The sequence below is a fragment of the Lemur catta genome, chromosome 1 (assembly GCF_020740605.2).
Source record: "Lemur catta isolate mLemCat1 chromosome 1, mLemCat1.pri, whole genome shotgun sequence".
Lineage (NCBI taxonomy): Eukaryota > Metazoa > Chordata > Mammalia > Primates > Lemuridae > Lemur > Lemur catta.
The window spans coordinates 82,894,738-82,966,187 of record NC_059128.1 but is presented as its reverse complement, the minus strand read 5'-3'; the positions used below and the strand labels follow the sequence as shown (position 1 = coordinate 82,966,187).

General features: G+C 44.0%; 2 protein-coding genes across 2 annotated transcripts; one reads left to right on the top strand and one right to left on the bottom strand.

Annotated features, from left to right (window-relative positions):
* The first annotated feature begins 3,395 nt into the window (after window positions 1–3,395).
* On the top strand, window positions 3,396–26,827 carry HDC (histidine decarboxylase). Its single transcript, XM_045544851.1, has 12 exons — window positions 3,396–3,426; window positions 5,526–5,698; window positions 9,291–9,404; window positions 10,326–10,448; window positions 12,681–12,815; window positions 13,074–13,217; window positions 13,664–13,730; window positions 14,560–14,722; window positions 14,809–14,899; window positions 18,168–18,266; window positions 25,508–25,609; window positions 25,764–26,827. Exons 1-12 carry the CDS (start codon window positions 3,396–3,398, stop codon window positions 26,508–26,510), a joined length of 1,989 nt encoding a protein of 662 aa, XP_045400807.1. The 3' UTR covers window positions 26,511–26,827.
* Window positions 26,828–32,367: 5,540 nt separating this feature from the next.
* Window positions 32,368–70,751, bottom strand: SLC27A2 (solute carrier family 27 member 2). The gene is made up of 10 exons (XM_045528947.1): window positions 70,073–70,751; window positions 58,990–59,199; window positions 55,310–55,468; window positions 54,225–54,349; window positions 44,069–44,263; window positions 41,223–41,313; window positions 40,426–40,624; window positions 38,538–38,635; window positions 34,857–34,987; window positions 32,368–32,838 (listed from the first exon to the last, which is right to left on the bottom strand). Exons 1-10 carry the CDS (start codon window positions 70,548–70,550, stop codon window positions 32,662–32,664), a joined length of 1,863 nt encoding a protein of 620 aa, XP_045384903.1. The 5' UTR covers window positions 70,551–70,751; the 3' UTR covers window positions 32,368–32,661.
* Between the last annotated feature and the right edge of the window lie 699 nt (window positions 70,752–71,450).

Here is a 71,450-nt window from a genome sequence, read left to right as displayed (position 1 = left end):
TTTCCCCAGAGGTCAGTGGGTGGGGCCGAAAGTTTCAATCCTCTAATCACCTGATCTATCTAGTGACCAGCCCCATCCAGAGGCTATGTAGGGTGCCCCGCCCTTAGTCACCTCATTAGCATAAACTCAGGTGTGATCAAAAGAGACTCATTATGAATAACAAAAGATACTCCTATCATTCAACAAATTTTAGGTGCTCTATGACTGGAACTGGGGACAAACACCAATATATTTTATATTATACCACATTTTCCAAATGGGGACATTGTACATAACTATAGTACAATATCAAAATCAGAAAATTAACACCGGTACAATACTGTTAATTAGGCCTAATTCAAATTTTACCAGTTTTACAATGCACTCTGTTATGGACCGAATGTTTGCGCCACCCCCCCCCCAATTCATATGTTGAAACCCTAACCCTCAGTGTAATGGTATCAGGAAGTAGGACCTTTGGGAAGTAATGAGATTTAGATGGGGTTATGAGGGTGGAACCCCCATGATGGGATTAGTATCCTTATAAGAAGTAGAAGAAGCCAGGGGTGCTCTCTCTCTTCTCTGTGAGAAGATATGGGAAGAGGGAAACCATCTGCAAACCAGGAAGAAGGCTCTCACTAGACACTAAATCTGCTGGCATCTTGGTCTTGAACTTCCCAGCCTCTAGAACCATGAGAAAGAAATGTTCATTGTTTAAACCTGTGGTCCCCAACCCCCAGGCCACGGACAGTACTGTTAGGAAGCCTGCAGCCTGAGCTCTGCAATCCCCCGCCCCCGCCCTTGCCTGCCCAAACACATTCATTTGCGTGTTTGTGTATAATTCTATGCAATTCTGTCCTGTTTATAGGTTTGTATAACCACAACCACAATCAAGCTATGCAATTGTTTCATCAACACCAAGGAATTCCCTCGTGATATACCATAAAGTTAGTTACATCCATCTCCCCATTCTTAACATCCTTAAATGAGCAACCACTTCTTTATTTTTCTTCTCTATAATTGTGTTTCTCTTGAGACTGTTACATAAAGGGGACCATTTGAGATTGGCTTGTTTCACTCACCAAATACCTTGAGATCAATTTAAGTTGTTGCACATATCAATAATTTTTTCATTTCATTGCTGAGTAGTATTTCACTGTATGGATGTACTCTAGATTGTCGGCCCATGAAACTCATGGGGTATTTCCAATTCAGGGTATTGTAGATAAGGCTGCTGTGAACATTTATGTCCAGGTTTTTGCGTGAACATAAGTTTTCATTTTTCTGGGATATATATCCAAGAGTGTAATTGCTGGTTTGTATCATAAGTACATGTTTAGTCTTCTAAGAAACTGACAAACTATTTTCTAGAGTGGCTGTACCATTTTACATTCCCATTAACAATGTATGAGAGATCCAGTTTCCCCACATCTTTGTCAGCATTTGGTATTATCATTTTTTATTTTAGCCATTCTAATAGACACATGGTGGTATCTCATCATGATTTGAATTTGCATCTCCCTAATAGGTAATAATGTTGAATATCTTTCCATGAGCTTATTTGCCATTTGTATATATTCTTTGGTGAGTAGCAATTTAGGTTTTTTTCTAAATATACTCTTGCATATTTCTTATTTTTCATAAATTTTTTCTTGTTGTAATTAGAGTCTTCTAAAATTGATATCTTCCAGTTACTTATTGTTGCATATGTAAAAACTTAATTTTAAACCACACTACCTTATTAAATTTTCTTAGCTTTTTAGATGTTAAAGACTTTTAATTAGGGGATGTCATGATCAGATTTGTGTTTTTGAAAACATCACTCTTATTATTCCTTTGAAAACACCACTCTGATTTTGAAAACATCACTAGAGGATAGATTGAAGGAGACCAGGAGTGGCTGTGGGAAGGTCAGTTATTAATAGAAGCCTCCTGCATTAGGTGAATGGCAATGGTGGCTTGGACCAGAATAGTATGGTAGCCATGGAAATGGGGAGAACGTGAGAGATTTCTTTTGAAAATAGAACTGGATCTGGACAGATTGAATTAGGCAGGGAGTGGGGGAAATGAAAGGGAAAGAACAGTCCAGGTGTATGCCGTGAGCATTTGGATGGATGGATGAATGGGTGGATGGATGGATGGGAGATAATGAACTGAGATGGGGAAGATGAAAAAAGAGGAACAGGTTTTTGGGGAAAGACATAAATTTAGTTTTGCAACATGTTACGTTTGAGCTGCCTGAGAGCCACGCAGGAGATTTGTCAGGTAAACAATTGGATATAAGATTTTGAAGCTCAGAAGACAGGGAGAGCCTCATGGTATAAATTTGACGTGGGGTTTAAACCTAGATGGATATCACATAGGTAACCTTTAAAGCCACAGAAATGGATGAGGCCACCCAGGAAGAAAGAGGAAAGGAGGGCAGTGCCGACACTGAAGGGCTGGGTGGAGGACACAAACGGCCAGAGAGGTAGCAAGAGACCATGAGGGGCGGCATCTGGAAGCCGAGAGTACCTGTGTCTCAAGGACGAAGTCATAACTAATCAAACGCCGCGGAGTGGACAAGAGAGATGACTGGAAACAGATAAACAAAAAGTCTATTGTATTTGGCAACTTGAAAGTGTTCGATCCCCTTTTACTCAGAAATGAAGCCGCAAAAGAGGCTCTTCCCCTCCCTGCGCTGGTTTCTGCTTGTCCCTTTACACCCCCCTCCACTTCTTCAAGTGCTAAAAGCGATTAATTCCGGGTGATGTTTTAATTTCTATTCTTTCTTGCTTAGCTATATTTTTTCCTTCCCTACAACAATAAGTAGTATGTAATAATAACAAGAATCCATTGTGTTCCATGATAACGTCTGCCTGTTCGTGAGCACAGGGGGCATCACTATGAGTGCCTGTCCCCCCCTCTCTGCTGCTGATAAGGAAGCAGTGGCGGGGATGATACTAATAATTTTTGCTGCTTATTCCGCATACCCTTGGCCTTGCTCTGGGCTGCTGAGCCGGGAGCTGCACCAGAGGCCGGGGCTCTGTTGTCTGAATTCTGGGGCGGAAAGAACTGAGGGCTGTTCACTGCATCCACCTGGAGGCTGCCCGCAGGCTTGCGTTGCTAAGTGCGCTGTTTAATTTAAAAGCGTCTTTTATCTTGGCCTCTCTTGACCAGCCGAAGTTGTGGTCACTGTTTTCAGCAATGACTGGGGAAAGACGGGGTGGAATTAATTAAACCTAGAGGAAGGGACTTCGAAGGGCGGAGCTGAGGTTCACAGAGGAGAAGCAGCCTTTAAATAAAGGGCCCCCGCTGGCTGCCAGGGAGTGTGCAGGACTGGCCAGCGGGAAGCTGGGCCGCTCGCTGCCCTCTGAGCCTTTGCGGCCTCCCGCCTCCTGCCGTCTGTCTGTGAGGGCCAGCCCGAGCCCGGGGAGATGATGGAGCCTGAGGAGTACAGACGGAGAGGTAAGCATCCCTGACCCTTTTCCCTCTTGCCACCTTCAGGAACAGCTGCCGGTGGGTGGCCCGTAGCTTTCCGGCTGTCATTTGACTGGAGCGTCAGAATTGTCTTCTGAGAGCTGGCTTCGGCAACGTTTTCTCTGTGGAAGGAATGCGGGATCAGAGTGTAAAGCTTCCCCCAACCTTTCTGTCACTCTCCGTCTCATGTACCCACCACGTCCTCACTACCACGTCTCCCTTTTCCTCTCTACTCCACAGCATAGAAGATTTGGATTCCTGAGCACTAAGTGGAAAGAAAGGGATTATTCATATTCTGAAATAGAAAAAAATGTTCTAAGTGTTCAGTAGTCAGTGCAAAATCTTTTCTCTCTCTCTCTCTTTAAACATTCTCTGTGTGTGAGTCTATCAGTAGTGTTCTCTCACTGAGTCACTCACTCCATAACTATTTAGCAAGTGCCTCCTATGTACCAAGCAAAACAAGAATGGTTATCCTCTTTTCAGGCAGGCCTCTCCTTAGGAAGGAAGTAGGTAGTTGCTTAAAAGAGAATCTTCAATGTCTTTATCTTTATAATTTTTTATATCTTCATCTCCCCTAGTAGGTCACAGTGCCTAAAATTCCTTTGCTGCAAGGTACTGTGTGTGCTATGTTAAAATCCAACTTTTCCTCTCTCTCCTCCACGGAGAGAGAACTCACTAAGTGTGGTATAGTCTTTACACTTCAAGGTGCGTTAGCCTATTCCATTGCTTTCCAAAGGCACATTTAGCTGACAGCAGGTTCCCTTGGGCATTGATCCTCTGAGTGGATCACAAATATGTTTAATGCTGTCCCTGGACAAGTGGAGGGCTAGGTCCAGAGCTCTCAGGTGTCTGGTGGACACTGCTGGGGTCTTGAGAGCCGCTGGGCTGGAGGAGGTTTGGAGGGGAGCAGACAGAAGAGAGAAGGGTGTGGAAATCTGCCTCTGTCTCCCCAGTTTTGTCTGGGGCTGGTTCTTGTTTGTAAGAAAGTTACATGAACTAATTCATGAACTAATTCAGAGGCAGGAAATTGGGTTTCCTCTCCTCTTAGGGAAGAAGAGCCCAGGGAGTACTCAGGAATGATTATAGATATTCAGAGAGGCACACAGACATATACACATGCAAACATACACACGCAGACACACACAGAGATGCACACACACACACAAAGGGAGAGAAACAATGAGAGAGACTCATGGAGAGCAAGAGACAGGCCTTGAAGACTGAGATCTGAAAGAATAATTTGCAGTGGCTTCAGGGTATTCTACTTGGCTATTTTCCTTCATTATTCATTTGTTCATTTGCTTGATCAAATTTTTTGAGCATCTAAAAATTGTTCTAAGCACTGAGGTGTTGATGGAGGCAGTGGGGAGAGAGAGGAGGTTATTAGGATGTGGTGCCGAATTGCCCTGGGATTTTGGGCTAGTGCAGGGATGCTTGTTCTGGACCTATGGTTGTGCTTTATGGATTCTGTGAAACTCAGAAATTAAACATAAAGTTTTTTGTGTGTGGAAGCCTATGGTTCTAATCAGATTCTTGAAGAAGTCCATGAGTCCAAAAAAGTTGAGGGATTACTGATCCAAGGAGAATGGTGAACAAACAGATTTTTTGTCCTTTATCAGAAGTGAGCATGGAAATTTGCCACCTGTGCTAATGAATACAGGATGTGTGTGACAATTTTTAGATACAAAGGCTACGGAGTTTCTATTGAGCCTGTAAAGTAACGAGTTACTAGATGTTCTGTTTCTGAGAAGAAAAGAAAGGCAGGAGAGACCATCAAGATTGATGTGGATAAGGGAAGGAGGAAGAATAAGAAATATTTTACTTTGGTGCTAGAATTTTGTGCTTTGGAGATTGTCTGTCGTGTTCGTTTGCTCATTCACCCACTCCCTTCTGTCATTCATTCAATCCTTCACTCCTTCTTTTTATTTTGGAGACAAGGTTGAGCCAGGGATCAGATCCTCCCTCGGCCCACGAATCCACTTCCTTCTTTACCAAGGCTCTTGGTCTAGACCTGAGAGGGACGGGCACAGATTTTTGGCCAGGCCCAGCCAGAGAACATGAGCCTGGTTTCTCTGCCTCCCTTCCAGGGAGAGAGATGGTGGATTACATCTGCCAGTACCTGAGCACTGTGCGGGACAGACGCGTCACTCCCGATGTGCAGCCTGGCTACCTGCGAGCCTGGCTGCCTGACAGCGCTCCCGAGGAACCCGACAGCTGGGACAGCATCTTCGGGGACATTGAGCGGATCATTATGCCTGGGGTGAGACACAGAGACCGCAAGGGTGGTTTTGGATCTTGGGCACAGAAGGGAGGGTGGTGGCCTGAAGGAAGGCCTGCTTTGGGTCAGCTGGGGTGACGATGCATCCTTCAGCCACTTGGCCACCAACACGTAGCCCGTGTTCCGGGCATGTGGAGGGCAGGACTTTGACTGGAATTAGATTTCTGGTGCCAGGGCCGGCCTGTAGAGGTCAGTGGGGAGCTGGGGTGGGGGAAGAACGAATGCATCCCGGGGTGTACTCTGGTAGAAGTGTGGAAATCTAATGGGACCGGCCAAGAAATGAACGTTCTGTGTGAGGGGCAAGGGCAACTCTGGAGATAGCGCCTGAACCCTGATGGGCAGAGCCAGGGACGGACCCTCCTATGCAGTCTGAGGCCGCGCCAAAGGGGAGGAAGGAAGGGGCACACACAAGCCCCGAGGGCACCGTGGGTTGGCCCAGGAAGCTGCATGGGCTTCATCGGCCCCCTCCCTTCTCCTCTGTGAGGCGGGAACCGTGTCCTTACCAAGGGCAGGTCTGGTGAATGAGCTGCGTTTCAGGAGCAGGAAGGGGCTTTCCCTGAATTGTGGCTACTCTCAGCGACAGAGGGTGCAGCCTGGGAACACAGCTGGCGGGCCAGGAAACAGCCGGAAGCGGGCTGATGCCCGAGGCTTGAGCTGGAAGCCGCCTCGATAGGTGGTGCTGACATCCCTGGCCACCAGGGGTGAGGCGCTGGAGTTAAAATTGCACCAATTCTCTTCCCACGGAGGGGCTCCCTGCTGTGTGCCCGGCGCTGTACTAGCCCCGCTACAGCATAGCTCGTTTAATCTTCACAGTGACTGTGCTTCACAGATGAGGAAACTGAGGCTCAGAGAAGTTCATTGTCTTGTCCAAAGTCACAGAACTAGTACCTGGCAGATCCAGGATTTCAGTCCAGGCCAGTCTTACTCCCAAGGCTCTGCTGTTTCTCCTGCACTCTGTTTGTGACGTCCCCCGGGGAGTGCCTGAGTGTGGCTCGGCTGTGCCCAGGCCCCTACCGCAGCGGCCTCCTCACTCTCCCCGCTGGGGCATTTGTGCTCTGAACCACGTGTGTCTAGAGGCTCTTCCTGAGGCTGACTTGAGATCTGCCTCCATTATCACCAAAGAACCTTGGACTTACCTGGGACAGAAATATGCCTGGAGGCAGGGGTGAGAAAATGTCCAAACTCAGAAAGTGACAGCAAGTTTGTACCAAGCCAAATACTCATCCCTGACCACTCAGCCTGTTTCACAAGCATGTTTCGAAAATTTCAATGTCAGTAAAGCTTTACCAAGGAGGCTAGATCCCTGATAAGATTATTTGGTGGATTCCATTCTGTAAAATGTAATCTGCCGAGGGGCTAACTGTAAACTGGGAGTGAGGCCGAGAGCAACTGTCAGAAGAGCTGGAAACGAGCTGATTCATTCGACCCAGAGGAATTCCAGCAGTTGCGGGGGGCGTGGTCCAGGAGGCTCATTTCTGGACAGAGAGGTCTGTCTGTTTTTGATAAGGGCTTCCTGTGGCTTATCTTACATCATTTATCTTACATGAACAGACAATTGCCTCCTGATAGGGCCAGGGGTTGAAAGCCCTTCTCTGGGGTTTCCAAAATACTGTCACTAAGCGCAGTTGATAGTGAGGACCCAATCTTCTATCTCATCTCACAGGCCACACCAGCCTCTGACAGCTGGCCTGAGAGCAGTTGGCCCTTTGCTTTCCCCTTTTGGTCAGTGCCTCCTTGAAAACTGGATTAATTTTTCCCTTCCTGCTACTTCCTAGACACTAAGACGAGGAAAACTCTCTTTCCCCTTTAATTCCAACCCTGGTTAGAAAATCCTCATTTGCTTTTCATGAGGGAGACAGAGCAGCCCAATGGGAGGAGGCAGGACACCATCCTGCTTGGGCCTTTGGGTTCCTGTCTAGGCACTGTCTTCTGTCCCCATGAGGTGTGTGTGACCACAGGGATGAGTCCTCGCTCTGCCAGGCCCTAGATAAAACAGAGATAATAGTAGAACCTACTTCATAAGATGCTGTGAAAATTAAGAGAAAGCATGGAAAGAGGAAGATATTATTACTTACCACGTCTTCTGCTTGGTGGAAATCGGAGGAAGAGATTTGATTCTCTCAGAATCAAGTCAGGATATGCGAAGTGTCTGTCCCCACGTGATTACTTTATGGTTAACATTAGTGCTTTACATTTGGCAAATTTCCTTGTCCATACACCCCCCACACACAACAACCCTAGGAGGCAGGATTTATTTTATGATGAGACACTGGGGTTAGAGAGGTGCAGGAGATGATCCTGCTTTTATGGGGTCTGAAGTGTATACACATTTTGAAACCTCCTTTAAGGAAAAAAAAAAAAAGAAGAAGAAGAAATCTCAAAAGAGACCCATGGAAACATGGCACCTTGGAGCTTAAGTTCATTAGCTTCATGGTAAATCAACCTACAAGGTCACGTAGCTGATTGCGGGTAGAGGTAGGACTAGAACCTGTGTCCTTGGACTTAGATCTTGTGCTCCTTCTATTATACATGCTGTTCAGGACATGGTCCTTGCTATTGGAGGACTGTAAGCATTTGTGCACACAGAATAATGGGATGATGCATTAAGATGTTATCTAATGAGTTCTCAGTAGAGTGAAACATCCAGAATTAGAATGTTCCATGGGCTCAGGGAGGGATCAAAGGGGGCTGCAGGAGCTGGGGAAGGGCTCATGGAGAAAATGAATATTTAGTAGCATTCTAAGAATCAACAGGTTTTGGAGGGTCATGTCTTTATAGGGAGTGCCTTCCCGTTAAGGGACACAGCAATGCTCAAAGACATGAATGCAGAAATGAACAGGACATGCTTTTGCAGAGCAGTGAGATAAGGAGAGATTAGATAATCAATGAGGCAGATGAGCCACTGGGGGTGCTTCAGACCCTCCCTGTCTGCCCAGTTCCTCTTTACATCCGGTTTTGATTGTGGGCTCTGAAGTTAGCCTGGAGGTTGGCCTCGGAAGTGGCCTCCCACATGCTTGGGCTGGCCCCTCCTCCTGCCCTCTCCTCTCCTCGCTCCATCCCTCAGGGAAGCTGAGGACAGCTTTGAGCCCACATGGAGCCTCTGCAAGAGCTTCATGCCCAGAGAACACAGCGCTCCGTCAAACAAAATGTGCTTCTTGCAAGAAACTGGATGAGAAAAGCAATCTGCTCTTCTGGAGCAGTTAGGGTGCCTGCCCTTCCTTTTACTACTGGGCAGGGGTGGCCTGAGGGATAAGCACTGGGGGCTAATGTGAACACCACCCAGAATACCACAAGCTTATGACTGCAGCGAATGTCCTTTTGCATATTTTCTTCTAGACTTTGCATGCATGCAAAGGCTCCACTGGTGAGCTAGCTGAGGATAGGAGCCAGGTGGGTGGCAAGAACACCAATGAACATGTTCTATTTTCATCGAGTTGTGTCACTTATTTGTCTGTCTTAAAAGTGTTGCCCCACCTCCAGAGTGGCGCTTCCCCTTGCCAGAGAGCGTGTCTGGGGGAGGAAGGCCTCCTAGAAGTGCCTCCTGGTGCCAACTGTGTGCATGCTCTGCCTCCAGGTGGTGCATTGGCAGAGCCCCCATATGCATGCCTACTACCCGGCCCTCACCTCTTGGCCATCCCTGTTGGGAGACATGCTGGCTGATGCCATCAACTGCTTGGGGTTCACCTGGGTGAGTAGCAATGGCTGTAACTACTGGCAATGGGGAACATAGCAGGGAGTGACATCCTAGGGCAGACATATTTTGTCCTGGTCTCTGAACAGGGTTCCAAGATAAATATTAACAATGGCTATATTCTTTAAGCTTAAGCCTTATATTAATTATCTCATCTAATCCTTTAACCTTATGGACACGAGTATTGTAGGTGAGGAAATTGAGGCTTAAGTAACTTATCTCCCCAATATTACACAGCTTATAGGGACACAGATGGGATTTGGACCCAGATCTGGTTATTGGTAGTTAGGACCCTAGCTAAGCACTTTGATACCTGTTGGGTCACTACTTTCCCTGTGCCCTTGTCTTTGAGTAGCTAGAGATATATCCTAAGAATTCCCATAATAACTCCTCAAGCACCAATCACCTTTAAATTGTGCTAAATCTTTCTAGAACATCTTTATATTTTAAGCCTGAACTCTCATACAGTGTGTGTGTTGGGGCGGTGGGTGGGGGAGGGCATGTGGGTGATATTACTATCTTTTCCAGGAAGGAGTACTTTCTTTCTTAGTCCTAAAACCTCTCCCTGGTCTTTAGAGTGTTTCTCAGATGGGTATTTTAGGGACTTGAGGAGCCAAATCCAAGCCCATCATTTCTAGGGTTCTTTCTCCATAGAGCCTTGGAAGATTCACCTCACTGAGGGCAGCATGAATCCAAAGCCCCGTATCTTTCCTCTTTCTGGTTTGGCAGAGGGTGCCGGGGGGGGGGGGTGGTGGAGTGGGACACAGGGCCTGACACTGATCCCTTCTCCGGGGAGGTTCCTGTTGTTACCGTCAGGGCCAGGTGAGTGCCAGGGCAGAGACAGGTGTGTTTCTTGGGCTAGTGGGGGCATTTCGGTGCCCTGGAGCTGTGCAGATGAAGTTCCTTTCCCTCTTTCAGGCTTCTAGCCCTGCGTGCACAGAGCTGGAGATGAACGTCATGGACTGGCTGGCGAAAATGCTGGGCCTCCCAGAGCACTTCCTGCACCACCACCCCGGCAGCCAGGGGGGAGGCGTCCTGCAGGTACCTCCATTGGCAAAGCTCCACCTAGCACGGGGGCTAAGTGGTGAAAGATAAGCCAAACCCTAACCTGGGAATTCTCCTGCTCTCCACGGAGTTTCCCCAGGTTACCCACACCACGGTCACCCACGCCACCATCACCAGTACCACGATGGACTCCACGGCACCGACACCACCGTTGTCGGCTCTTCCACCTCCCTCACGGCCACTACTCCCACCGCAGCTTCCGTGTCATTTACATTTGCTGCTGCCACCTCGCTTTTCCTCTCTTATCTTTGAAAGAGATTAAAAAGTCAACACTTGATCACATTTCCAGTATTACTTGATTCAGGCTTATTAGTTTAAAATCTGACAACTGCCCTCATGGGGTTGTCCCATCTTATACAACATGGTAAGAGGGGAAAGAGGAGGCAAGGGGAGGGCTTCTCCCCCTCCTGCTCAGTCCAGGAGATCCTTAGCAGTGAGAGCAATGAACAGGATAAAGCCAGGAATTGTATCCTCTGGCTCTGTCTTTTGGATACCTGTCAAATGATGGTTCTTAAAATATTTCATTTTCTCAAGAGTAAAGCCACAGAGTGGAGCTTTCTGGGTGGCCCCCATAGATCATGCATGTTTCTAGGTGCTTTCGCCCCTATAAACACTTGGCATTCATGAGGGTTTGTTCTGAGACCTTTGAGAATCCTCAAATTCTTGAATTTTACTGTAACATATAATTTTCCTGGTTTTATAATCTATAAGATAGAGATAATAATATTTCCTTCAAAGAGTGGATGTGAGGATTAAATGAATTATTCTATTAGATAAAAATAGCCACACGGCCCTGAGAATGGGAAGTAGGCTGGGCCCACTTGCTGGCTGAATGACTCCTTCTCTCACTCCAACCTTGCAGCAAGATTAAAATGTGAACCTTACAAGAAAGACAAATTGCTGCAAGCTGGGGACCTTCTGGCTTGTTAGCAAATAGTTACAACTTCAGATATTATATTGGGAAGAACACGCTGAATATCTACTATGCAGGATCTTGCTGATTATCTGAAGAGCCCTGTAGGCAAATAGTATCATCCCCAGTGCTTGAGATAAGAGCACTGAAGCTCAGAGAGATGAACTAGCTTGTCCTAGGTCACACAGCTAGTAAGGGGAGGAATGAGGTTTCAAACCCAGGCCTTTTTAAATCCAAACCACGCTTTCTCCTGTACTCAACAGCATGTGAACTTGAGTTAGTCACATAACCTCTCTGTGCATCCCTATCCTCATGTTAGTGTGACAAGAATTGCAACTATCTCAGAGGGGTTGTGAAGAACAAGCAGGATGACAGAAAGTGTTTTGTGAACCATGATGCCATGCAGATGAAAGATGGTACTATTATTATTATCATCATGTGTGGCTTCCTTGTTATGGAGTGATTTCCAGCCACTGACTGTCTGTGGATCTGGTCCATACACCCGTCCATGACAGTGTCTGCCAGGCTTTTGAGCAGAATTCTATCAGCTGTAGGTCATCTGAAGATTCAAGAAGCAAAGACACCGAGACTGAGTGAATCAATGATGAGAAACCATGAAGACTCCTGTGACCTGCTGGGGTGGCCTGCATGATTTCCACAATCACGGCCAGAGCAAAATCCCATCCTCCCCTTGTTTGGATAATTTATACTTGCATCCCAGGAGGCAGTTAAAGAGGTGCTCTCCATTTTATAGATGGAAAAGGGTCTTCCTGGGGGGCAATAAGGTCAAGGAGCCATTGACAACAAGGAGCCTCAAGGTCACAGGAACCATTGACAACAAAACTGAGGCCAAAGTCCCCAACCTCTCATATAGGCCAGGATCCTCTCTCTGGGATGTGCCTGTGGAATCAAACTCCATCTCCATACCTAATAAATTGAGAGTTCTTTTAAATAAGGCTTACAGGGGGAGCAAACTCATATCCATGAGGGACATTCTCTTTTTGGTTTCTGAGGCCTCTCTAATAGAGATGTTGGTATTATGTGCAAACTTGCTTTCAGAATGCAGAATAGGTATGTGAGTTGGGGAGGAAGGAGGGCCCCTTAGGCAGGAGCTGCGTACTCCATTAGGTAGATAACTGTCTCTCTCTCTCTCTCTCTCTCTCTCTCTCACACACACACACACACACACACACACACACACACACACAGGGAACTATGAAACCTGGGGAAATTTGGCAAGAGAACACAGAGAGTGGCTGCCATTGGTAATCCTTTGTAATCCTTTTCCACTTTAGAGCACAGTGAGTGAATCCACCCTGATTGCCCTGCTGGCAGCAAGGAAGAACAAAATCCTGGAAATGAAAAAGTCTGAGCCTGATGCTGATGAGTCCTCGCTGAACGCCCGACTCATCGCCTATGCCTCCGACCAGGTGAGTGGCCCGGCATGGGACAGACCTTCAGGTCGGCGCTTGGCTTCTGCAGTCTTAGTCCTTGAGCAGTTTCCTTCCAGGCACAGCTATGCTGGGGCTCCAGGCAGCTCAGGCCGGGGAGGTCGTCTCCAGGAGCTGCAGGGGAAGACAAACTCCCAACACCTGCCTTTGATTCCTTCAGCCTCCTGCTTCAGCAGTTTCTGGGGAGTGTTCATTCCAGGGTGGTTCTTTGCTAACAGGTTTCTGTGACCTTTTTAGGCTCACTCCTCAGTGGAGAAGGCTGGTTTGATTTCCCTTGTGAAGATGAAATTTCTGCCTGTGGATGACAATTTCTCACTCCGAGGGGAAGCTCTTCTGAAAGCCATTGAGGAAGACAAGCGGCAGGGCTTGGTGCCTGTCTTTGTAAGTCAGAATGTGTGCCTAAGTTTAGGATGATAGGACTTGGATGTGAGGAAGGAAATTTGGCAGAATTCAGGTGAGTAACGTGTTGCAAACAAAAGCAGAAAGGTCCTCAAATACAATGTTGTACAAGCTATGAGTTGCTATCCATTGGTGTGTTATGAAATAATTTTTGTGGGTCATAACCAGTATTAAAAAGAAGTAGAATAGAAAATATCAGTGCATTCATATAGCCAGAGTATGTATTGTTTTGTGAAACCTTTTCTTTTTTAAAATACACATGTGTATATTTACTAGGTTGCTATATAAAATGTCTTTCTTACTGTAGGTCATGGTAAAATACAGTGTAAAATACACGCTGTTCTAGTGGGATGGGTGGGATCTTTTTTTAGACCAAATGTGTCACATGAACCCACCCTCCCATGTTAACTTGCCATTTTTTCCTCCAGGTCTGTGCAACACTAGGGACCACTGGGGTCTGTGCATTTGACTGCCTGTCCGAACTGGGCCCCATCTGTAAGTACCTGCCCTGTCTGGCTGCGGAGACAAGGAATACATTTTTAAATGTTTCCTAGAGCAAGAACCTGAAACCAGCTCTGTGGAATTATCCTCACCCCTCTTTGGTCAATGTGGAGATAAGGGAAGAACCACCCAAGGTCAGGAGGGCCTTTCCCAGGCAGCGCAGGACACTGCTTTCCCCAGTGGTGTCACACGGGGTGCAGCCATCCCACCTTGCATCCTGTCCTAGGACGCAACAGTGGGAGAGCCTTCGGCTTTCTCATCTCCCTTGTATGTCGAACTCTACTTAAAGCAGGCTATATCCAAAACACAGGGTGAACGAGGCACTGTGAAATATTTCCTAGTCTAGCTTCAGAAAAGGAAAAAGGCAGAGAAGGAGAAATCGTGGGAAAGGTAAAAGCAGAGAAGAAACCCAGATGGGATTGTTTAATCCCCAAGCAAGAAACACCAGGAAAGAGAAACATCTTCCCTCTACCTTTTGCATTGGAGGCACTAACATTGCTCTCTGTGCTGGTGGGAAGTTGGATTCCGCGCCAGGACGCTCTAGGTTGAGGCTGAGAGGGTGTCGGCCCTGTGCCCAGTGAGACAAAAAGGCCAGGGGAGACGCTGTGGGCTTTCCCGTCAGCAGGTAGCGGTGCCTCATTCAGCCCCACTTCCTCACTGACACCCCTTCCTCCGTCTCCACACCCTCCACGCCTACTCAGCCAAAGCACATCGCCCTCCTCCAGCTATTCCTGGGGAAGCCCACCACCCAGCTTGGCCAGGGGAGAGAGGCCTTCCCCTCCTTTGTGCCTCCCCTCCAGGCAGGTGACATTTGCCTCCTCAGGTGCCCACGAGGGGCTGTGGCTCCACATCGATGCTGCTTACGCAGGCACTGCCTTCCTGTGCCCCGAGTTCCGGGCCTTTCTGAAGGGCATCGAGTACGCCGACTCCTTCACCTTCAATCCCTCCAAGTGGATGATGGTGCACTTTGACTGTACCGCGTTCTGGTGAGTGTGGCGGCTCCACGCTCACGGGAAAGCCTTGCTTCCTCTGGAGAGACCTCAGCCCCTAATGCCTGTCTGGAAACCCCCAGGGTCAGGGACAAGTACAAGCTGCAGCAGACCTTCAGCGTGGACCCCGTCTACCTCAGGCACGCCAACTCGGGCGCCGCCACCGACTTCATGGTGAGTGGCCAGGGACGGGCAGCCTGGCGGCATCTGGCCCCCAGGACCTCCTGTCTGTTGGCTCCCTTCAGACGGCTGCACGCCATGAGCTCGTCCCGTACGCCTGGGTTTCAAATTGTGCCCGAATATGTAGAATGCAACCCAGGAAACAGTTAAAAACCCTAGAAAATGAGACCACCCTTTGAAGGAGCGTGCACATTTCCTGAATATTTTGTGGCATTTTTTTTTTTTTATTCCCAGAAATGTCCTCTCTACCACAGGTGGAGCAATTCCCTCTGCCTCCAACTTGGATGATCTTTTCTGCTTACTGCCCAGCAACAGGGGAGGGTGGAGAACTTCCTGGGTGGGAAAGATGCTCCTTGTTTAAGTCGCTTTTGCCTTTTTGTCCCCGACAGAGGCACCGTGGGCAGCTCTGTGGTAGTGCTGGGGTCCCTGCGGGAGGTTCTGGACACCTCCAAGCATGGCTGGCCTTCCCAGCTGGATGCACCTCGACTCTCTCCATCCCACATTCCCAGCCTGTGCTATGTCTCGGGGAAACACGTTCTTCGGAGTTATGCCTCAGTTTGAAGATGAGCCCTCCCTTTAATTGTAGGGGAGACAGGATGTAAACACGTATATTACATATAGCATGGCCCACGGGAGGCAGTGGGGCAGATAAGCCAAGCGTGGTTTGTGATTCCATATCAGCAGGGCCCTTCGAGAAACTTATTGGACCTCTCGGAGCCTTGGCTTGCTCATCTGTAAAATGGGAATTGTGGCACCAATTCACAGGGAATTGTGAGGCTTAAATGGGAATGTACATGTAGATCCTTTGGCATGATAACTGTGTGCTCAGATCTTCCTGTGGTTCATTCCCATTTGTTTAGAGATTTTATAGTGTCCTCTCTCTCCCAGATAACTTACAAAAATATGAAATTAAACTTTTCCCAGCACTGGTCTGGGGGAATCCTACTATTTTTATTTCTACATTCAGAAGGTGCTTCTTTATGCTTATCCTTCCTCCATCTCTAATCTTATGCATTTAATTTTCAAGTCTGTCACGATCCTGGGGTCCTCATAGTTGCTCTGGGATATGCCGGTCTCTTTTTCACCCAGGTGGCTGCAGCTTTAAACAGAAGCTCCGCCCTACTCTGAGATGAGCCAGAAATTGAGCAGCATCTCCTGGGTTGATGTGCTTAATCCCTGGGCTGCTGGAATCACCTACAATCAGGGCTAGATTCTCTGCCACTAGAGAAGCTCCCCTCCCTCTCCTCTCACGGCACAGAGCGCATCAGTGGATGGGGTGATGTGTTGCCCTTGGCAGCCGAGCCCTGCAAAACCTTGAAAGGACACAGAGGAAGCTGAGGATGTCTCGCGTTAAAGAGCCCTGTCAGCTTTTATAAGTCCAAATTTCCTGATCCAACAGAAAATGTTGGCTAGAGCCACTCTGCTGAGTCAGCATGGACTGGTTTTGGAATAGGGACAAGAAAAGGAGCAAGTGGGAATAAGATTATGAAGAAATAAAAATAAAATCATCTCTGCCTCTCCCTATTTATTTGTTGGTGAAATAAAGTCGCCAATTAGCTATAACCATTTGGAAACAGGAACATTTTTAGAGACAACTCCTATCATCCATTCATTATTCTCCTGGAGTGTCCATTGGATAAGAGGTAGAGTTGATGCTTTCCCTGTTACAGAGATTTTTGTCCTGCTTCCAGATTTTTGTTTTTGTTCTTTTAAGACGCAGGGTCTTGTTCTGTGACCCAGGCTGGAGTGCAGTGGTGTCATCATAGCTCACTGCAGCCTCAAATTCCTGGTCTCAAGCAATCCTCCTGCCCCAGCCTCCTGAGTAGCTGGGACTATAGGCATGCACCACCATGCCTGGCTAATTTTTTTAAATTTTTTTGTAGAGATGGGGTCTCGCTATGTTGCCTGGGATGGTTTCTAACTTCTGACCTTAAGCTATTCTCCTGCCTCGTGCTGGCGTTACAGGTGTGAGCCACTGCACCCAGCCCCATTTCTGGGTTTTGATGCCCTCTGCTGGCAAACAGAAGTCCCCAACCTGGTCTTCAGCACCACAGTTTTGCTCAGAAATCAAAGGCTTAGTACTTTTATGCAGGGGAAACGTCCATCAACAAAGGGATAATGTCCCAACTGTGCCTGGCTCAGGAGGCAGGAGCCTGGTGAAGGAAAATGAGGACATTTGTGAGGATTTGGCAATCCTGTGGATGGGCAGATAAAATACTTGAACTCCATGGGACAAACAGTTATTTTTTAGTCAACGGAAGTTGTGGTAGACAGTTGAGGGGTCACTAGAAACCACTTCACTGATTAGAATAACTGCAAATGTTTTCCAAATGTTTTGCTCTATTTTCAGATCTGAAAAATCAGTTTAAAATTGGTTTGGAAATTTTCAGATCTATGGTGACTGTAATCTTGAACTTTAAGCTCTGTTGAATTTGGTCACCAGGAACAAAGTGTCAATTTTAGTCTAACAGAGGCAGAAATTCGGATGCTCATTTGAAATCTCAAAGCTGGACTGATGCCTCTGAGGTCACAGGACTCTCCCAGGAAAAAGGACAAGGCAGTGAAATGAAATAAGGATCATCTTGGTTTTAGACAGAAATACTACCGTGATTTGTAGCTCACGTTTTTAAATCATTTAAATAGGCAACACTTACTGACAGCCTCTTCTGGGGCTATTTGCATCTGTTGTCCTTGCCCCGCTTCCTTGGGAGGTGCAGTCTGTTCTCCACCTGACGCACTGAGGAGCCAGGGTAGTGCCCTGCCCAAGGTCACACAGCTAGTAAGTGGCAGAGCTGGAGGACAAACCCAGGCCTGTGGGGCTCCAGCATCTGAGCTCTAGCCACTATACTTTACATTTTGGGGTGAATCAAAATAGGACTTTATTTTCTGCTACTCAAGGAAACTGGGTTCTTTTAGAAAAAAAAATGTATTGCCCCTATCTTGAATTTCTGGGCTGGGATGAAACATTTAAAGCAGCTTTTAAAGCAAAGTGCCCTTCTCATTGGTTCAGGGTAATGGACTTGGTTTCCCCTTGCACTGCTTTTGGACAAGGGACTATTGGCCACCTTCATCAGAGATTTGGTCACGCGACGGGGCAGCCTTTGGGTACCTTGCCTTGGCTTGCTCCTTAGCAACAGCTCCAGGAGTCATGGTAACACCGTTTATCCCTGGAGGGCTGGGCAGGCGATGGATCATGCCCAGGAGGCCCAGGGAGTGGGGCGCCTTGTCTCTAACCGTGGGTACTATTTTTGTTTGTTTCTAGCACTGGCAGATCCCACTGAGCCGGCGGTTTCGCTCTATTAAACTCTGGTTCGTGATTCGGTCCTTCGGGGTGAAGAACCTTCAAGCGCATGTCAGACATGTATGTAGTGGAGCACACGGTGGGGCTGAAGCTGCATTTCTTTGTTTTCTCATGGGGACGAAGGCTGATTTCTGCTCTGCAGATCTGCCCAGGAGACCTGTGGTGTCTGGCTCAGGTGTCCGGGCCTGCACATGGGCTCCTGGGGCTTGATTGTTCAGGGTGGCCACCTCTTTGCTAGCTGGAGGAACACTGAGCACAACCTGGCCCTGAGGGCTGGCTGATGTCTGTCCTCTGCTGCATATCTCACCATTCTGCTTGCTGTCATTGAGCACTGGGGAGTGATGGCCCGAGAGCTGGGTTTGCAGAGAGAGAAAGAACATAAATCAAAGGGTGGTATATGTGGCCAGAATAGGATCATATCTTTTAAAGAATCACCCTGATTGTCACAGCTGGCTGAACATTTTAATCACTGTTATGGTTATGCCTGAAACTTAGCTCTCCTGGCTTGGATAGGTCGACCTACCAAGTCTGGAACAAACCTCCCTGAATTGTGTCAACAGGTATTTGTGGAAGGCCTATTCAGTACAATTTATTTCAATTCAATTCCGCATCTACCAAAGCATTGTGCTAGGAGAGGGGCGCAGAGATAAATGAGACAGGCACAGGCCATCTCCATTGTTCTTCATGGAGGAGGTGGGGCTTAGTTAAGAACTTTGGGCTGGGCTAGGTGGCTCACGCCTGTAATCCTAGCACTCTGGGAGGCCGAGGCGAGCGGATTGCTTGAGGTCAGGAGTTAGAGACCAGCCTGAGCAAGAGTGAGACCCCGTCTCTACTAAACATAGAAAAATCAGCAGGACGTCATGGGTGCACACCTGTAGTCCCAGCTACTTGGGAGGTGGAGGCAGGAGGATGGCTTGAACTCAGGAATTTGAGGTTGCCGTGAGATAGGCTAGAGTGCCATGGCGACAGAGTGAGACTCTGTCTCAAAAATAAATAAATAAATAAATAAAAATAAAAAGAACTTCAGCCAGCAGCATTTTTCTCTCATTTCTCTAAGAGCCTACACGGAAGACAAAGCCATTGATAAAAGCAGCAGGGAAAACCCAATGAGCTGTCCCTTCTTACCTTGTGTGTGACTTTGCCCTTCCACCTTTCCTCTAGGGAAATTCCTTCTTCATTAAACAAACACGAGACAATGTAGTGGCTGAAGCAGTAACTATGACTCATTTTGATGTTGGTAATTTTACATTTGTAATCACCAGTGGATGTTTACCCGATAAGCAGCTGTCACCCAGTGTACTGAGGGACTTCAGGCACTTTATGCTCTTTCTAATCCTCATGGCAGTGGGTAGGGAATGGGTGGTGCAGGTTACAGGTAATAAGGAAAATCCTGTTGCTTACAACTTAGGACTGGATGGGCAGAGTGCAGACGCTGGCCAACCTTCCTTAACGCCTTTTGCGAGTCAAATTGATACAGCAAAGTGGACCCCAAAACTGGGGTCTCGTTGAAGGCTATGTGGGTTCTTGGCTTTGCACGAGAAAGAATTTAAGAGTAAGCTGATAGAGTAAGGCCAAAGCAAGTTTTATTGTGATAGAAAGGGGAAGAAAAAAAAAAGAAAAGTGGCTGCCCCGTAGACAGGGTAGTGGCTGTCTCTCAGAGCAATAGAGAGTAGCACCTTGTGGGGTTCAGGAATTTTATTTTATACCTTCTATTTAATTTTACGTTAAGCAGAGCGAGGATTATTCAAGAGTTTTGGGAAAGAGGTGGGGAGTTCGTGGAACTGAGTTTCCCTCCCTTGTCTAAACCATATGGGTTAACTTCTGGGCATTGCCACGGCGTTTGTAAACTGGTGGTGCTGGTGGGAGTTTCTTTTAGTATGCTAATACATTATAAGCAGGGTATAATTCGCAGTGAGGGTAACCTGAGGTTGTTTTTCGTGGCCACCTGGGTTCCAGCTGGTTTTGGCTGGTTTCTCTGCCATCTCTTGCTTTATCAGAGACTTTGGTTCAGGGTTTATGACTATGTTGAACAAGGCCTGCCGGTTCCCTATCTCATTCCCCTCTCAGAGAATATACTCCTCTTTAATCTTAAAGGGTTATAGAAGGATGGAGGTCTGTCTTTTCTAACTGTTTCCTGTTCATTTTATGGGCATAGGCCCTGCTTAGTATTGGAGGAACAAAAACTTCTGGATGTCTGGTCTAAGGGACCCAAAGGCAGGGTGTTTCACGCACTGGATTAGCCGCTGAGATGGGCTGGAAGCCCTCTGTCAATATTACTTTAAATTGTAGTTGTTGCAACCTGGAAGACACAAGCTTTATAAGAAGATTAAACAAGCAAGGACCAATAATAAAATTGTCATTAAAGGCCCTAATAGGGGCAGAAACTAGGTAACAGATGATAAAAACCCTTGTATTGAGTCTCAGATAGTTTCCACTGAGGTGGCACCTTGACTGAAACTGTGTAGCTATTTAGCTTGCTTATATATTTTAAAAATCTTTTTCTATTTGTCCATTGGCGTTGACATAAGTATAGTACATTTTATTGATTATTATACAAACACTACCTTGTTTAGCCAATAAATAATCTAAGGCTGTTTATATCTATTATTATATTGGCTACAGAATCTAGGGAGTTCTTAAACTTAGTTAAAGCATCTCTAGTAATCTGGGCCAGAATTTCTAGTTGGGTAGACAAGTTTCTTATGGTGACTTTATGATAAATAAAACCTCTCTAAGGGGTGACCATTCCAATAGTGGCTCCTATCTCAGCCATAGGAAGACTAATGACCCTTCCCAATCAGAGGTATTTTTGTTTGTTTATAGTGAAACAAATCATGCAGGTGTAGTAGTATCATCGTGTGTTGTCATGCAACTCATGCTATGTTAATGATAGTACAATTTTTATTAGGTGGGGATTATAGTATAATTAGCTAAAGGGCACTAAGGGACAATCAAAGTAGTTTTAAAGCAGGCAGGGTGGGTTTGAGCCTGCCATTTTAAGGCAAGAAAGTGTTGAGGCACCCAAGAAAGTGCTGGGCACCTTTTCTGAGCCCAGTAGCTATCTTGGCACCTGCCTAGTCTGCTGTGTTACAATTTTGTTGAGCACTCTAGGCTAGCACAATGTTTTTGTTATGTGGTGGGGAACTTGCATTTTTTCTTCAATCTACCCTGTTTTTTAGCTCCTACAATCTTTTTGCCCATTCTTTTGCAATGTTTTTTGAGTGGGGAATGAGGGGACATTGTATCTATGATTTTTACATTGGCTTATATTTTATGGCAGTAACTCATGTCTATAAGTCATATCTATAATATAGGCAACAGTAACAAAAGTAGGTGTTAAATATAATCATTATGCCAATTAGCAAAATATAGCTCTAATGTGTAGGCAAAGAGTACAACCATTCAGAAAAAGAATCAAAGACCCCTAATTTTTTATATTATTGATCTGGGCACCTAAATGATTTAAAGCATCAGTAACATTATTTTTTTAATCTGGAATATATGTGTAACAGGTGGTTTTCACTAAGGCACAGGTCTCACCCTGTGTTGTAGTGAGTATATCTAGGGCCATTCTATTTTGTATAACTATTTTTTTCATTTGGGTAGTTTCTTGGCTTAAGAGGAACATAGTATTTTTTGTGTGGTTTAGTGTTTTAGTTGTGAATTGGGCCAGAGCAGTAATCTGGGTGAGAGCATTTAATGCTCCTGCTCCAGGGACTAGAATATTTAGGGGTCATTTTTACAACTTGGGGAAACAAGCTCTCAAGGCCTTTATATTATCAGGTACTGTGGGCAGAGTTTTAAGTATAATTCCTGGCAGGGAGGGCCACCTTGTGGTATATCTCTCAGTCTAACTGTGGGAGAGGTATGGCCACAAGTGTGTGCTGCACAGCCACTCAGCCCCCAAAGGTGGAATGTAAGTTCCAGCTCTTATCAGCTGTCTGGTCAGATGTCCACACTCTGACAACGTGGATATATGTTGAAGTGGGTAGCCATCCCACCATCCAGGAGTGTGGGGGGTAATTTGTAGTAGGATTATGTCTTTTTATACATAGGGGGGTGTTTTTGTATAACACGGTTTCCATGTTTAGCCATTGCCTATGTTAAGCCACCCCAAATTGATGTGTGTTGGCTGTACGCAATGTTTACATGTTGTCTCACTGCTGTAAAGACACGTCTTTTAGTTTTTCCGACAACTGGCAGGTGGGAGGTGTTCTGAGATGTAGGTAGTTTTTGCCAGTGATGAATGGTAGAGTTGATGTCACCATGTGGGTAGAGTTGTTGCTTTCCAGGGAGCTCATCTAGTCACTCCGCTTTCATTTAGGGCAGCACATTCTATGGCATCCCATTCCCACTAGACAAGGGTAGATGTCACCAAACCCAATAGCCAGGCTGGCTGTTGACCATTGTTGTTGTTGTGGCCCAGTCTAAAAAGACCCTGTCATTTGCCATGGATAGTAGGAACGGTAGCCTATGGGTGTACACATAGGTGTTGAGAAGGAACTCTTAAGGGCTAATCTATTCCCTGTAACATTATTATTGATGTATTTTCTCTTGTAGGCTCTATTAGGGCAGCTGTTATAGGCTGTGAGCCTGGCCTACCATATCACACATGGCTTCCCTCCCCGGGAACAGGCATGATAGCCAATTGATAAGTTTTTGGCCTTATCTGTGCCATTTCTACCATAATGGTTCTAGCTGGGATTGGTGTCTTTGTATGATGGTATCACAAGGCTCTCAGACTTCTGCCAAGGAGCACAGTTGGGCTCACTTCACCTTTAGCCCCCTTTACGGTTCCCTCTGGCACCATAAAGCCAAGATATTATGGAGGTCCCTTGTATCTCAATTTTAGGTCCATGTAGCCATCGCTGTGCATCAGGTCTGTGGAGTGCTCAGGAGCATGACTTGGCCATGTATTTAAGGGGCATGACATGGTGTCTCAGACATACTCTGAGAGTCTGTGGGGCCCACAACTCATAAGGGGGATGCCATGTGTGGTAGTGGGTGACCCACTGAAAACCTGTATAGCCCCCCAGAGATTCTTAGACAGGGCCTTAAGGAGCTGTCCTTGGACAGTGCACAGATGTGAGTTTTTAACAGACCATTTTTTTAATAGACTTACCCCCGCTAAATTATATGGCAGGTGAAATCTCTAGTCTATGTTTTATTCTGTTGTCCATTTTTGAATGTCATGTCCTGTGAAATGGGAACCTTGGTCACTATCAATTTTTTAAAACTCTTTAGGCAACATAAGAGCAAAACTCAAAACACTGAAGGCAAGGTTACAAAATTAACTTATCTATAAACATTGAGAATCTTGGTTTTAGTTGCAGACTTGTAGGAATTTTGCTATACAAAACATAATCATTTAGCCTAAGGATTCAGAGACTTTTGTATCAGAATTTTTTGTGGTCCTTTTAAAGAATTAATCATGTTTTAAACAAAAAGCTTATAAATCATGTCTAGTTTTGATAATGACAGGAAAAAGAAGTTTACAGATAGCTAAACATTTAAATTTTCTAGCAACAAATTTATATTAATTTAGATAGAAGCAAAATTATTTTTGTTGTTTTTGTGTTTTTTGGTTTTTTTTAAGACAGGGTCTCACTCTGTTGCCGGGCTAGAGTGCAGTGGCATCATCATAGCTCACAGCAACCACAAACTCCTGGGCTCAAACAATCCTCCTGCCTCTGCCTCCCGAGTAGCTGGGACTACAGGCATGCACCACCACGCCTGGCTAATTTTTTCTATTTTTAGTAGAGACAGGGTCTCGCTCTTGCTCTGGCTGGTCTCAAACTCCTGAGCTCAAGTGATCCTCCTGCCTCGGCCTCCCAGAGTGCTAGTATTATAGGTGTGAGCTACCACACCCGGCCAAGAGCATTAGTTTCATGGTCTTTAGCTAACCTGATTCTAGGTCTTGAGATGTTTTAATTGGTGCTCATGTTGATTTAAGAAAAATTTACTCAGAAAGATATCATAGCTGGCAGGACAGGTGGTAGAAATGGGCCTGGAGGGAAGGAGATACAGGGGAGAATCATGACAAAATTAGAAAATGAATGACAAAAGTATAAAGCAGCTAGAAAACAACTAGAAGGATGCTTTTCCTGGCAGAGAGGCTTAGGACACACAAATGAAAATTTCCTGGGCCAGTGAGTGGAGACCGTTTGAAACTGACTGTGCAATAGAGAGAGAAGGGGGCTCTGAGTGAGGTTTGTAGCAACCTGCTTCATCATGGTCAAAAGTTCAGGTCAGCTAGATCCTTTGCCTTCTCTTGAAGTAGAGTAGCAAATGCGAGAACTAGCTGATAGAATTACTTAGCAAATATTTTATTGAGATCCTTCCGGATGCTTGGAGAAATTTTAAAAAAATGAAAGAAAAGGCAAGTCCTGCCCTTGCTTAGTTAATAATCGTAGGTTAAAAACAAAAAGCAAAAAAACCATAGGAAATTTTAAAAGATGATATAAAACTTTAGGGAAAGATTAATATGATAGAAATCCTTAAAATTTTTTATTGTGATAAAATATACATGTTTTCTACATATATTTATGTTATGTGAAATATGTATAACAGAAAATGTAGTATTTTAATCATTTTCAAGTGTGCAGTTCAGTGGCATTAAGTATACTCACAATGTTGTGTGTATTGTGATGGCCACTATTTCCAAAACTTTTTCATCACCTCAAGCAGAAACTCTGTACTCATTAAGCAGGTGCAAAGCCTTTTCCTCATGGTGGGTGGGGATGATATGTAAACATGTGTTCTCTGTGGAATGTCAGAAAAAAGTGGGCAAAAGGGCATTTGAGGTCCAGGGTAAGAAGGGGATTAAGAGGCATGTGAAACATGCCTCTCAGGACGGGGCAGGACTGTCGCTGGCCCATAGGGTGCATCCGGGAAGATGCAGCCTGAATGAGGCACCTGGCTGGGATTGCAGAGCGGGGGCTGGGTTTTGGCTGTCCCTTGCTCCCTTGGCCAGTCGAGGAGCCGTGAAACCAGGATATGAGCCCAGGTTGCCTGGACTGCAAGACACATGCCTTCTGGGTTCTGGGGCTGAGTTGAAAGAAGGCCCTAGGACAAGTTCTGGAGGAGGATCTGATTTGACAGTAAACAGGGAGTTGTTGGACGTTTTCCAGCTTGGAACATGGGCAAAATGAAATGCGGAAGATAATGAGGCAGAAGCCACTCAGGTCTCTAGGACTGAAAGGTGTTGCTGGCTTAAAACCTTTTGGGAGTGTGAAAGTTTATGCATAGTTTGTCCCTTGCCTGATTATTAACCTCAGTTCTCTCTCTGTTTACAATTCCAGGGTACTGAAATGGCTAAATATTTTGAATGTCTGGTCAGAAATGACCCTTTCTTTGAAATTCCTGCCAAGAGGCACCTGGGCCTGGTGGTTTTTCGTCTAAAGGTAATGCCATCTTCCACCGCCTCCTGGGAGTGATGTTATTTGGTGTTTCAGAATGGGTGGTTGTTGAGCCTTTTGGAAACATAAATGCTGGGCTTCTGGGGATGCTGACAAGGGGCTGTGATGTGGACTTCACTTCTCTGTGTCCTCCAAACAGGGTCCTAATTGTCTCACAGAAAGTGTGTTAAAGGAAATAGCCAAAGCTGGCCATCTCTTCCTCATCCCGGCCACTGTCCAGGACAAGCTGATCATCCGTTTCACTGTGACGTCCCAGTTTACCACCAGGGACGATATCCTGAGGGACTGGAATCTCATTCGAGATGCTGCCACTCTCGTCCTGAGTCAGCACTGCACCTCCCAGCCCAGCCCGCAGGTCGGGAAGCTCATCCCCCAAATCAGGGGCTGCAGCGCCTCGGCCAGTGGAGTGTCCCTTCAGTGTGTCAACGAGGCAGGAGACGACCCAGCCCAGGCCAGGAAGATCATCAAGCAGCCTCAGCGTGCGGGAGCCAGTCCCATAAGGAGGGAAAACGGCTGCCATCTTGAAACGCTGCTGGACCCACTTGACGACTGCTTTTCGGAAGAGGCCCCGGATACCACTAAACACAAGCTGTCCTCCTTCCTGTTCAGCTACCTGTCCGTGCAGCACAAGAAGAAGACGGTGCGCTCCCTCAGTTGCAACAGTGTGCCCGTGAGTGCACAGAAGCCACTGCCTACGGATGGCTCTGCGAAGAGTGGGGGCTCCTCCCGGGTCAGAATCTTTTCCAGGTTTCCAGAGGAGATGATGCTGCTGAAGAAAAGTGCCTTCAAAAAACTAATCAAGTTCTACAGCGTCCCCAGCTTTCCTGAATGCAGCTCCCAGTGTGGGCTCCAGCTGCCCTGCTGCCCCCTGCAGGCCATGGTGTAGACCAGGGGTCCTGAGCCAGAGCCCGAGGACCTGCTCCCGGGAGTCTCGGCACCCCTTCAAAATTGAGTGCCGAGTCTGTGTGCTTATGTGTATGTGCATTTTTCTTGGGGGCGAGTCCATAATTTTTATCAGATTCTCATTGGGGGTCTTGACCCACAATTGGATACATGCGGAGAGTTGAAGCCAGCGTGATCTAGAAGGTTCCAGCAGGCAAGGTCAGAGAGAAAGGGCTGAGCGTAGCGTATTGACAGGCAGCTTCTGTGGTTCAGCTTGTGACATGAAATGTAATATAGAAATAAATTGTGCTCGTCTCTGAAACAAAACATATCCCGTGTCACTTACTTGGCCAGTGAAACATGGATTCACTAACCCATCCAGGCGCCTGCACTCATGCACCTTATAGACTCTGATTTCCAGGATGCTGAAGATTTGCACTTGGCTGTGAGAAAATGGGTTTGGAGGTGCCCTTGGTAGTGGATACGGCAGGCAGCTTGTATTTATAAGTGTCAGGGATGAGTCAGGCGCCGTGGCTCACAGTTTATAAACGAGGAAAGCCAGGCCCAGGGCACACAGCTGTGATAGGCAGACCGAGGTCTCCCCCACCCAGCACTGTGCAAGGTGGGACTTGGTTAGGAGCTCACGGCCCAGCAGGCCCCTCTGGTCCTCCAGGACATATAAATGTTTCCTTTCTAGGTTTGGAACTTGTGCATTTATTTCCCCTTTTTTCTGGACCCTGTAGTCAAACAAAAGGTTTGCTCATAGGCAGCCTGCCCATGGTTAGTTCAGAGGCCAAAAAAAAAAAAAAATCATTTCTTCCTATTTCGGATGGCACTTTTATAGGGAATGGCTCTGAAGTTGGTTGATATGACAAGTATTAAAAATAAATGAAGCTGGACTCTAGTTAAAGTGGTAAGGATAGAATTTCATCAGTAATATACTATAGCAATAGGGAAAGGGTCCAGTGTGAACTGAACTCCACTTGGATTTGTGCAAAGGTGACTGGGTGTTTTAAAGGGAGAATGGGGGACTAGGGAGGGGAGCAGCAGGGACTTAGCAGAGTCAGGAAAGTGAAAAATGACAAAAAGCAGAAAGTGTTCCTATGAAACTGCCCTGAGTTTGTTAACTGGTGCTTATCAAAGTGAGGCTCCTGCCCTCCCGCAGAGACTGGGAGTCAGGGGCCTCATCTTCAGTGTTGTCGGGAACAAACAGTAAATTCTTTTGGCAGCCTTGAGTTTTCTCAAGGCCCTACTTTAAGCGGGGCTGGGTCATCTTAGGGATGTGGCCTTGAGCTGTTAGAAACTGCATTCCTGTTTGTTCAAGTCTTTATAGGCCAAGGTTGAGGCCTAGTTGAGAAGAGAGCTCAGAGGAAACTGGCTAGAGTTTTTGTTGAGGAGAGCATCTGTCGAGAGTTCAAAACTTGCCCCTTGTTTTCTACCAGTGATCCCTGAACTTGCTGCACACTAGCATCACGTGGAAGTCTTAAAAACATACTCCCAGAGATCTTTTTTTTTTTGAGACAGGGTCTTGCTCTGTTGTCCAGGCTGGAGTGCAGTGGTGTTACCATAGCTCACTATAACCTCAAACTCCTGGGCTCAAGTGATCCTCTTGCCTCAGCCTTCCAAGTAGCTGAGACTACAGGCACTCACCACCATGCCAATAATTTAAAAGATTTTTTTGTAGAGGCTGGGTGTGGTGGCTCATGCCTGTAATCCTAGCACTCTGGGAGGCCGAGGCGGGAGGATCCCTTGAGGTCAGGAGTTTGAGACCAGCCTAAGCAACAGTGAGACCCCTGTCTCTACTAATAATAATAAAAATTAGCCAGGCATCATGGTGTGCACCTGTAGTCCCAGCTACTCAGGAGGCTGAGTCAGAGGATTACTTGAGCCCAGGAGTTTGAGGTTGCCCTGAGCTAGGCTGTTGCCACGGCACTCTACTCAGGGCAACAGAGTGAGACCTCTGTTTCAAAAAAATAAAAAGTTTTGTTTTGTATAGACGGGAATCTCACTCTGTTGCTCAGGCTGGTCTCAAACTCCTCGCCTCAAGTGATCCTCCTGTCCCGGCCTCCCAAAGTGCTGAGATTACAGCCATAAGCCACCGTAATGGGCCTAAGAACTGGCTCTCATTGGAATGGGGTGGGCCTGGATCGTGGGCCTTTTGATAGCTCCCAGGTGCAGCAACGTCTGGTAACCACTGTTTTAGATTCACCTGCTGCTCAAAGAGGTGTGTGTGGGCCAGAAGGGCTGGCATCCCCTAGTGATTCCCACGTGCAGTCAAGCTCGAGAAGCACTGCTCTAAGCCAGCAATCCCCAAACTGAGCTTGCGTCAGAATCACCAGGAGGGGTTGTTAAAACACAGATTTCTGAGTGCACCCCCAGAGTTTCTGATTCGGTAGGTCTGGGCTGGGGCTCCAGAATTTGCACGTCTAACAAGTTCCCAGGTGACGCAGATGCTGCTGGTCCAGGGACCACACTCAGAACTTCTGGTGTACGAAGCTGTGCCCTTCCTGTAAGTGCTGGGCCAGAGCTTAGTGAAGCCAGTGAGCTGTGTGACTTCAGGCATGTCACTTAACCTCAGGCTTCAAGTTTTTTCGTGTATCAAATAAAGAGGTTTGACTAAATACTCTCTAGGATTGCTTTTAGTCTTGCTACTGCAAATCACAATACACATGTGTGTATCTAGTAAATAGATACAAGCTGTTAATTGATGGGAACTTCCAAGAACAATGGCAGGATTAAGATGACAAAGGGCTTCTCAATGCTGAGCCTTTCCTGGGGACTGCACTTTGGGCCAGTACAGATCTAAGAGTGGAGCCTCAGTTGGTAAGAGATCCTGTATCAGTGGTTCCCAAAATGTGGCCTCCTGACCCACAGCATCAGCATCAGCCTCACCTGGCAATTTGTTAGAAATGCAAACTCCAATTCCAAATCTGGGAGTGGGATCCACTGAGCACATCTCTTGGTCCATAGCAGGCATCCACTAAATGCTTGTAGGGTGGGTATATAGACGAGCAACACTTATAACAAATGATCTCTTAGTATGGGTCACTGCAGCTGGACTTGAACTCCTGGGCTCAAGCGGCCCCCCACCTCAGCCTCCCCAGTAGCTGGGACTATAGGCGTGCACCACCACGCCAGGCTAATCTTATCCACTTTTATACTGATTCTCATTAGCTTCCATTTCAGATGCTGACACTTCCTAGTTTTGTCCCCAAGTTATTTTGGTGCCTATAGCATCCTATCTATCCATTGATTACAAATTTCCAAACAATACATTTGAAACCAAAGAGCTGTTGATCTATTGAATGATTTACATGGATGTCAATTTATGTTTTTTTTAAAAAAAAATCCATTTATACTTTCAAATGAAGATGACTTACTTGTGCAGATATTTCTATGGGCACAATTTCTGACCCTTTTATAAGAGAAAAATCAGTCTTTAAAGTTGATTGTCTCTCACAGGTGATGGTTTAATTTTGTTTACGCACATGCAAACCCAGGAGTTGAAGATAGTGTGCTGGCACCTCCATCCATCACAGGGGAGCTGTAGCACCCGGCCAGCATCAGGGAGGAGTGGGGAAGTGGGAGGCTGAGGAAGCCAACAGGCTGGGAGGGAGGGAGGGGAGTGAGGACAAAGTTTTCTAACTGGGAAGTCTGAAACATGGGTCAGAGGCTGTCAGGGCCAAGCAGGCTCTGGTTAATGGAACACTAATGTTCTGGTTGACAGTGTAAGTGCTGACTTTTCACCCAAAAAGATATCCCTTGTTACACAGAATGATGACACTGCTTTAACATAATCTCTGCTGATGACCTGACTCACTTTGACAAGATTCCATGTCACACAATTGCACAATATGAGACTCAAAAACAAAGGCTATGCTGTCTCCCATTATTTGGGTTCAGATTCTTGCTGGGAGATCAATAAAGCAAAAGCAGAGAGAATTTTGCAAAAATTCCCAAGTACTGACCCACAAGCAATAATCAATATAAATTATTTTTGTTTTTTTTTTTTAGAGACAAGATCTCGCTCTGTCACCCAGGCTTGAGTGGGGAGGTGTGATCATAGCTCACTGTGGCCTTGAACTCCTGGACTCAAGTGATCCTCCTGCCTCGTCCTCCCAAAGTGCTGGGATTATCGGTGTGAGCTACCATGCCCAGCTAATTTTTATATTTTTTATCTTGCTATGTTGCCCAGGCTGGTCTTGAACTCCTGGCCTCAAGCGATCCTCCTGCTTCGGCCTCCCAAAGTGCTGGGATTATTGGTGTGAGCCACTGAGTCTAAATTATTGGCAAAATTCACAAAGATGCAGCATATCCAGTTTTTCTTAGGCTATCCTCAAGTCCTTTACGCATATTAAGTGCTCAGGAAATGTTTGTTAGGCATGAGTGGGGCAGAGATTCTGGTGATGATTCCTTTATTTTTTATTTATTTATCTATTTTTTATTTCAGAATATTACAGGGGTACAAACACTTTAGTTACATAAATTGCCTTCGCAACACCTGAGTCAGAGCTACAAGTGTGCCTGTTCCCCAGACAGTGGGCACCGCACCCGTTAGGTATGAGTTTACCCTCGATGATTCCTTTTAGATGTCACCTAAAGGAGTGGAGAGGGTTAAAAAAAAAAATCGCTATATCTTCAAATGTACAGTGGGATAAAAGAAAAAGAAAAACAATTTCTAGTATGTATTGGGGCTGGGGGTGGTGACACCTCGTGTACATCATTGAAAATCCCTAGATATGTTTGCCTGGGGCCTTTAATTGGGGGAAACCGGGGCTCCTTACCAGCTCCTGTTATCTGAGGATGTCCCCTAGGGAAGAAAACTCCACTAGGGAAACTTCCAGGGAGGCTGGGGTGAACTTGGGTCACCCTTTCTGGATGTGGACTCAGTGACCACGATGCTTCCGTGGTCTAGGACAAGCTCTAGGGGAGGAACATGCCATCGTAAGTGCCGCTGCCAAGGACCTGCTCCTGGAACCCTGTTGCAGCCCATACATGCAGAGGTGAAAGAATTATACCCAGGCAGGGAGGCAGCTGAAATAAGGAGAAGGAGCTCCTCAGAATTTCCCAAAGCCTCCCGTGCCACGCCAAAGGCCCCCCCGGTCCTGGAACAGACTCCACAGGCAGGAGACAGGCTGTGGAGTGAAACTAGCTCCCGTCTGAGGAGTGTGGGGCATTTGCGTGTGGGACTGGGGGTGCTAATCAGAGAGCTGGGACTTTTCTGGTTCACAGATGCATTTTGTCTGGGATGCATGGAAGTTTCAAAAATTTTGAGACTTCAGATTTTAAAAAATTAGGAGATTGACATAAAGATCTGGATTTCTGTTTTCTGAATAATCAGAAGATCCCAGCAGTACCTGATCTGTATTCCCACATGACAATACTCAGCTGACGGAATCTTAGTAGCTGTCCCCAAGTTTGCCACGTTCATTTGTGACCTGCTTCTCTTATCCACATTACCTGTGTGAATCCTGAGGACACTTGAGTTTGCAACCCTTGATGTAGCTAAAAACATGTATTGAAATAAATTTCTTTATCGAGGAATTTATTGAACTCTGATGTCATAGACTTAGGGTCCTGAGGAGTATAGATGGCATTATCACCTGTTTGATGATGCTGTCTGTATGCAGTGGGTGGGAGGGTTGCCTTACAGTGGAGCTGGATTTCCACTGGGTTGTCCATTGCTGATTCGCCCCTCACCCCACCTTCACCCTCTCTACCATTTTTACCTAGAATGCCATTATCATTATGAATGAGACCCCCGTGAAAAGTTACCAATGAGGCCGTCAGGCTTTGGAGTAACTGACATAGGCTTTGCATTCAGAATGAAGTCAGGAAAGAAGACAAGAGACAGTGCCATCTCATGTTGGTGTTCATCTATTTTATTATGTATTTTAAAAAATAATGGCCTCCCTCCAACCAGCTCCATGTGCAAATACAAACGGTAGGTGAACATTGAAAAATAATTAAGTCTTTTCACTTGCAAAGGTTCAGGTGTAATTAAAAAAAGTCTCCCCTTATTGGTATGCATAATTTCCTAAGCAAAAATTATACCTCACAATCTTCAGTCAAATTAAAGTTGAGTTATATCAAATGGCTGTACTAGGTCCATTCATTTTGTTTCTGGGAATATTGAGTTACCCTCTTGGGAATATTCAGAGTTTCAGAGTGTTAGCACTTATGGCATTATAAATGTCTTCAGTCATGGGCACATACATTTTTGCTGTGTCATCCAAGAAATATAAGGCATCTTTGATGACAGTGGGGTTAAAGCCCTCCTCCACCAGCGTCACTTTGCGGTGTTTAAAAGTTCCAGTAATCTCAATGGTGTCCTGAAAAACATCAAATAATCCACATTGCAGTTGTGTTTTGCAACAGATTAGGGAGCCGGGCAAAGGGAAGGGGTTGGGTATGGGGATTTGGCAACTCGTTGGCATCCCTGGCTCCTGTGAGAGCTGTGAAGTGAAAAGTTGGCTTTTTAAACATTTTTTTCAGCCAGGTGCGGTGGCTCACGCCTGTAATCCTAGCACTCTGGGAAGCTGAGGCAGGTGGATCACTTGAGGTCAGGAGTTTGAGACCAGCCTGAGCAAGAGGGAGACCCTCATCTCCATATAAAAAAACAAAAACTTAAAAAAATTTTTTTCATGTAAAAAATTTAAAAATTTTTTGCATACATAGGTAGGATATAAAAATTATTTTTAAATTGACAGATAACAGTGTATGTTTTTTTATCGTGTACAACATGATGTTTTGAGGTACATATATCTTGTGGACTGGCTAAATCTAGCTAATTAACAAATGGATTACCTCACGTAGCTATCATTTTTGTGGTAGGAGCCCGTAACGTCTACTCTCTTTACATTTTCCAGCAAAGTGAACATTTTCTGCAATACTCACAAATCCTGTTTTCAGAGTCTCCACTAGGGGGCCCTTTTTGGGATATTTTTTTATTCCCTTAAAACTTCAGGATCACCTTTGGGGAGAGAGGAGCTGCCAACAGTGAAAACTTTGTTATTGACTTCTAGTCATTTAACCCATGTTTTTAGAATTAAATTGTCAATAGCAATTGAAACAATAAGAACATCAACAAGTAAGATTTTCTTGAACCAAGTGCAGGGTTTTGCCCAGGTTTTGCATTAACTGCCTTGTGAGTTGTATTTAACTCACGCTAGTTTTGAGCCTGGGGCCTTGTGAAGCATATGTTACTCACACGTCTCTTTACCTTGGGAGCTGCATGAACTATTTTTCAAGTTGCATAAAACTCACGCACAGAAAACAATAAAAAAACAAATTTTTCATTAAATTAGAAAGGATTGTTTTGTTTTTGAAGTTTTGATTCTATTTTCATCATAATATACCATGGCCCCAAGGAATATTTTTTTTTTCTATTGTAGCAGTCAATGTGTTAATTTCTTTCTTTCTTTTTTTTTTTTTTTTTGAGACATCTCACTCTGTTGCCCAGATTAGAGGCACTGGCATCATAATAGGTCACTGCAACCTCAAGCTTCTGGGCTCAAGTGATCTTCCTGCCTCAGCCTCCTGAGTAGCTGGGACTAGAAGAGTGTGCCACCATACCCAGCTAATTTTTCTATTTTTTTTGTAGCGATGGGGGTGGGGGGGGTCTCACTCGTGCTCAGGCTGGTCTTGAACTCCTGGCCTCAAACGATCCTCCTGCCATGGGCTCCCAAAGTGCGAGGATTATAGACGTGAGCTACCTCGCCTAGCCAATTAATATGCTAATTAAAATATCTGAGGAGATTTCATTTTGATGTCTCTTCACCACCTGGTTGCAAAGCAAATGTCAGCACTTTATGAACATCAATAAAAACAGCCCTATACACACAACAATATCTGGAATCCTAAGACTTTTTTCTCAAGTCTTCAGCTAAAGAGTCACAGAGCTCAAAGTTGAAAAGTTAGTTAAGTTTTGGGTACGTCCACCTGGCTAATGATGCCCAATTAAATTTCACACCATATAAAAGTATAGGCTGTCAGTGGATTTTTCCATTCTTTAAAACTGAAAACAACAAATAGGAGGGTCAGAGCATTTCTATTTGAAGTGTCTGTCACACCTCATCGAACACGGACTTTGTGAGTTATTTGCTAAGACTGCTGCTGGATGAATTGGCCTGTCATGTTAGGGAGAAAGGGCTTAGGATTGGATTTCTGCTAGCTATATTTTCTGGTATGTATGCTTCCTTACTGATCCATGACAGGTCTTTCTGAGCTTCCTGGAAAGGGTAGTGAAAATTTGGCAAATGTGGTCACTCTGGGGGAAGGGGAGATGTTTCCTAAGAGGCGGGGAACTCCAAGACGGAAGATAATTGAACTTAATAACAAGAGATCTCACCTGTATTCTTAGAAACCGTGGCCTTGCATAAGGAGGCAGATAATCAGCAATGTGCTGGAAGAGTTTCTTTCCATCAAATTCATGGTTTTCTTTCATCTTGATGGAGGCCATGCCAATTCGGCCCTCATGACCTACAAATAAAGTGAGCAAAAATTACATGTGTTGTAGCTATTTATTTATGATGCTTTGCTGGTTCAAAGAACTGTGGATCAAGACAACATTATAGCATAGTTGAAATTTTTGTTTCAAATACGTGTTAAAGTTATTCTAAAGTGAATGTACTAATCATAACAATAATAGCTATATGTTGATTGAATCTTTGTTATATGCCAGGCTCTATACTATGTGTGTTTTATGGAATATCTCATTTAACCCTCACAACAACCTCACGAGGAGGTACAAATGTTATCTCCATCTTACAGATGAAGAAACCGAGGCTTAAAGACATTGAGAGACTTATTCAAGGTCACAGGGCAAATACTAGGCAGGGTCAGAAATTGAATCCAGGCCGGCTGGCTCCGGACCCTGTGCTGGTAATCATTATCCTTTTCCTCACCAGCCTGTAGGAGAATACTAAGTGGGAAACGGGTTGAACTGGTGGCTAAAGATTTTTTTTTTTATACTTCAGTGAAAAGTCCTTGCTTCACTGTCATGAATAATGGAATAGGGCGTTCTTTAGGTTGCAATGTCAGGTCTGTTATGCCCCCAGGCACAAACACCACCTTTGAGACTGATTTATTTAATCAAGGTTCGTAATAGCTTTGCCTGTCTGCATTTTAGAGGCTGTGGGACTTGGGGTGCAGGGGTCAGCTGTTTTGTGCCCTCCCATGGATGTCCATCTGTCCCGAGATGTGCTCGCCACAAAGGAAACACATCCTGACAGCAGGGCCATGAGTGGAGAGGAGTTCACAACATCTCCACTGTTTTTGTGTGGGGACAGTGGTAACTAGGTATTAATATATCTTCTACCTGATCCAGCAGAGCCAGCGGGAGTCCAGATCTACTTCCCTGATCTGCTTAGCTGCAACTGGAGAGAGGGAAGGAGCCTCCCTTGGTCACCTGGGCCCCAGCTTTCGAAATCTCTCCCATGGTGATTGTGTGTTTACCTATGGCGCTAAGGAAGGCAAAACACAAAAAGGAAAAAAAATGCCACCTCATTTGGTTTGCCTCTTATCTGAAGGAGAGAGGTAGGGCGCTGGACCCCCTTTCTTCAGGGGTCCCTGGCACCTATCTCAGGATCTCAGATGTCTCCAATAAGCTCCTTTTAGAAGTAAGGCAGGGGCTCCTGCAACAGATATCTCCGCACTGACTGGCCCCTTGCCTCTTGCTCTGGCAGCAGCAATGCCTGACTTGGGGCAAATGGGCCCGTTGGTTCTTGGCTGCTGCCTGAGTCTGGCGTTAGTCTGGGACTAGTTCAGCTCTGGGGGTAAGGTTCAAGACTACAGCAGTTCTGGACTGAGTCTAAAGATCAATTCTGGCTTGGGATTCTTTAGAGCTGCACTATCCAATATGGCAGCCACTGGTTATTAAAACTGAAATTAATTATAATTAAATAAAATGGAAATCCTTAGTTGTACTAGCCACATTCCAAGTGCTCAACAGCTACATGGTGGCTATTGGATACCATAATGGACAGTGCGGATATAGAACATTTTCATCATTGCAGAAAGTTCTACTGGGAATGAAAAGTTTTAGAGACTAGCTGGGCAGTTCTGGTAATGATACCTAGAAACAGTCAGTTCCACTCTAGGTCCAAACCTAGAAGTTCCCTCTTGGTCCAAAGCTGAGATCTGTGAAGGCCTTGCTTAGAATCACCCGGGGTGGGCTGATATCTCATTTTAGAAAGGCCTGTTGCATTCTAGGCTGGAATGGGGCTGGCCTCTGCAGAATCTGAAAATTTAGAATTTATCTCTAATCTTTCACTGCTGCAAGAAATCTCCTAGGATCCCAGGTGGACTTCCACCCTCTCTTTACATACCCCAGTTGGTGGGGCATTTCCTACCCCAGAAGACAAGACCATTCAACTGGTGGTCCCTCTGGTTTCAGGGGAGTTCTCAGGCTAAAAATCTGCTCCCTGGTTATTTCAATCTAGTTTTAGTTCTGATCACTGGAGCAGCACAAAACATATCTGCTCCTCATCCTACCTGACTGTCTTGCCAACCACTGGAAGACCATTAACCTCCTCTTCTTCGTTCTAGATTAGTGGCTCCCAAACCTTACTGGTTATTAGACTGACTTGGGAATTAAAAAAAGACATGCAGATTCTGAGTCCCAAACCCCAGAGGATCTTGATCCATAAGAGTTGGGATTTAAAAAGTTTCTCAGGTGATTCTGATAATTGGTCAACTTTTTGGAACCTTCTTAGACTTTAGTGTTGTTGTTTTTTTAAATTGTGGTAAATAACACAAAATTCATCATTTTACCTGTTTTGAAGTGTACAATTCTATGGCATTTAGTAGACTCACAATGTTGTACAATCATCACCAGTATCTTTTTTTTTTTTTTTAGACAGAGTCTTGCTCTGTCGCCTGGGCTAGAGTGCAGTGGCGTCAGCCTAGCTCACAGCAACCTCAAACTCCTGACCTCAGGCGATCCTCCGCCTCAGCCTCTGAGTGCTAGGATTACAGGCATGAGCCACTGTGCCCAGTCTGACATCTATAATTAATAAGATTTATTGTCACAGCAACCCTCATGTATATATTTGATAAATATATGTTTAGTATTGATGTAATTAAAATGAATTAGTTCTCTTGAGAATCTTAACTGCAGGTCTAGAATCATCTCTAATTTTAGTGATTTGCTTGTAGTCAAATAGCCAGCAGGTGTTACAGCCAGGACTCAGGGTCAGCTCTCGGCCCTCCACTCTGCTGGCAGAAGCACATCTGCAGGTGAGGTGGTGGTGACAACACTTTGTCATGATTTTGAAACTTATAGGGGGGTGAACTGGAGTTAGAAACTTTAAAAACAAGAGGCTGGGCTGGGCATGGTGGCTAACGCCTGTAATCCTAGCACTCTGGGAGGCTGAGGCGGGAGCATTGCTTGAGCTCAGGAGTTCGAGACCAGCCTGAGCAAGAGCGAGACCCTGTCTGTACTAAAAATAGAAAAATTAGCCAGGTGTGGTGGTGCATGCCTGTAGTTCCAGCTACTCAGGAGGCTGAGGAAGCAGGATTGCTTTAGCCCAAGAGTTTGAGGTTGCAGTGAGCTATGATGATGCCACTGCACTCTACCCAGGACGACAGAGTGAGACTGTCTAAAAAAAAAAAAACAACAGGCTGTACAAAATCAGCCCCTTCCCAGTTTTTTCTCCTAGCAACTGCAATTGCTCTTATTGATACCTCCTAGTTCAGAGGCCAAGACAGTACTTCCCAGCTCTCAAGCATGACATAACTTTTCTTAGGTGTGCCAAACACAGCATGGGACCTTGTACTTCCGAGACTTAGTTTGCCTGAGAGCCCAAGAACAGCTGGGAGCTGAACCACAGAGGGAAGCCACGTTCAGATGTACTGAGTTGGCTGCTGTAATGGAACATAAGTCAGACATAAGCTCCTTACTCCCTGGTGGCTGAAAGAGTTGTTTAATTCTCTGGGTGGCAGGAGAAAATAATGACAAACTTTGCCCTGGGATTAAAATTATGTTCAGTTACTGTGTGGGTTTAGGCAGAGATTTATATCTTGTGTATACCTGGCACAGGCACTCCATACACATTCACTTCTTGGACAAAATCAACCAGTCCTACTATGTCAGCGACTTCAGTGGTGGCCACATTTTCCCCTTTCCACCTGGAAGAAAAGGCAAGGTAAGCAGAGGTCATTGGTGGCTTCTGGCCCAGATTGTAACGACAAAGAGCAGGTGTTTCCTTCAGACCTCTGCAGGGTAGCTGACCTTGTCTTCCCCATCTTGGCCCCCTAAACCCCCAACTTAGCTATGGGTGAGGTATCCTGCTTGAGACATAAAAGGCAAAGTTATATGCCCAGACAATGAAATAGGGAATTTTATTTTATTTTATTTTAGAGACAGGCTCTCGCCCTGTCTCCTATGCTGCAGTGCTGTGGTGTGACCACAGCTTGCTGCAGCTGTGAACTCCTGGGCTCAAGGGATCCTCCCACCTCAGCCTCCCAAGTAGCTGGGACCACAGGTGCATGCCACCATACCAGGCTAATTAAAAATAATTTTTTTTTGAGATGGGGTCTTGCTATATTGCCCAGGCTGGTCTCAAACTTCTGGTCTCAAGTGATCCTCCTGCCTTGGCCTCCTGAAGTGCTGGGATTATAGGTGTGAGCTACTGCACCCAGCCAAAATGTGGAATTTTAGTCTTGTCACATGAAACATGATACACAGAAGGATGTTGTTCTAATGTTAAAATACAGCCTTGGCTAAGAAAGGCACTGGAAATCAGACATAAGTCTCAACTTCTTGCTGTGTTTAGACCTCTCACTTTTCTCATTGATAAATTTAAGTTGTTATTTAATCCAATTAGTTAAGTTCTATAATAGAATTTCATATTTGTATTTCAGGGTCTCAGGCCAAAAAGAAAGCTTTTGTTTAAAAAGGAAAAAAAAATCATACGTTAGTTGCAGGGAGATTATACTGTTAAGGCCCAACTAGGTGCTATTTTTCACTTAATAAAGAGTTCAATTTTGTTTTACATAAATACTTTAAATCTCCCACAAGTATCTTCTTAATGACCTGAAGGTGGGATAAAATAATGACATGGAGCCTGAGTCACAGAATATTAGAGATGGAAGGGACCCTGAGGATCACTGGGACTCTCATTTCATGTGTGAAAGAACTAGGTCCAGAGTAGACACCTGCCTTGATAACACTGCTGGCCGGGGGCACAGAGGAGCCTGGTTCTCCTCATTCAACCCCGAGAGATCTACCTACTGCAGTCAGACAACTTCCTTCCCTTCCTCATTCAGTCATGGAAAAAGTAATTATGTATGTCAGGCACTGTGCTAGGCGCTGGGGGTGAACAGGGAAACCTCCCTCAGGGGGTTACATATGATGAAAGCTGTGTCAGGAGGCTGGAGGACTGCGCTATTGTTAAGAATTAATTTCGTGGTCTGTTAGAAAGACTTTTAGGCTTCCTAGTGCTGACATGGGGGTTTTGTGGGAAAGCAGCTGGCTGGGGACGGAGGGAGGGGAGGGACTCTGCACCCCTCACCTCCTCTTCAACCTGATCAGCTCCACATTAACTTGCATTGGATTTTATCTGAAGAAAAGCCCCATGACTGGAAACTGTGTGAATATCCCTGGCTGTCCTAAGAGTGACCAGTAATAACACAGGACAAACATGAGGAGTTAAAAGGACGTCAGTCTCCAGAACTCTGACACAAGTTTCCTGCCTTGCTCTCTTCTGGTGTTGCTCAGCCAAGTTAACTGTGCACTGCAGAGCAACACTGCACACGCTTCACTCCTTGTTCTCTGGGAACACAGAAGGCTGAACTGACACGCTAAAGAGACAGAAGGGAATGAAACACCATAACCAAAGTGGAATGCGATTCCAAATCTGGAGGAAGCTGAACTGTACATGTGTTTTCTTTTGGCTAAATAATTTAGAGAAACCCACCGGAATGTATCGCCAACTCTGTCATGGAAGTAGATGAAATTTTCATGGTCAATCATTAAGAGATCTCCGCTGTTGAAATACAGGTCTCCTTTCTTAAAGACATCTCTCAGTTTTTTCTTCTCTGTCTGAGTCTTTGCCCCCGCATAGCCACTAAATGGTGTAAGTTGTGTGATTTTGCAAACCAGGAGTCCAACTTCACCTAAGACAGAGGACAGTAAATTATTATTTTATGTACTAGAGGTAAGCACATTTATGTATCAACCTATTCTTAAAACTGATGCCATACAACCCACTAGCAATGAGCTGGCTGTAGAAAGTATCATTTTCCATGCATATGTACATATGAATTAAATATATGTTAACATATATACATCATATACACACATATATATACCACACACATACACATTATTTTATATGGCCACACATCTGTAATTCTTTTAATGCGAATATTTTACTGAATAATGACTTACACACAATTAGACAAATGCACAGTAGTGAGAGCTCACAGGTAAAGACCACCTAAAAGTAAGTATAGTTTTGCAACCATACTTACATATCCCTTCCCACAAAACACTCTGTAAGCAAGAAGTTGTTAAGCTCGGTTTAAAACTATAACTGTGTTACCTAGTGGTAAATTAGCACCTTTTGGAATTTCTGTTATTTCTGAGGATACTTAAGCCCCTCCCTTTCCCCACTCTGATAAATTTTACCACGTGGCAATAATGTTAGTCCTCAAATGTCCTTTGGTCAAGAGAAGAAAGGGCACAGGTTAATTGAACAAAAGTCCACTGTACCTTTAGGAACTCTAATGCAATATCCATTTCCATCACGGACAGGTTCATCTTTCTCCACATCATATTTAATCAGGTCATAACTTATGACTTTCTGGCAAAAGTAAAATATCATTTTGAGTACACATCATTTACAGTTTTTTTTATTGTGGTATAACATACCTACAGTACATAAAGTACATGTATCTTAAGTGTGTAAGCTGGTGAAATTTTGCATTTGTATGCACCCATGTAACTACCACCCAGATCAAGATATAAAACATGGGCGCGGTGGCTCACGCCTGTAATCCTAGCACTCTGGGAGGCTGAGACGGAGGATTGCCTGAGGTTAGGAGTTTGGGACCAGCCTGAGCAAGAGTGAGAACCTGTCTCTACTAAAACAGAAAAATTTAGCTGTGAGTAGTGGTGTGTGCCTGTACTCTCAGCTACTCCAGAAGCTGAGGCAGGAGGATCGCTTGAACCCAGGAGTTTGAGGTTGCTGTGAGCTAGGATGATGCCACGGCACTGTAGCCTGGGCAACAGAAAGAGACTCTGTCTCAAAAAAAAAAAAAAAAAAAAGATATAAAACATTTTCATTTCATCTAAAGTCTCTTCCTGCTCCTTTCTATGAAGTTAACTACTATTCTGACTTTTATTACTGTCAATTAATCTTAAACCTCAAATAAGTGAAATAAATGTATGCCTTTGTGTCTGTTTCTTTCACTCAATATGTCTGTGATACTCATTCATCCACGTGGGTATTCCTATTAATGGTTTATTTTTTTATTGCCATGCAAATTTCCCTTGTATAAATATACCACAACTTATTGATCTAGTCTCCTGTTAATGGGTATTTGGATTGTTTCTAGTTTTGGACTATTATAAATAAAGCTGTTATAAACATTCTTGTACATGTCTTTTGGTGGATATATCACAAATGGGTTTTTAAAATCTTATATAACCTTGCCACTATTAGATGTTTCACATTTCCAGGGAAATGTTATCCAACATATTTAAGAATCAAAGGCATAATTATTTCATGCCCATAACTATAAGATTAGTAAAATTTGGTCATATTTAATATAATTCAATGGCATAAAGATTTAAATTCTGATAATTCAGTAAGAACAGTAAGTACATTGTTATCTCTATTGGCAGAAAATGCAAACATGACAGTATTTGGATGTAATTATTAGCCATGATTACTGTGTCCACTGCAAGTTTATATTTAAGTCTATGTGATAAAGCAACCAATCACATGGTTTAGTATTAGCAGCTTATTAAAAAGCAAGTGACATTTATGGTCAACAAACGTAGATCTTATTTATTTGCAAGAGTGTCAAAAATTTCTGGGTGGTAACTTGTGCTTCTATCCACATCAATTTTTTTCTCAATGGGGTTTTGCTGAAAGTATAAAAACTGACAATAAAACATGGCAGTCAATGGATAAGAAAGCAAAGAACTGGTAACACACACCACCAGCTGACCCTCTCAGTGGGAGAGTAGGAAATGCATTCTGTCTGCAGCAATGCTGCCCAGTGGAGTTTTCTGCGACGATGGAAATGTTGTACACCTGCACTGCTCAACGTGCCAGTCACTAACCATAGGTGGCTAGTGCGACCAAGGAACTGAAGTTAAACTTTTATTCACATAGTTTAAAATAGCCACATGTAGCTAGTAGCTAGTGTTTGGACAGTGCAGGTCTGGAGGGCAGTGGAGGGACCTGTGTAGCGTAGCTCTGGCTGTCATTGTCAGAGAAAGTCCTTAGACTGAGGAACATCTTGAGATCAGGCCAGAATATAAGAAATGGAATGACAATTATCATTACACCTAACAATTATCCAAGGCTGTTATATGACAGGCGCTGGGCTACAGCCTCTAAGGGCTTTTTCATAAAGTTATTTAATTTACTCCTTTCAACAATCCCTTTCTCTTATTGAGTGTAGGCTAGACACTGGGCTCAATATTTTCTCTTTTTGTCTCTGTTTTACAGATGATGAAATTGAGGCCTAAGGAACACAAGTTACTTGCCCAAGGTCACTCAGCTAGTATATGGAGGTGTTGAGATTTGCTCTCCAGAGCCAGGGCTCTTGTGCACACTGATTTCTGTCCTCTCTACTCTGCCGGTCTGTCCCTGAGGACATAGGTTGCCTGGGAGTTCCAGTGTGGCTGTTCCATGACCAGGCAGGATGAGCTGCCCAGAGACCACAGTGACTTGTCAAGTCAATGGAGGCTCAGTGTTTGCTCAATATTCCCAGAATTTTGCAGAATAGTTCGTTATCTGGAATACTGACTATCTGAACACATAAATACAACGGATTGTCCAGAGACCTCAAGCAATATAATGACTGACAGGGAAGAGACTCCTATGTGAGCTGGCTTAAATATAAGAAATATCTTTCTGGTGGAATTACTAGGTAAACACGAATGTTCAGCAGGCCTAGGATGCCTGGGCCCCACCTCAGAACAACTGAATCCCCTGGGGTCCTGCATCTATGTATATAAAAAGCTTCCCAGGTGACTGTGATGCACAGCACATTTAAAGGGAAATACACTTTAAGGTGTGCCATACACTTATGGAACTTGTAACCTTCAGGTGTTTGTACAAGTATAAATGGCAACAGAAAGACTTCATATAAATTGCAGATGTCAAAGGGACCATGCATTGTTATTAGTAGAAACTGAGATGTTTTTAATTGGAGGATCCTGATTTTTTGAGGTCATTGTCACAGACAGTGAGCAAAACCTCTTGGTGATACGGGTGGGACATATCTCTGATGCTGCCTGAGTTCTGATAATGACATACTTTTTAAGAAATCTCTGCATTCTGAAAACCAGCTACATGTGCTCTCATTTTTCAATGTACTTACTCTCTGTAGGTAGTTGACTCTTCCAATAGCACCTATTTTTCTCGTGTAATTCACAAATCCAATATTGCCTTCAGTGGCAGCATAGAACTCATAAATGTGAACGTCCCCAAACCTCTTGATGAATTCCCTCCACACATCTGCTCGTAAGCCATTGCCCATCGCCATTCTCACTTTATGGTCACGATCGTTCGGTTTCTGTGGTAGGGGAAGAAGGGACCAACCTGAAACATCTCTGGAGCCTGAACTTATATATTAATACTTGCCTTTATTTTTTACATATTTAATTTATATTAACAATTGCCTTTATTTTACTACATACGTATGTTGGTTAAAAAATTCGTTCCTGCCACCTGAACACATTGTCCCCTCTCCCTCTAACACAAGGAGTATGGTCTGACAGCTTGAACTCTGAGTTCATCACCAAAAGACTTGGATTTTCCCATTTTGATTTTTAAGGAGCAAGGTGAGACAATCTGACAGAACCAGGTGATGCCAACATCTAATCCATATCCAATCTAAAGTTACAATAATGTGTTAACAGTTTTCTTGATGGGGCTGGTGAGTATCAGAGAATTTCCAGAAAGGAGGAGCCAACATGGGAAAGGTCTGTCAGAGATGGACACAATCTGCTTCCAGGAGGACCCTGGGCAGCGTCTCTCATGGTGAGCCAATGATTTTCACTTGATAATGGAGAAGAAAACTGGGAGCACAGGCCAAATGGGGAGGGGGCGGCGAGAGAGGGAGAGAGAGGGAGGGAGAGGAGGACCACTTTTTTCTTTCTTTCTTTTTGTTTGAGACAGGTCTCACTATGTTGCAGAGGCTGGTCTTAAACTCCTGATCTTCCCACCTCAGCCTCCCGAGTATCTGGTACTATAGGCCCTGTGCCGGCCTGAGAACCATTATCTACAAAGTCATTAAAAAGCAATGATGTCTGGGCCGTTGCGGTGGCTCACGCCTGTAATCCTAGCACTCTGGGAGGCTGAGGCGGGAGGATTGCTTGAGGTCAGGAGTTCGAGACCAGCTCTGAGCAAGAGCGAGACCCCCGTCTCTACTAAAAATAGAAAGAAATTAGCTGGACAACTAAAAATATATGTAAAAAATTAGCTGGGCATGGTGGCACATGCCTGTAGTCCCAGCTACTCAGGAGGCTGAGGCAGAATTGCTTGAGCCCAGGAGTTTGAGGTTGCTGTGAGTTAGGCTGATGCCACGGCACTCTAGCCCGAGCAACAGAGCGAGACTCTATCTCAAACAAAAAGAAAAAAATAATAATGTTGGGGCCTCGAGGGACTAGAGAGAAGAATCTTGATATGCCCTCATTTAACAGGGAGACCCAGCGGTCACAAGATCAGTTAGTGCCGAACTAAGGCAAAAAAAACTGGCCCCATGGGTTGGGAAGCGGAAGAGGAGGAGGAAGCTGGCTCCCAGTGGCCTCAGGTGGCCAGGGAGGAATATGCTTTGCTATAAATAAAAAGCACAAAGGAAAATCTGTTTTGGGCATAAGGATTGAAAGGTATCTCTCCTGGGTCAGCACGAAAGGTGGGGCTTGGACCAGGCCATCTTCCATTCAACCAAACTCATTTACAAGGCCCCCACGGATATGTCCAAACCAAAGGTGGTTTCAACGATATTTCATATTAATAAGGCAATTTATGTCCTCTCAGGAAATCACAGCCTGGCAGGAGAGACAGGTAAATAAATAGGTATAATTTTATCGGACAAATTCTGTTACTCTATGACCTTTATTCTAACAGAGAACAGAATGAAATGGGGTAAAAGGGCTAAGGTCATCAGGGCTCTCCTCTCAGATCATACGTGAATTTCTTTGATCCCACAGCAACTGCTTAAATTAGAGCATTTTCTACATTATTTCCTACACTGTGAAATCACTGTGGAATGGTTTTAGAATGACAGCTCCTGTTGGAAAAGAACTGTTTGAAGCGAGAAGGTGGCAGTTCTCTACAAGGGGGAGGGCCTTTGCATGGCAGTTTAAAACCACAGAGAAATAAACTCTGAATTGGTTTCCAGGCAGGAGCAGATAAGGGGCCAGTGAGGCGGCAACTATACATTTCATTTTTAAGTAGCTTGTTGGCCAAACTGAGGCGGCGAAGCTCTTTCAGGAGTCCTACCCAGAGGGCAGACACTGGCCACTGGCACAAACGGGACCTCTGAGCCATCTTTCTGAGGAGGAGATGTGTAGAGAGACCGGGGCCGCATGCCAGTGGCTCTTAACCAGGGAGTCTGGAAGAGTCACCCGAGAAGCCTTTTGAACCTGCATGAGCCCTAGACATTTCCCCTGGGTAGGAATCTATCCTCTTAATCAGCTCCCTTGATTCACAGGTCACCAAATCTATTCCCCTTTGGAATTACCAAGTACCTGTAAGTAGGGAGACCATATTCTAGTGTGCCAGGGTGAGTCCTGGCTATGCCTGTTGTCCTGACGTGCTTACCGCCTCGTGCTGCCCTTCACTCTCAGGTGTCCCCATGTGGGTAATAAGCTGTAGTGTCATCCTGCCCGTGAGGCACGATTCTCCTCAGTAATGACTATCAGTTTTCAGGGACCACGCCTGCCCCCTCCACCCCCGCTGTCCCTCCAAGAATAATAAAATAATACAAATATCTGAAGAATACTTACTTTTGCTTAAAAATAGTCATCTGACCTGGGTGCTGACCTGCTCCCAGGCCAGCACGAGAAGCTCCGAAGCAGCATTCCCGTGTGTAAACCCAAGACCTTACTTACCCCATGTGCAGCCCACGATCAAGCCTCCTTCTGCCCACTTACTTTATTTCCTTGTCTAATGGGGGGTGAACATCTGTCTCCCTCATTAGATGGTAAACTCCTTTGAGGCCAAATAGATCTCTATATCATCCCCAGTGCTTGGTTCCATGTTTTGCACGTAGCATTACCCCTGCAGTAAAATAAATAACCCCCACCAAGAAACCCTCAATTTTCCCACCCAAGAGCTAGTGGCGGGGACATCAGCACAAGGGCAGGGCTTAGGGTGCTGGAGGCCGCAGAGGCTCTGGGTGCGTGAGAAGCTGGCCAGCCTCACAGGTGCAGCTGTCACCTGTGGGTGGCAGGTAGCTGGGCTCCTAATCACAACACCATGGGCTCAGTTTTCACCATACAACTGAGGGATCTTGTTACACCAGCAAAAGGGATTAGAGCCCTGGGCTGGAAATGTTTACGCACACAAATGGGAGACCCTGGAGCCTTCTAAGATGTCTGGTTCCCAACTAAGCTTTTGTTCACCCGTGGCTGAAAGTAGAATAAGACTCGAGTTTTCCTTTCCCATAGGGAAAACAGTGTTTCTCCATCACCACAGCCACTCCTCAGAGGAACTGATTTTTAGGTCAAAGGTTACCTGCTCATTTTCTTTAACAAGGATATGACCTTCTCCTCCACATTTGAGCTAAGGTGTGACATGCAAACACACCTGGGGAACTTAAATCCGCACTAGGATTAAATGACTGATGAGGAATGAGAGGTCAGGGTGTCCAGGGAGGAATGTAGGGTGCCAGGCAATTAAGCAGAAAGCTTCCACAGAGGATTTCTCTATGTATCAGGCATTTAGTCTGTGTTATCTTAAATTTCTAAAGAACCCTAACAAAACGTGATAGCTAATAAAGTATTTGCCTTATATTACAATTGAGGAAATGGAGGCTTGGGAAGCTTAAAATAATGTGCCCAAGATCACAAAGGTAGCAAATATAATAGTTGCTCCAAAATTCAAATCCAAATCTATGTGACTTCAGAGAGCTCTTTTCCTTAATTAAAAAAAAAAAAAAAAGCAAAAAAGAGAGAGTTGACATACATACATAAATTAAGAGTCAAATAGTACTGAAAGGCTCTTAAATGCTGTGTTCATTCCACTTATCTGTCCCCACCTTTGTCCCAGCTTGCCACACAGAGGCGGACACTTTTAACTCTAGTCGCTGTTTCTTCTGATCTCCATATTTCTAAGTGAAATGCTTATTCTGCTATCTCTTGATTCAACAATTTTAGATTTCTTATTGTGTTAGGTGAGGATTAAGCTCTCTCTCATTTTTCCAGTATCACAGTTTTTGGTTACATCAATATTCAGAGCTCACATTATTTTGCCCATGATACACCACTGACGAGCCAAGTAATATACTATGAACAAATTCTTGAACACCCTTTTTTTCCCCCTGGAATTAATTGCTTCCCTGCCCATTTGCTTTATTTTCTTTGTGTCTATTTGTTAAGTCTTTCCTTACCCTCCAACAGCCTCTAAATAAAATCTTCCTCATAGTTAACTCTATCAGATGATATAATTTCTTTTTTTTCCATTATGTTTCTTTCTTTCTGCCCCAACCTGGGCTAGTTGCTTGCTAGGCCTGAAGATTCCCTTTGTCTCTCTTCCCTGGATCCTGTGTCTTCCTCTCTTTTTTCACTCTCTTGTTTTGGATGGAACATTTTCTCTAGTAACTTCCTGAAGGGGAATATGTAAGACGTAAGTTTTTTTTTTCTTTTTTGAGAATTTGAATGTCTGAAAATATTCTTATTGTATACCTGATTGATAATTTGGCTGGATATATAATTCTAGATGGGCAATTTTGAAAGTGCCACTGTGTTCTGCAGCTTGCAGTGTTGCTATTGACAAGTCAAATGTCATTCTTATAGAATCATCTCTCTCTTTTTTTGGTAGTCTTAAATTCCATCATGGTGTAATTTTTTTTTCCTCCATTAATTTTACTAGGAACTCCATTGGCTCTTTCCATCTGTCCTTCAGTCCTGGGATGTTTTCTTTCTTTCTTTTTTTGAGACACGGTCTCACTCTGTTGCCTGGGCTAGAGTGCCATGGTGTCAGCCTCGCTCACAGCAACCTCAAACTCCTGGGCTCAAGAGATCCTCCTGCCTCAGCTGAGTAGTTGGGACTACAGGCATGTGCCACCATGCCCGGCTAACTTTTTCTACATATTTTTAGTTGTCCAGCTAATTTCTTTCTATTTTTTTAGTAGAGACAGGGTCTCGCTCTTGCTCAGGCTGGTCTTGAACTCCTGAGTTCAAACGATCCTCCCGCCTCAGCCTCCCAGAGTGCTAGGATTACAGGCATGAGCCACCACGCCTGGCCAGTCCTTGGATGTTTTCTTGTATTATTTCTTTGATAATTTCCTCCTCTCCATTTTCTCTATTTTCTTTTCCTATTAAACATATGTTGGACCTCTTTAGTTGATCTCTAATTTTCTTATCTAGTCTCTCCCAATGTCCATCAATCTATCTTTTTGTTAAACTTTCTGTAAGACTTCTCAGTTTTATCTTTCAATCTTTCTATGAATTACAGATTTTTAAAAATTTTCAGGTCTTATGCATTTTATTTTTTGTAAAACACTTCTTGTTTTATAAATATAGTATCTTCTTTAATCTTTCCAAGGATATTAATTATAGGTTTTTGGAGGTTTTTCTCCTGTTCTTTGAATTGATGTTTCTTATTTTCTTTTGATGATCCCTCCTGTTGGAGGTTTTCCTCAGGTGCCTGGTGATCCTTGATGTCTGTTCCTATTCAAGAGTAAGGCCACAAAAAGATGTCTGAGCAGCCCTGTGTGTAGCAGGGGCTACTGCCAGGTGGGCTGCACTGTTGGGTGATGAGGCAGTAAGCCAATGTCTGATTTCCTTTCTGGAAAAGTTAGTTCTTCCTAAGAATGACCCTATTCTATTCTCCTGCCAGCAAGCATAAACTCAGTACTGGAGTCCCAAAAGCTGTGCAGGGGAGAGGAGTTGGGGTTCTCCCTGGCCAGTATGTAGATATTTACTCAATCTCTGTTTCTAGTGTCTCACCTCTGCCATTCTCCATTCTTGGGGTCCTTGAGGTCAAAGCTTCTTTAGTTCTTCTCCAGAGAATAAACTTCCTGTTGCCTATGGGGTAAGGGAGAGGAACAGCAGGTCTAGCTACTCCTCAGACAGATTTTCAAATAATCTTGTTTTCAAGTCTGACACCTCATCTTGCCCTTAGTTGTATTCGGTGCCTTCAATTTCTCAGCATTCAGGAAGTCAACTGGCTTCCTTCTTCTTGGCCCTGCTTCTTAAGTTTCACCTTCCTTAGCCCTGCTAGGTCACCTTCATTGCTCAGCTTTCTTTACTATGTAGTTCGTGGTTGTAATGTCTCTTCGTTTCTTAGATGATGGAGCTTTCCTTGTCTTCCTTGTTTTTGGGTGACTTCCAAGAGTTGAAAGGGCAGGAGGTCTTTACCACCTTAGGAAAACTCTAGAGTCCATGTTCTTAATAACTAACATGTTACAACTTCTGCCTGGATGAGGGCCCACCTGTTTGCTTTACAGATGAGGCCTGTCTCCTTCCAGTGTATTTTCTCCACTGCAGCCAAAAGGATGGTCTAAAAATGCCATCTGTCACATCACTCTCACACTTCAGGCCCTTTGGTCGTGATGTGTCCTGTTCACATATAAGTCTCAGCATAAAGCCCTTGCCATGTGGCCCTGCCAATAAGTCTCACCTTCTGCCACAGTGCTTGTGGCTCCCAGTGTGCCAGGTGACTTTGTTCCAGTGCACACATCCTGTTCCAGCTAGCCAGAAGCCCTTTTTTACTTGCCTGGCTGGAGAACTCTGCAGTCTTCAAAACTCACCTTCTTTGGCAAACCTTCCTGATCCTATGCTCCTTCCCTCTTTCTCTTGGCCTGTCTCCCATGTCAACCCCCAGTCAAATTTGTCACTCTCCACTCTATGCTGCTTCACACCCATCATTCTCTTTTCTACCAGCCTGAAAGTGATGCAGAGATGGAAATTTTAGGCTGGAAGGGATTATTGAATTTCAGAGGGAAGACTGGAAACATTAGGGAGGTAAGCGGAGTCTATTCAGCCCTTTCAGGGTTCTGGTCTATCTTGTTTCCCCTTGAAAATGCCAGGACTTTTATGTGTGGTCCCTGGAACTCTCCTCTAGTTCCCTCTCCTCCTCCTCCCACTCTGGTCACACTCTCAGCAGGCAGCATAAAGCCTCCTTTAGTCCCCGTGCTATAGGAAAGAAACACTCAGCTTTAGCATTATCTTGCTCCAGCAAGTAAGTTTTCCTAAATGACATTGTTTTTTAGGCAACTACACAAACAAAATGGGAGCTGACAACTGCACACTGCCAGAAATGAACCAGAATGTTCTTTCATTATAAACAGGTGCTCTGAAAGCAAAGGCCCAAATACAACACGGGACCACAGGCAAAATGGATAAAGAATATTCACCATAATACTGTAAAAATCACCGAAGTCAATAGCTTTGCTATCCAACCCCCCACTCACCCTCAGATGAGAGTGATGAACTGACTAATTTGAATATCTTCTCTTATTTCTTTCTTTGTGTATGGGGGGCAGAATTTTCATTGATTCACTCAATAAATATGTATGGGGCACCTACTATGAGTGACATACTGTCAGGCATAGAAAATAATGATAATGATACTAATGGCTACCATTTGTTGAGCATTTACTAAGTGCCAGGTATTTTGCTATGTACTTTACATACATCATCTCATATTGTCTTCATAGACCCCCTGTGAGGTAGAGCTGTTATTTCCCTGTTGGCTGATGGGAAGCCGAGATTTAGAGAGGTTAACTCTTCTGCTCAGATGGCAGAGTTAGGATTCAGGCTTATTGACTCCTGAGTCCTTGCTCTTAAGCACTGCTCTAAGTACCTAGAGCAGCACTCCTTCACTGTCCTCTGCCCTACCAAAGCAGCTACTGAACACGGTTAAGAACAGGGAGGAGAAGCACAGTGGCCTCCACCTCCCAACACTGGCCCCGGAGCCTCCTGAGGAGCTGTGCCACGTCTATGGATGGGCGACAGCTGGTTCAGCTGCTCGGCTAAGGCAGAAGTTGCTTCCCTGGGAGCCAGTGCTTGGGGGCTGTGGGTGGTGTTCACCCCTCCAGGGACAGCTCATTCTTCTAGGCAGCTCTAAGGATGAGAAACCTCCTGATTACATTGATCCAGAGCCTGCCACCATTCACTCTGGTTTTTATCCACTTTTGTTTGAAAAGTCCTTTTGCTATAATCTTTATTTAAGCTCCATAGAATCTGGGCTTCCTAGGATGACCTATGATTTAAAAAAAATCTTTAACTGGAGGATTTTTGGAGACAATTTTGATCATTTATTATAATTCTTATAAGTATTTTCCAGACAGACAGAAGTCCACAGTGGGGAAGCAATGGCAAACAGGAACTCCAGATCTATTTCTAGATTAGGGGTCATCGTGACTGTATACCAAATCATAGTATATTTTGAAGGTGAAGAACCCCAATCAAACTGTCTTTGTTTTCCAGCATTTGAGATAACATTACAAAAAAGGTGGAAGACAGAGTATGTGTGTTTGTGTGAGCCTGAAGACAGCTACACACAAATATGTTTATTTTCCTTCAGTACAAAGGAGGCTCCCATTAGACCTAATAGAAACAACACACACTCCCCAAGGAGACTTCTAACTGACGAGGGGGTGCCTTTAAGGTAGAGAAGAAAAGCCAAGTGGAAGGGCCCCATATGGATTTCTGGGTTTTAATAGAGAGGCACACAACCTTGAGGACCAGGTGGAATACTAATATGAAAAAAAATTCAATAATGACATTAACAGAAACTGCTGTGGAAAAGGTCCCAACCCAGATCACGTAAAATTATGTCCCTCATGAATCTGCTGAATCTGCCAAAAAATCAGAATAATATGTGCTAAGCCTGAACATTTTGGGGGAAATATATTACCTCCCTCAACTCAATTACCCATTTTTCAGGGGCAAGAAATGAGAGGTTCATTCATCAAAATTTGCGGATGCCTATGATGCACCAGTTGCAGGTCTTGGTGCTGCGGATCGGGCAGCGGACAGAGCCCCTGTTTGTATGAGACTTGCGTTTAAGGTGGCGTGGGGCGGATAGTCATCACATACACCTGTATGGAGTGATAAGTTCCAAGAAAAGCAGTGACAGGGTGGATAGCGAAGGGCAGGTGGCATGTTTGATGATTAGCAGGAGGAGCCTCTAACGAGGCGACTTCTGGGCCAAGACTGAGTGAAATGAGGGGAGAGAGTCCTCGGGGAAGAGCATCTTACACTTCTTTCTATGGCACACAGCAGCTAGTACATAAGTTGAACAAAATTGCTTATCAGTAGCAATTTATCAATGTAGTGATCCTTTGAGTTTGTTTTGTGTTGATTGAATAGATTCAAAGGAATTAGAATCTGGTGAGTTTACTACATTACCTAGTCCAGTGGTTCTCAACTAGGGTAGAATGTGCCTGATAAGGGACATTTGGCAATGTCTGGAGACATTTTGATCACCATGACCTGGGGAGGGGGAAGGTTACTACTGGCATCTTGTGGGTGAAGGCCAAAGATGCTGCCAAGCATTCTACAATGCACAGAATAAGTCCATATGGCAAACAATTAATGAGCCCAAAATGACAGCAGTGCCACTATTGAGAAATCCTGATCTGGTACCAAAGCCAGCCACCAGATCTCTGATGAGCTCTTGAAAACCCTATCAAGATAGCCGGACATCTGTGAACAGGGCAGATCCACGGCCCTTGGAGTTACCTTGGGGTGTCTATTCCCAGCTTGGTGACAGACTTGGTTGGTTGGTTTCAAAGTCACATGGGGACTTATTCATTAAAGAACATAAGTTTCCTGCATGCTTTTAATATAAGAGAGGCCAAGAAGACAAGATGTGGTCCCTGCCATCAAAGATGCTGCAGCCTGGGGATGTGAGGCATGAAGACAAACACCTGCAATGTGGCAAGGGCCATAAGAGGGTAGAAATAAAATGAAGTAGTGGAAAGGGGTAATGACTTTTGTTGGAGTGACCCAAATAAATTTAACATATGAGGTATCATTTGCACTGGGCTTAGACAATGGGTTTTAGTAAACAGAGAGGGAAACGGAAGTTATATTAGGTAGAAGTTCAGATGTAAAAACAGGTAAAAAGGCAGGGAATAATAATAATAATAATAATAATAATAATAATAATAATAATAATAACAACTGCCATCTAGTAAGCACCCTCTATGGAGCAGATGTAGTGCCAAGCACTTTATCATGATAAACAATTGCAATCTAAACTCAATGCTGATATACATGAATCTGCTGAAGGCTGGCATCATCCAAAGTGACTTGAATTTCCATTTCAAAAAGATATTAAAACATGGAGAGTGTTACCTGGGGTGAGTTGCATAAATACCGAAGCAGTTCACCAATATACTGAATGACAGTGGCATTGTATTTTCTGCAGTCATCCCAAAATTGGCTGGCTGAGAATTTAGCCCGCAAGGCAATAGTAGCACCTACAGAGAAAGCATAGAAAGTGTTAACAGAGAAATGATACAGTTGGGAAGTTAGCAGGTGATGGCTAAGGAGTGCGAGGTTGTCTTTTGGGTTGATGAAAATGTTCTAAATTTGATTATTATGATGGTTGCACAGTCCTGTGAATACACCAAAAGCCATTTAATTGCATACTTTAAGTGAATTAATTGAATTATATCTCAATGAAGTTGTTTTAAAAAAAAGCTACAAAAATTCTCCCAATTACATTTCTCATCTTTGAGAGGCAGAAATTTAAAAATAAATTATATTCACAAACAAGTATTGAATACCTATTATATTCAATGCAAAAAATGAATAAGGCATGGTTTTGTCCTACAGGGGCTTCTAACCTATGGAGAAGACACAAAAAAGTCATTCTAATAAAAGTCAGCTTGCAGTAAGAGGTTCAAATGAGGCCCTAAGGAGGAGACAAAGCGAGAGAAAGAGAGATATTAGTTCTGCTTGGAGGCAAGGGCTGAGAAAGGGTAGAAATAAAATGATGTAGCGGAAAGGGGTAATGACTTTTGTTGGAGTGACCCAAATAAATATAACATATGAGGTATCACTTGCACTGGGCTTTGACAATGGGTTTTAGTAAACAGAGAAGGAAATGGAAGTTATATTAGGAAGAGGGAGGACCTGAGTTCAGCCTTGAGAAATGCATATAGAGAGAGATAAAGACCTAAAATATTTTAAAGGAGTTTCATTCTTGAGATACTGAACAGTTATATCAGTATATTATTAGATAAACAGGGTGAGAAAATGTAAGTTATTTTAGATACTTGCTTGCAATATGTAAGCCAAATACCTTTGTTATTAATGCAAAATTAAACTCTGTTCCTAGCAGACAGGAAAAGTAGCTAAATTTTATATTACTTTTCCCTGTGAGCAGATGTGAATGTGTACTGGCCTTTGATGCCCTGTTGAGAGAAAATGCTTACCAGTCACGATACATCCATGTATGCCAACCAGAAGTGCAGCACTATGGTACATGGGAAGAGTTACATACATGACATCATCTGTCTTCAACCCAGCTGTTACAGCAAGGCCAGTTCCGAGCCATATGCGGTGATGATTGATCATGGCAGCTTTTGGGAGACCTTTGAAAAGATACAAGAGAAGGCATGAGCGAACCAAGATTGGCCATTTACAGCTGGGGGAGTGGAGACCTGGCTTAGGAAACTTCATCTTCCTGTGCTTAGAGAATTGCATAGGGAAGGGGCATGACCAGTTAGACCAGGAGTTGGCAAATTTTTCCTATAAAAGACCAAAAGGTAAATGTTTTAGGCTTTGTGGGTCATACAGTCTCTGTTGCAATGACTCAACTCTGTTTTGTGGCTGAAAGCAGCCATACACATACATAAAGGAAGGAGTGTGGCTGTGTTTTATTTACAAAAATAGGTAGGAGACTATTTTTGGCCCACAGGCTATAGTTTGTTGACTCGTGAGTTAGAAATTATTACAGTGGTATCTGAAGAGAAAAGGAAGAGAAAGGAATGAACGTCTACTGAATTTCTGTCCTGTGTCTACCATTTTGTAAGACACTTTCAAAATTTCATTTAATTTTCATAACAAATTTATGAAACATATAATTATATTCTCCAATCCACAGATGAGAAGGCTGAGATGCAGACAGATTAAACCCATTCAATCACCTTCCCTCATAACCACTTTTATTAATTTCTTATGTACTATTCTAGAGTTTCTTTATACAAATACAACCAAATGTGAGCATTTGCTCATATGCTCTTGCCTTTTCCATTACAAAAATATACACACTATTCTGCATGTTTTTTTTTCCTCTTACCACTTAACAATGTTTCTTGGGGACCTGTCCATGTTTGTACATGGAGATTTGCCTCACTTATTCATTTATTTATTCTCTTTCTTTCAGCTGCCCAAAGTCCTTTGTATGAGTGTATTATACTTTATTTACACTATTTGCTATTACAAATGATGTTGTGGTGAATAACCTTGTCCATACAGCAGTTCACACTATGAATGCCACTACGTCTCTTGCATAAATTCACTGAAGAGAGATTGTGGGTCAAAAGATATGTCTTTGTAATTTAGACAGATAACTGCCACACTGCCAGTCATAAGGCCTGTCTCCATTTACTTTTCTGTCAGCAATACTTACGTTTGCCTGCTTCCTCATAGCCTTGCCAACATGTGCTCTCAAATGTTGGGATTTTTGCCAATTTAAAAGGTGAAGAATGGTACCTCAGTATAGTTTTATGCATTTGCATTTTCTTAACCAGAATTTACATAAGTGTTTGTAAGACTTTCTACTGCAAGTGTATACTTACATTATTCTCCATGGAAGATCAGTTCAGTTGGGTAGGGCGTGAAGTCATGCCAAGGTGAGCTAAGAATTTGACCTGAGTGGGTCAGTAGGCTTTGTGAGGAGAAAGGCAGATCTCACATTTTTCAATACTTGATGGTACCCTTTGCCAGATATTGCCCAAATAGAAGCAATTTGTTATAAAGGAAAAAACTATGGCCAGCAAACTACCATCATTGTAAACACAATTCAAAATTCATTTTCTTTGACAGTGGGCCACTGGCATTGTTAGTATTAATGTCCCATTCTACACTAATATTAAGAAATAGAAGAAAGCATCAATAAATCGATTGTATCCACCATGGAAAATAATTATCCGAATAGTGAAAGCTCTGAATTACATTTTTCAAACAGAAATGCCCATCTTTGTAGCTTTGAAACACTTCTAGAACTTTCCTAAATTAAGATCTTGTATTAATGAAGAAATAAGAATATTTGGTAACTGTTGCCTAATTTTGTACTAATGATTTCCTTTGAGGAACAGGAAAAACATTTTGTTCTCCAGTTACTTAAATGAGCTTTTAAAATTGACATTTATAAGAGTAACTTGGCAAATATTTTATTCAGAGAAAAGGGAAAAAATAAAATAAACATCAATCTAGTTGTCTTCTAGTTAAATATAAATTCTGAATTATGAGATTAAATCAGAGTGTTCATCCTTTTTTTCTCCCTAAAGTGGGTTTTATATTTGATTGCCAAAACATGCATTATAAAGAAGTTCCGTACTTGTCTATTCAGTATTAAAACTAGAAGTGCACATCGCTGACAAAGGGCCCACTTTATCTCAATTGTTTCCCAAATCAAAGTTTACAATATAATTTTACCATTCTAGTAAGAAATGAAGATAAAAGTTCCATGTATTAATATTAAGGTAGTGTCTGTATGCAGTGGAAGCAATTGGTGAATTGTGTCTTCCCACCTTCCTGTTGGCATGGCAATATATAACTTTTGACAAACAAAAAATGATGGACGTTATGCTTTCGGCACCAGCTTTAATGTCATTCCTGGCTTCTCTTCCTCATTTACTTAAAGAAAATATTTAGCAAAAGTGACTGTATGAAGGGAACCTGACATTCAGGTTAAACTCAGGTCCAGGGACTGAGAGATTAGAGGGGTGCTGAGGGCCTATAGGCTGCTGTTGAGATAAAAGGCTCAAAGAAACTTTTAGCCTTATCTATAATGTTGATTATTTTACAAGGAGAATGTACGCATTACCAGCTTAAATTAAAATTTTAATCAAAAGAGATAAATGACTCATATATTCAATTTCCCAGTATTAATAATCAGCATGCTGGGGCTAGCTTCCTGCCTCTCTTTTAAATATATCCCTCAGGCTTCGTATTAATATTATTACATTTTGGTTTTCTCTGGCCGACAATAGGCAGACACTAAATATCTGCTACATGAATAAGCCAGAAGTATTGGGGCAGACCTGTCAATTATCTGAGCTGTGGAATCTGAGCCTATGAGGTGAAACCTGACACTTCTATTTCTTCTCTTGGGAAGTTCTTAACCTCTTTAAGTGTCGTTTTCTGAATCCGTAAAATGGGAGTAAGAATAGTACCCATCTCAAGGGCGGTGGGAGAATTATATAAACAAATGCTGTAAAACTCTTTGAAGAATGTCTAGTATATACTACCCTTAATATTGCTTGTTCCATTTAGCAGTGTTCCAATAACACTGTTAATTGGCAGTGCTTTTTCAGAGGCTCATAATATAATGGTGCAGCTTACAGTTGAAGGCTACAGATGTGATGAAATACAGTATTTTAGGCCTTATGCTAGAGCCATCCTACATCCATAGCACCAAACAGCGCCAAGTCCATGTTGCATGGGAAGATAGTAGTGAAAACATTTACATAAACATAACCCCATTATTGTCCACTGGTCTTCTCCAGCGTTCCATTTACAATTGATTACATATTATATTAGTATATAGACTCTGTATATAATCAAAATACAGCAAGCATTAAAAAAAATTCCAACAACCCATTTAGTGTCAAATCTCATCCATCATCGTAACCATTTTTGTAGTTTTTGGTTAACCTCTTTACCTGTTCTATACCAACTGGGGGAAAATATGAATAGCTTTGAGAAATCCGAATGGGATCGTATGCTATGAAATACGATCAGTTCCCACAGGCAAAGAGCTAAATCCTCTGAGGTATTAGTTACCTGATAAGTTTTGCCAAAGAATGAGAAGATTTGAAAAAATATGCCAACATTTAACTCCTTTAGCATAGGTCCATTTCTTTGCAAATCCTCTCTTTATTTTTACCTGTGGTTCCAGAAGTATAAATGTATAAGGCAGGAGTGGAAAAAGTGACTTCAGACCTCCACGACTCTGGGATAGGTTCACTTGACGCTTCATCCACTTTGTCCAGCAAAGAGTCAATGCCATCCGTGTTAGAAGTTCTGCTCACATAATAGATGGACACACCATCTTTTTTCAGGCTTGGCAATACCTCTTCAATGGCTGCTTGTAGTTCTTAATTTAATAAGAGAAAAAATTCAAACAAGCTAAATTAGTTCATTAAAGTTCTATCAGTGTTTCAATAAGCTTTATTGATAATTTTGTTTTCAGCATTTTTTTTTTTGCTAAAATGTGTAGACATGACAAGTGATGCTTATAGTTATGTATTTTTAAATGTGAAATTTGCTACATTTGGAAAAAAATCACAAGATTCAATATTTGGGAGAAAGTTGGGTCTTGATGGCTTCACAAGCACAGCAGATTGTTGGCTGAAATCTGTGTTTCTTATGGCAAGTGCTAACCAATGGACATACGGGAAAAACCAAGAAACATGACTGTATAACTGATATGTATCTTAAAATACTCCAGAAATGAATTTAGCTATTGCTTATATGTGCCCCACAGGACCAGCGATTAAAAAAAAAAAAAAAGAAAATTTTAAGGAAGGAAAAGAGAAATGAAAAGAAGGAAGCCATGTTAACTAACAAAGATGATAGAAGCCAACTTTATATAACCAGTTTTTTCTTAAACTTCAATATCAAGTAGTTTTCTAGGAAGGTTTAGCTGATCTGAGAAATAAGCTAAATTTTATAAACATATTCTCTGGTCTGAGAAAAAGAGGAATGATTAATTTAGAGCAGTGTTTTTTAACCTGTGGGTCACAATACAGTAGCAGATTGTTAAAATCATTTAAAGTGAGCAACATTTAAAAAAATTAAACTAGAATGAAATAGCAATTTTCAAGCACATCACACACAGTAAGTGGTAAGCATTGTTTTTCAAAAATTTTGTTTCAGTTATGTGGGTGTGTGGGTACTGAGTCACACACAAATGTATTTCTTACTGGGCTAAGGTCAAAAATTTTAACGGCACTTATTTAATATGCAAACTGCATTTGATGTTTGCTACTTGGATTTTTGTGCCCATAAGCCGTAAAATGAGACTGCTTTTAAGCTTACTTGTCTTGAATTGTGATAACTGAAGTGAACATACTTATTCTTATTAGGAAGGTGACTCAATATCCCAGGGAATTACCTTGGGGAGGCTATATCTAATTCATCTTATATGCTTTGTTTATCAGGTGTTTTTGTATGATGTCTCCACCAAGATAAGGAATATCACTGGAGTAGCTGCATTAAAAATGTTAAAATATTTTAACCCAAAGACTCATGCACCTGGTAAAAATAAATCAAATGGCACAAAGGGGTTTATAACGAAAATCAATAAGCCCTTACCACAGTCCTCCTCACATCTAAAGCTACTGCCTAGAGGCAACCACTTTCAATTGCTTTAGCTGTTTGTTCTGGCAATCACCCCTCCATCACCAAAAAAGGTGCATTTCCTGCTCCTTCTTGGCCTATCAATTTTAATCCCCACTCCCATTTTACCCTGTCCACTCCCAACAGTTATTATCTTCACTTTATATTGTCTGGGTTCATAGCATTTACATCTATTCTGAGAACATGATTCTGCCTTCCCAGCTTGGTCTATGGGTTGGCACTAGAAAACCAATCATCACAATCGACCTGATTATGGCTTTGTAAATATTATTCACTGTAGAACCAAGGAACACACTATAACTGTATTTTCTTTTTTGAACAGTTATCTCTTGGAGTTTCTGATTGGCTATTATTCTTTAATGTGCTACTGGCCTCAATTCTTTCTTCAACCCTATCAGATTAATTTTTATAGCCCCAGCAACCTTTGTTCTCCTCCTCTACTGTTTTATTTTTTCTGTTTCCTCTCTAGTCCTTCAGCATCAGTAAAACATTACTGTTGTAGAAACTGGGGTGGTAGCATCTACTCCCTTGCCCGTTGGCTTAGCTCCTCATTATTTCCTACCTAGGTTATTGTTCTAGTTTCCTGACCAATCTCCTTGCCTCTAATCTCTTCTGCTTCCAATTTGTCAGCTTCACTACTGCCTCACTTCTTGTTGCCAACCCGTTTAAAATCCTTCAGTGGCTGTTCATCCCTTGAGATAGAATCCACTCTCCTCATTTGGGAGGTCCTGAGATCTTCACATCTCACCCCTGCTGGCCTTTCTGATGTTATCTCCTACTATCTACCTCTTGCCTCATTCCTCTAACTGCAATCTATTAATATGAGAAATCTCTGAATGTAATTGTATGCTTACATCTCATCACCTTTGTCCAGGTAGTCTCATCTGCTTATAATAGCCTTCCACTGCCTAGTCACCAGGAAAACTTCTGCTTATCCTTCAAGACTCAGCCTAGGGGACACCTCCCTTCCGTCAACTTCCTTCCCTCTGCAGAGTTCACTGCTCCCTTCTCCAGCTCCCACAGGAGCCTGCAGATAGTCCTATCGAGGTATTTCGTACACAGTATGACATGGTTCAATTCTTTTTCTCCTCTATTAGTGAAATCTTTCAGAGTAAGGGATCATAACCACCTTTGCACTCCCAACACTAGACTAAAATGCTCAATAAATGTCTATGATTGAAAGAATCTGCACGAAATATTATATGCGTGTGGAAGAGACAGAGGAATAAGCTAAAGCTGTTGATTTAAAGGATTCAGCTCTTACAATACTGTGAGTTGATAAACCTTTAAAACATAGAAAGTAAAATAATTTCTGTGATACAGGTATGCCTTACATACAAGCAAGGGCCCACAGAGGTAAATTAAAAAAACTACTACTGCTACTTAAAGAATGAAGAAATCTGTTTCTTCCTTCCTCCCGCCAAGACTTAGGCTACAGAGTCCAACAATCTGTTCATAAGTTACCTGGACTTATTCTTCTTCCCTCCCAACAATAATTCAGCATCTATTTAAACAGTGCTCCCTATGTGCCAGCCAGGGTTCTGAGCACTGGCAACAACAGTGAGCAAAACAGACACTGTCCCTATGTTCCTAGAGCTTAGGTCTAGTAGGGGAGGAAACAAACAAACAAAAAATCAATTAAAATAAGGCGATGCAAGTGTCACAAAAGGGGAAGGAGGAGATGTTTTGAGAGCACATGGGGGGTGCCCAAAGACAACCCAGAGGAAGTGCTGTCTAAACCGAGACTCGAAAGATGAGCAGGACTTGGTGAGAGGAAGATCAACCGACACGGACTGAGCCTGTGTCTGGCAGTGGGAACTGCTCAACACAGCGTGGTGCCAACGTGACTAAAAGAGGCTAAGCTGACTGGAAGGAGGAGTGAGAGGACAATAAGGTTGGGAGAGTAGGTAGAGACAAGGTCTCTGAGGGCCTGGCTTAAGTCAGGCAAGCGGACTGCAGGGGGCAAGGCCAGAGGCGGGGAGATCAGCTGGTAGATGACACTTGTCTACACCATGGTAGCAGAGGTGGGTGGAGAGAAGTGGATGCACCTAAGAGATATTTGGGAGGTAGAATAGATAGGACTTGGTAACAGTCTTTTTTTTTTTTTTTCCACCTGCAGTAACACATAGGTAACAGTCTTAACAAAAGGAAAATGGTAGGTCAAAAGGGACTTTAAGTTTTTCTGAACTTTTTTTTAGGAAAAATGTACCTAGGTATTTGTTATGTATTTAAAATTAATAACAGTAATAATAAAAATAAAAAGAAATGTAATTAAGCAGGTGTCATGCTTGATTATGGTTCAAGCAACTTAGCATCATGTGTATTTCATTCATGTTCCCAGTTGGTCCTCTGCAGGCATTTAGTTTGTGATCCCTGACCTTTTACAAACATCATCGCATCCGAAGGAAGGCCACTGCCCCCGCCCAACACGATTTCCTTTAGGCTGGTGGTGCAGAATTTGTTATCTGGGCAGACTTGAGGTTCCAGTGGTTGCCAACCACATTAGGATACACTACGGCAGACTTTCTTCCCTTACATTAAAGAAATTGATACAAAAACTGAAATTTGAAAGGAAATTCTGGATGTGAATGCTGCCTGTCAACTATCCAGCTGATATTTAATGGCTTGTCATTCTTTTCTTGAGTCCTTTATAGATATGATTGGGCCTACATGTTTTCTCCTTTATATATATATTTTTTCTTTTTGTAATTCTTATTGTAAAGCCTGCTCTCCTTAGTGGCAGCCAACCAGGACATAAGAGCTCCAATAATCCTTTTTGTGAAAAGAAGGTTGGGTTATCTGAGCCTCTGAGAGGCGTGTGCAGGAGTGCTCTTGGGAGCAGGACCTGCGAGGCTGCAGGGGAAGCAGATTGGGAGGGGGAGAAGTTGAACTGCGATGCAGGCACAACAGGGGTCTCCTTTTGCGGATCCTCTGATACTAGGGGGACTCTGGACCTGGGATGGCCCTCAAGGTTGATCCAAATTAAAGGAGGTGGGCTGTGCCTTTACACCCGCCCTTCAACCAGTCAATGGACCCAGGCTGGGGTGGTGGTGCTTGACCTTGGGCAAAGCAGCTCTCTTCAACCAAGGGCAAGTCCTGAAAAGGGTCCCAGATGAGAGCTGGATGAGTCCCTCTGTCCTAAAGGGGGGATCTGGGCAGCACATCACAGCATCCACCCACCTCTCTCCCTACTAATAACAAAGACTTAAAATTTTCATTTGTATAGAACAGTTTGTATAGTAGCTTTACATATATCATTCACACAATTTTCACAACAACCTGTGATGTAGATACCAGGAACCTTGTTTCTACATGTGATAACAGAGGCTCAGCAAGCCAATGTATGAAAGGTCACATACAAAATGAAAAGAATTATACTGGGCTTCTGGGATTCCCACATCCCTGTACTAGCCATGCAGGTTAAGTTTTGGTGAAGTGTTTTACTTTTTGGCAGAGGCTGTCTATTGGCCTTCTGCTCAGTGTTTGTTCAAGCATGTGGATCTGCCTTTAAAGAGTGATTCGGACAGCCTCTTGTTCACTTTCTTCATAAGGAGCATAACCTGAAGCTTTATTAAAAGCTTGGGTATGAGAAATTGTAGTCACAGAAAGTTGGCTGAAGGGTGCAGAGTAGATCTATCAGTTCCTCATTTGTCTAGTTTTAAATTGAGGATTGAAATAAACCCCCAGAGAAAGCAGTACACATTTGGGTGATGGAATATCGAGTGATTACAACATTACCACCCTCCCCACCACCACCTCGAAGTCTGTTTTGTTGAAATAAAATTAAAAAAAAAAAATCAAGGTAGTATATACCAAGTCTCCCACCCCCCAACATTTTTTTTTGAAAAAAGAAGAGAAATTTCTGAATAAACAGGCCCATTCCTGGAAAGTAGTGAGAGAGTGTGCTTGGGTGGTGAACTGAACCAATCTTCATCACAAAGGTGTTGAGGTGCTACTGGCTAAACCTGCTGCTTTCCAGTAGGGAGAATATTCAGTCTAGGAGCTTGTTCTGCTTCTACATTGCCTTACCCTGTGGGTAACTGACTGAGTTAGTTAAACAAAACACCCCAGACATGTTTAGCAATAAGGGAAGATCTGAAAGGCAGGCAGTGAAAGGAAAGGTGCTGTGATCAAAATTTCAGGATGCCTGTGAAATGGCTGCTTAATGAAGAAGTCAGGATTGAAGGTTTATCTCTTTTCTTCATTCAGGGAAGCAACTGAAACACAAACTGGTGCTAATGCAGCCCCTGGAGACAGTCTGAAAATAGTTCTTGAAATGCCATTTGTTATTGTGATTTTGCATCTCTGTCACTGGCAGTTTGGATTTGCAACACAATGTATGTTAGAACGCTCCTGACAGAGACATGCACACGTGCCGCTTCCTCCCCATACAAAACAAATCACCCTGAGGTCAGAAAGATGTTTAATTAAAGTTCCACCAGGAATACGTAAAAATTAAATAAGGAAACACATCTTAATCTTACATATATGTAATTAAGTAATAACTTACTTGATATTATTTTTCATTTCATTTCATTTAGTTAAAGTTCTTGCTTATGTGAACTGTTGCTTTCTGAATAGCCCTGGAATCAAAGGTTAACCCTTATCATGGGGTTACCAGGTCACACCAGGCCTTACATAATTGTTATTGTTCGATATCCGTAAGCAACCATGTCACCTGTCTACCAACTGTCTACTTCCCTGTTTCTCAGAGGCTGGGGGCAGGTCCTTTTCAAATATTGGCCACTTACACTCTCTATGCAGAATAATCTGAATTCTACGCTTCTCCTCCAGATTTAATAACATTAACAGCTGATTCAGGGTTTATTTTGTTTTTACCTCTTCATTCTCTTCTTGTTTCTCAATAAAATGAACTGTATTTCCACATATGCTAGCAAAGTGTCAGTCTGTTCTTGAATGGAAGTGACAACCATTCCCCTTGCAACCTTTAGCGATAAGCTGGTAAGAAGAAAAATTTTAGAAAATATCTTTAAGCTAGCTCTCCATTGGGATCTTCGGCTACTAGGCTAGGAACCCCAGCACCGGGACATATTACTCATTTGGTGTCTGTGTTTCCATCCTTGTAGAAAGTTCTCCCACCATCCTGTCCATAGATCCTTTCCAGCCCATACTGAGCTCATCACCTGCTCCCTCTATGCACTGAGACCCAAAGAGAGCATGTCTCTCCTACGGTCCACTGCCAGAGGCTGGACGCAGTGATTGGGTAGGAGGACCATTGAGAGGTAAGCAAATCTGCGATAGGGTAAGGCTGGGCCTGGGGGAGATTGAGTTTAAATAAATTTTCTGACATCAGGCTATATTTGATTTTGCTACATTATTTTTCAGGCCCTCATGCCCAACCCAATGGTTCTTAAGCATCAGGGAAGAAAGCCTGTTACAAGCAACCAGAATGGTGGAATTCATTAATTCAACATGTAACTCAACATTAACTCAAACATGTATTGAGTGCCTACTATCTGCTAGGTATTACTACAGCATTATTGAAAGATATATGAGAGGATTCTAAGCCTCTGAAACAATCAAAGTGCACTGAAGCAACTCATGTAAGTTACTCCTTGGGCAGCCCAGAGAGGTGAGAAGAGTGGAAATTAGATTATCTTTATGTCTTGATTCTGGACTGAAGTTGTCATTAGAAAATTATCTCCTTCCATGGAAGTGAGGCCAGTGCTGTTGGCTATTCTTAGGATTCTCTGAGTCCCTATTTTCTCTACAACAGTGTCCCTCTAGGAAACAGTTTTAAAAAACGGCCATTATTTAAGTCTCACCTGCTGTTGTTCTTGCACAGTAAAACTCTTCATGAAGCATTTCACTGTGCTATGGGACCTGATCAAAACTGCCTCTGGTGTTCCTTTTGCCTGGAATGGCCCCTCCCCAACTGCACTTGTCCAGCTCAATTGTCAATGCCCCCAAGAAGCTTTCTTTTGCCCTCTGCTTGATTTTCCCACAGCAATTTGTAGCTCTCCAAACATACTTAGCACATTCTCCTGGGCTTCATAATCATTTGTATATGTGGTTTAGTTCCTTTACTGGACTGTAAAATCCTTGAACTAATTCATCTTCTTATCTCTCCATCCCATCATGGCAACTAACTTGTACCTTGACGGGACTCCTAACCTCAAAAGCTTGTATGACAAGAGTTATCCTTGGTCCCAATGCTAGTTTTATAGTGAAGTTCTCCTGTTTTAGAGCTTTCAATGATGTAATACCTTTGAAAGCTACTGAAAGCATTTTCCTTTAGCACACTGTTTAAAAGAGGTCCAATTTCATTCTTTTGCGACCTTGCAAAACCAGATCAAAGGTAATTTAGAACATTTTACCCTTTACCCAGATACTCTCTGGGCCTCAGGCTTGTACTAGAGAGTATTTTTAACTGTTATTAACACCTTGTACAAAAGTATTATCTACACTGTGGGAACTATGCATAGTTATGTTGAGGCGGGCAGTACAGACTTGACCAGAGAGCTGATGAAAGAGCCCTCAGAAGACCTGGGTTATCTTTCCAGCAGAAGAGCTAGTTTAATGATGATCTTAATGCTAGTAAAAGTGGAAAAAGAGCAAATTGACTATTTCAGGTCTCTTTTGGATATTTTTATAAAATATTTCGCATGTTGTGTGAAATTAAATATGCTTTCCTGTTTTACCCATATTCTATGTTTGGGAAGTTGCGTGAAAAACTACTGGCCCATCCAGTTGGCTTCGAATAACTACAACACTGATACAGGTTCATATGGTTGAAGGCAATTTTTCCATGTGATTACTTAGGTCATACCCTGCCATGGAAAATGATCCTAAAATGTACAACAACAGAGAGAAAATCATATCCTCTGGGAGACAGTGTTTCTGTTTGATTCAGGGAAGAGGTTGTGAATCTTGACTTTCTGTAAGTATAGTAAATTCAGAAGGAATAATTAGGCACTGAAATTCTGATAGTATTAAGCCCTGTTAAGCTTTATGAAGCGACCCCAAAAGTCATGACAACTGGATCAATCCTCATGATAAATGCCACTGTGTTGGTCCTTTACATATACTCCAGAATTTGACAGACAATTGGAGCTCAAGAACTCTTGCTAGCCCACAAACCCTGCAGCTGAAATTTAAAGTACAGAATCATACTCATCTTTATGTACCATGTTCATATGGTGTGATAGAATAAAAAGTGCCCCGGAAGTAAGAAAAAAATCTGGGTTCTATTTCTACCTTTCTGTTACTAACTACCAATAAGACCCTGGGCAATTTATATCACCAGCCTGCCCCCTTGGGCCTTTGTTTGTTCAGCTATAAAACAAGTGGAAACTAGGCTGACTGTTTCTCAAAGCCTAATCCTCAGACCATTTGGTTCAAAATCATCTGGGGTTGGGGTGGGGCTTGTTACAAAAACACACATTCCCAGGCACCACCAGTCCTACTGAACCGGTGTTTAGGGGGATGGGGCTCAGAAGTCTGTTTTTCAAAATAAGCTTCCCAGATGGTTCTTATGCTTATTAAAATTTCTTTTTGAGACATTTTTAAAAAATATAACACACTCATTAAAGTTAGAGGATTATAGGATCCCTAAGATCCCTTCCAACTCTAAAGAATTCTAAGAATCAGTCCATTCAACACAGTTCCACATGATCACATTTAATACACATGCAACTTTGGACTCTGTTTCTTTCTTTGTAGTAATTATTTCAGACCAAGTGTAATTCTACCTCATATCTCAGTGATCTAGAAAAACTGAATATTTTCCAAATGTGTTCCCTCCCTCAGAGGTCAGTTTACTGTCCAGAGAGTGCCATAGGAAAGCCTAGTTTGAGTTTGATGTGAACATAGGAATTTCATTATATTCTCCACATAAACACAGTGCTCTATGGTAGAAGACTGTTGCCTGAAGTAAGGAAGAGAGTATCTGTCTGTATTTCTGACTTTATTACAAAACCAAACTCTATTATAGTCATTTAATCCTGAGATTTTTTGGGAATAAAATTCCAAGCCTTGTGACTTCCTTGCCAGGGGGCCTGGGATACTAAAGAGATAAACAGAATTTAAATGCTTCCTGAAGTGGTACAAAGATCACCATGTTAATAATTTCCATCTAAGTAAGCTGATAAAGTAATGGGTTTAAGAGAGTCTCCCAGTTATTAATACTAACCAGTGGAATTGTCTCTTTTCTCAGGCAACTAGAAATTGTTAAAAACTTTCTTGAAAGGATCATTGCCAAATAATTTAGCTGCCTGTAAGCTTGTCTTTCTGCTTTTAAACTTTTATACAAAGCCTATTTTTTTTGGACATTTTTTGTACTATTTATTTTATGCCACATGAAACAGGTGTGTGAGTTGCCTGGTTTCTCACAAGAGAATCAACATTTCATCTTTCTGTGAAACTAGGCAACTTGCTTAGCTTGCCTCAGTTTCCCCTGCTGTGAAATGAAGGGGTAGAGCGGACGGATGCTTGATCTCTTCCAGCTCTAACACCTTACATCCATGTGGAGGAAGACAGCATGATGTTGGAAAGAGCATGGGCTTTGAAGTTGAACAGACATAGGTTGGAATTTTAAGCCTTAGTTTTCTCAACTGTATAATGGGGGTGGAGGAGAGTAATATATTATCTTTCAAGGTAATAAAAGCATTCAGCATAGGGCTTGGCACAGAAAGGGCTTCCAGAAAGGTGAGCTTTCCTGGCTCCCTAGGTCCCTACCCTGTCACCTAGGTCTTTCAGCCCACACCTGGTTAGGCCTCCTCTTACTGAGAAAAGCAACCCCTGGTCCATATTCAAGTGCAGAGACAAGCTCTGTGGGAAGAGAAAACCACAAGCCCTGTAGGGAACACATTCTCTGGTTCTTCCTGTCATGGTCACCACTTTAGCACAGCATTTCAGGTCTGGTTGAAATGTGGCAGGAGGTAACCATAGTACTGAAGGGGTCACAGTTGATACAGATGCAATAGGGGCACACAAGAGCGCTGTAGCATATCCCCAAAGTCTTCTCTCTGGGGATCAGGTGGGGTCACCTTCTCTCCGCAGTCTGAAGCCAGAGATGCTAACAGTACTTGAGATTTGGAAGCAACATTGAAGACTGCCTCATTACAGAGGAGGAAACCAAGGGACAGAGAGGGGAAATGACTTTCCCATGATCATGCAGCCAATTAGTCAGCAAAGGTGAGAACAGTCCCTCTGGATCCATTAGAGTTCACACTCAAGACCCTCTGCGTTTTCATGCAAATATTAAGTATTGGTGAAAAGCCTGGGCTTTGGAGGTAGAGAGCCCTGGTTACCCACCAGCTCTGTGACCTGGGCATGAGGCTTCACCTCTGCGGGCCTCAGTGATCTCATCTATACAAGTCTGAAAGTAAACCCTACCAGTTGTGAGAATTGGAAGCACCGCTGTATGTTTAGAGCTTAATACAGCGCCTAGCGCGAAATCAGCTTCCACAACATGTACTTCTAAATGATCATTGTTTAGCGTTTCAAGGAAACATTGCCAACCCCTCTGTCTACACCTCCAGTTCCGATCCGAACCTCCCTCTGCAGCCCCCACCCCCACGCTGCTGCTGGTTTGCCAACGCGCGAAGAAGCCCCAGTGCCAGGGCGAAGCCGTCCCCGGGGCTCACCTGGCGAGGCCAGCAGCACCTTTGCTCCGGAGCATTGGAAGCAGTGCAGCAGGGACTTCGAACGGATGTTGTAGTTGAGGCACGCCATGGCACAGCCCAGCTTGACCAGCCCCAGCCACAGCCACACGTAGGCCGGCTCATTACCCATAAAGATCGCCACACAGTCTCCCTGGCGCAGGCCCAAGTGGTCGTGCAGCGCCCGGGCCACCTGGTTGCTGCGCCGGTCCACCTGCACGTAGGTGAGCGTCTCGTCGCGGAAGAGCAGGAAAGGCTTGTGCGGCGTCTGGCGTGCTTTTTCCAGGAAGACCTCCAGGATGGTGCGCACCGGCCGCCGGTGCCCATAGCTGCGCGTCCGCCGGGCCACCCCGGCCACCCGCAGGAAGAAGCCCATGTCCTGGAAGAAGTAGGGGCAGCAGACGTTCAGCAACAACGGCAGGAGCAGCAGCCCCGCCAAAGCGGCGTAGATGGCCGGCAGCATGACGGCGGCCGGGCCCTCCGTCCCAGCGAGGGCAGAGGGCGCACTTTGGGCGTGCAGTGTGGCGGCGGGCCGGGCTCCACGTGGACGGCTGGCGAGCTGCGCGGGGGCGCACGGCGGCGGGATGCCGGGTTCGCGGCGAGGCTGGGGCACGACTGAGAGCCTCGGGCAGGTGCAGTTGCGTGTGGCCGCCGCGGGCGCCGGGCGGGACCGGCCGGCTAAGCCCGCCCCCTCGTGGGCCACGGCTACCTGCGCTCCCGGCGCCCCTGCAGGCCTCCCCGCTGGGCAGGCGGCGGTGCGGCTCGCCGGGGCTCGCCACCGTTCCGCCCGAGCCTGGAGGTCTGGGGTCAAGGCTGGACTCCCCTGCGCTGTGTGCCAAGTTTTTACCTGTTGGAGCCACGGTTTCCTTAAATGGTGACGATAAGACGCGCTTAGCGGACGTTGAGAAGATTAAAGGAGATAATGCCAACGTGGAGCTACTGTTATTTGTTGTTACCACTGACAGAGTGGCTTATGGAGATGGCTTGTTATTATCGATAAAGTGCCTTATAAATGTTTAGACAGCCCTATTATTTATTAATAGCGGACACCTGGTGTCACTGCCAAACCAGAATCCCATTTCTCCTTTCTGGTCCCAGAGGCTTTCCGCCTAGTCTCTCTTTGTTTCTCAGATTTGCTTCCCCTCCCAACCCCAGCCCGACTGCCAGGCGGTCTCCTGTGGCGAAGGATTCAAGGTTGAATGAAAGCGCCAGCGAGGTCACGTCCAGCCCGTCCCAACCCTCGCTGGGCGGGTGATAAGTCGGGCCCGCCTGGCTTGGTGGGCCCCGATTTCTCCAGGACTGCCACGCATCGCCACGTGCAATCACGCTCCCGTGTCATTCTGATGTTTTAATATTTTGTTCT

Excerpts from the sequence above, each read along its gene's own strand:
- HDC (XM_045544851.1), top strand. The coding sequence starts at position 3,396 with ATGATGGAGCCTGAGGAGTACAGACGGAGAG. Across the intron at positions 13,218-13,663 it reads AGGGCTTGGTGCCTGTCTTT|GTCTGTGCAACACTAGGGAC; the intron begins GTAAGTCAGAAT and ends TTTTTCCTCCAG. Across the intron at positions 18,267-25,507 it reads TTCAAGCGCATGTCAGACAT|GGTACTGAAATGGCTAAATA; the intron begins GTATGTAGTGGA and ends TTACAATTCCAG.
- SLC27A2 (XM_045528947.1), bottom strand. The coding sequence starts at position 70,550 with ATGCTGCCGGCCATCTACGCCGCTTTGGCGGGGCTGCTGCTCCTGCCG. Across the intron at positions 59,200-70,072 it reads GGTGCTGCTGGCCTCGCCAG|AACTACAAGCAGCCATTGAA; the intron begins GTGAGCCCCGGG and ends TATTAAATTAAG. Across the intron at positions 54,350-55,309 it reads ACATGGATGTATCGTGACTG|GTGCTACTATTGCCTTGCGG; the intron begins GTAAGCATTTTC and ends CTTTCTCTGTAG.